This window comes from Aethalodelphis obliquidens, unplaced genomic scaffold, assembly GCF_003676395.1.
Source record: "Aethalodelphis obliquidens isolate GAN/ISIS:26980383/991018 unplaced genomic scaffold, ASM367639v1 scaffold22, whole genome shotgun sequence".
Taxonomy (NCBI): domain Eukaryota; kingdom Metazoa; phylum Chordata; class Mammalia; order Artiodactyla; family Delphinidae; genus Aethalodelphis; species Aethalodelphis obliquidens.
In genome coordinates this window covers 4,422,348-4,494,436 of record NW_020837966.1, presented here as the reverse complement: position 1 = coordinate 4,494,436, position 72,089 = coordinate 4,422,348, and positions in this window count along the sequence as shown.

Sequence of the window (72,089 nt, the reverse complement as noted above, 5' to 3'; positions counted from 1 at the left end):
AAGACATGAGTGCGCGCGCGCATGTGCACACACATGCGCGCACACACACACACACTACTTGCTATTAACAGGCTTTGGATTCTGTGGTGGGAGTTATGCAGCTAGCCCGTTACCTAGCTGCATAACTTGAGATAATGTCAAACTGTCCCAGCCTCCTTTTTCTCCTCTGAAACATGGAAGTAACACCACTATCAGGGTGGTTATAAAAAAATCAAGCAAGTATCTTGGGATATTGGAAGTGTTGTGCAAACAAGTGGTGGCGGTAGTGTTAGATGCATTTAGTTAGTGAATTTAGTTCAGCTTCTAGAGCCTAGAAGAATCTAGACCAGCTACAATCCACACAGCTGGTCCATGCAGGCCTTGGAAGCCAGTGTCTAAATTTATCCAATTGTCATTGTTGCAGGTCAGTTTGAAATCTTCTGAGGTCAATGATTGAGGTAGTTGATCCACTTGCTGTGGATCTTGAAAAAGTCTCTGTTAAATGACATAATTGGTTTTAATTATATAATTACGGCAGTTAAAGTGTGGGGGTGAAAGGTTACTATTATATTTAGAAGTGAGATCCCCAAATGAAGCAAGGGCGTGTAAGCCAGCGTTTCTTCGAATTTCTCTTTTTATTTTTTCAGAGGGAAGTCAGAGTAGGCTGGCCTTGGCCCTGGCCATTTTGGACGATTATCTTGAATGAGGTAGCGCTGGGGCTGCTCATGGCATCATAGGAACCTTTGTAAAGAGACGGGAAAGGGCTTCCGTAAAGCCCTCATTGTGATCTGAAGTTAATGAGCAGTGGGAACTCAACTGTCAGCAATTGAATCTGATTGGGCAGGGTAATTATATGATTGCCTCGGGTGTTTGCACACGCACGGGGATATTTTTATTGGACAAAACCTAATTGCTTACTTACTTAGTGGAGCGAAAACCTAAACAAATTTGTGTTGTCATAGGTTAAAAAGACATCCTTTCTTTGTCTCTAAAATAGCTGCCTGCTCGTTTCGTTCTGTCTTCAATCAGGGATTTTGTTTGCAGGCCTTGAATTATATGATAATATGAAAATGTAAAGGAAAGCTACTTCGGACTGTGCATTTTGGTAAAAACGTGCTTATTGCCGTGTCTTAAACCATCCCCTACAATGGTCTCTTTCATAATGCACAGGCAGCTAGAACCTTGGGCAACACTCAAGCTACTGGGACTTTCACAAGTTTTTGTTGTTGTTGTTTGTTTTGTTTTCCTGCGTGGGGGCCCCTGCAAGATTGGCTTCTTAAGCTCTCTGGTTTCCCTCAGCTGCATAAGGCAAGTGGGAGGTATCATGTCTGTGGTAGGCTTTTAGACATCAGAAACACCAAGGATAAGAGCAGCAAAGCGAAGAGCCCCCTCTGTGATTTTCTGGGGACTTGGAGGAAAGGGAAGGGCAAAGCGAGAGAGCCAAAGGGAAGAAGCCTTGGGGCTCCCACTTTGGGGACGCCAAGTTGCAGTTGGGCCTCGTGTCGTTTCAGCTGTCCTGAGCGAGCTTGATATCTCAGTTTACCTGTAATGCTGGTGTGCAGAAAACAGATGGCTGCAATTGGGTCTATTCTGTAGCAGTTCAAGTCCACATTATTGTTTCACTTTCTTTCCTATCTTCTTGTAGAACAAACTATTGTCTATGTTCTTTCCTTTCCTGGGATCCCACTTGGAAGAGTGTGAAACACAGCTGGATTGTGGGGACTGGAGGAGCACCTTGTGATGAAAGCTGCCGACTCCAGATCTGGTGCCTTTGTTGAGTATAGGATTATGGCCCGGACAATGGCTGAGAACAAGGGACATTCAGCCCCCTCAGACCAACCATGATTTCTCATCTCAGATTCAGACACATGCCGACATACCCCAGTCTTGTCTGGCTAACTCCACGGGTCCTCTAGGCTAAGCGTTAAATGTCACTTCCTCTGGGAATCCTTCCTTGACCACCACCTCCAGTCTGGGTTGACTGCCTTTGCTTTGTGCTCCACCGCACCCTCCAGGTTCCTTTACACACTGTCCTTTAATTGCTTGTCTCACTGTCCAGAATAGCCCATAAACTCCGTGAGGGCAGGGCTTGTGTTTATATTTGTCACTACTGTCTCCCCAGAGCCTGGCACAGTGCTTGATGAGTGTTCGGAATGACTGAATGGGGAAAGGAATGGTTGCTAGGTGTCCTAGGGAATCATGGTGTGTGCTGCCTGGGCTTCCCTACCCTTGCTGTTAATACCACTTTCTTGTTGCTTATAATTTTCATTGCCCCAGATGATCCAGCTCTGTCGGAGGCACGGAGGCACAGTCAAATCTCATGCTGTACATTGATCACCTGTCCAACCTTTGCCTAGAGTGGGAGCCCCCAGTTCCTTCAAGAGATCCAACTTTACGTGTCTGTAAAGAAGAAGAGGAGGAGGGAGACAGCGGGGAGGATCCGGTGGCAGTTTAACACCAGAGCAGGTCCCATGTTTACTTTTACCCTTTCGGAGGTGGGTAACTGCAAATGCCATGGGGAGTTGGGTTTTAGGGACTCTGAATATTGATCTTGGATTTGGGGGCTCATATGTACTTTATGTTTTGCTAGAGTGTAGGGGTTGCTATTTTTGTGGTTAAATCATAGCCAGACTGTTCCATGAATTCCCACCAGCATAGAACAAAGATCCAGGTTCATCATCCACACGAAGTAAATTGTCCATCGGCTTCCAGTTGTTTGTGTCTTGCTATGTGGATAGAGAGTACGGTTCATTCATTGGTTCCTATTTCATGACTATTTATCATTTGCTTTTCAAGGCCAATGATTTTCAGCAGACTTTCTTGTTTTGAAACTCTGGCTTTTGATGTTTTGAATTCCTCCCTCCTTGGTCAACCGCTTAGACCGTGAGTTCCCGAATAACTACTGAATAGATGAGATTTCATTTAGGACCACCCATCTGTGGTGGTCTAGTCCCAAGCAGTCCTGGGGTATGTCTAACCAGCTTTTTCCCTAAGCAGAATGTGAATTTGTGACCCTGTAGACCTTAGGCAAAAGGGCTTCCTGTTGAACCCCTCAAGCCCCCAGCCATCCCTGAGTTTGTACTGCCTGTTGTTGGTTGGGCTATGATAACAGTTTCTGGATGGATGGATGTGTACACACGGAAACTGCAGACTCACGTGTGGAGAGGCAAGGTAAACCCTCAGAGACCCTGGGTGCTTCCTGCGTAGCGGTCTGTGCCAACTATCCTAGGTCTGAAGTATATTGTCCCTCTGTTGGTTCTTTTTTTTTTTTTTTAATTTCTATTGGAATATAGTTGATTTACAGTGTTGTGTTAGTTTCAGGTGTACAGCAAAGTGAATCAGTTATACATATACACATATCCACTCTTTTTTAGATTCTTTTCCCATATAAGTCATTACAGAGTACTGAGTAGAGTTCCCTGTGCTATACAGTAGGTCTTTATTAGTTATCTATTTTATATACAGTAGTGTGTATATGTCAATCCCAATCTCCCAATTTATCCTTCCCCCTCACCTTACCCCCCTGGTAACCATAGTTTGTCTTCTACATCTGTGACTCTATATCTCTTTTGTTAATAAGTTCATTTGTACCGTTTTTTTTGTTTCCACATATAAGCGATATCGTATGATATTTGTCTTTCTCTGTGTGACTTACTTTACTCAGTATGACAGTGTCTAGGGCCATCCGTGTTGCTGAAAATGGCATTATTTTGTTCTTTTTGTGGCTGAATAATATTTCATTGTATATATGTATCATATCTGCTTTATCCATTCCTGTGTTGATGGGCATTTCGGTTGCTTGCATGTCTTGGCTATTGTAAATAGTGCTGCAGTGAACATCGGGGTGCCTCTATCTTTTCACATTATGGTTTCCTCTGGGTATATGCCCAGGAGTGGGATTGCTGGATCACATGGTATTTCCTTTTTTTTTTTTTTAAATAAATAAATAAATTTTTTTATTTATGGCTACGTTGGGTCTTCGTTGCTGCACGCAGGCTTTCTGTTGTTGTGGTGAGGGGGGACTATTCTTCGTTGCAGTGCGCGTGCTTCTCATTGCAGTGGCTTCTCTTGTTGCAGAGCACGGACTCTAGGCACACGGGCTCAGTAGTTGTGGCTTGTGGGCTCTAGAGCACAGGCTCAGTAGTTGTGGCGCACGGGCTTAGTTGCTCTGCAGCATGTGGGATCTTCCCGGACCAGGGCTCGAACCTGTGTCCCCTGCATTGGCAGGCGGATTCTTAACCACTGTGCCACCAGGGAAGTCCCTGGATCATATGGTGTTTCTATATTTAGTTTTTTATGGAACCTCCATACTGTTCTCCATAATGGTTATACCAATTTACATTCCCCCGAACAGTGTAGGAGGATTCCCTTTTGTCCTCATCCTCTCCAGCATTTATTGTTTGTAGACTTTATGATCATGGCCATTCTAACTGGTGTGAGGTGGTACCTCACTGTAGTTTTGATTTGCATTTCTCTAATAATTAGCGATGTTGAGCATCTTTTCATGTGACTATTGGCCATCTGTATGTCTTCTTTGGAGAAATGTCTGTTTAGATCTTCCACCCATTTTTTGATAGGGTTGTTTGATTTTTTGACATTGAGCTGCATGAGCTGTTTGTATATTTTGGAAATTAATCCCTTGCAGGCAGGTCTCATTGTTTGCGAATATTTGCTGCTTCTGTTGGTTCTGAGTCTCTACTACTTTGCATGCTTCAGCTGCATATCTGCTTTGGCATAATAAGCACGTAAATTAGAAACCTTGGGGGGTTCCTTCAAGAAAGAGAGTTTAAACGACCTCGTCTCATAGTATGTGTGTTCACCAGTGCTGTGTGCTTTGAACCAAACAGGGATGGGCCATGGTGAGCTGTATTTCTGCATCCAGGGAAAGTTTAGTTTAATTTTCAGTTTTGGAACAGCACCAACAGACGCCTCACCACCTCATATCCTTTCTGGATTGAGGCAGGTAATTACTGCCTACACAAATAAATCACATACTTTTGCAAAAAAAAAAAAAAATCTTTGAATGACATTTGATTTATAATTAAACTTGGCGATGCAGTCCCTGAAGTGTCTCATCTTGTCTAATCACAATGATCTATTTCCTTTCAGAGTACTTGTGCATGGAGGGGTTAGTCCTCTTGTTATCATCACATAATATGGGGATGGGAATAATTTAAGAAAAAGAAAAATTAGAATAAATGATTGCCGTTTTAGGTCAAAGTCACACCACTGATTGTTCCTATTTGTGTTTTTTAAAAAACATTTTTACGTCCCTTCATTGACTGATTTATTCTGCAAACAGATTTAAACACTGGCTTTCTAAGTGCCCTGCCTGCACCAGCAACCTCCTTCCCAGCATCACCTGGGAACTTGTTAGAAATCCAGAGTCTCAGGCCCCACCCAGACCTACTGAATTAGAAACTCTGTAGGTGGGGTCCAGGACACTGGGTTTGAATGAACTTCCTGATGATTCTGCTGCACACAAAAGTGTGAGAACTATTGGTTTAAAACTCCTGTGAATGCATGAGGTGAGGGCATTAATAGGAGTTTACCTCTAACCCTGTCATCCAGGAGCTTGAAAGCCAATCATGGGCACAAAGCATAAATTCATCAGACAGTTAGGGAGCATGATGTTTATAAAATGTAAATTACATCATACACTCACTTCCTAAGTCCCTCCAGGCAGTTCCCTTTGTACTGGAAATAAATGTAAAGGCTTGCTGAGACCTACAAGGCCTGGCATGCTCCCTCCCCTGCCTACCTGCCTGGCTCATCTGATGCTGTCCCCCCACCATCACCCCTAACCTGTGCTCTGCCACACCGCACTGGCCTTCTTTCTGGTCCTCAGACATGCCCCCTGAGTGTGGTGTCAGCAGGGATACCGAGGAAGGGGAAGGAAGAGCGAAAATTGCTAAGGTGAAAAAGTAGAATTGGTCACTAAAGCACTTTTTAATTCGGTATAATATTTCTAAACCAGTATCCCCAAGGGGAAACACATATTTTAAATATGATTTGTTGAGGAAAAAAAAAAAAACAAAACTTAAATGTGAGGCAAAGGGTTTCTTAACGATTTTAGAACAGGGGCAATGGTTTTTTTTTTTTTTTTTTTTTTTTCTGTCTTGGCTTTGTTTTCACTCTCCACAGCTCTTTCACAGTAACGGACTGTCTCATTTTATAAGTGTAGCATCTCTGGTTTGGGGCGTTATTTGCTTTTTGGGGAGACTCTCATTTGAGATCTTCAGTAGAGGAGGGAAAGGTGGGTTGGAGGAACCATCAAGGAGAGTGGGTGGTGGAGGTGTGCTCGGTCCTGGTAACCTTTCAGCTTCACCTTGCCTTGTAAAGTTTAAAAGTTCTCCCAGGAAACGGAGGCAAGTCTCCTACTGTGTGACAAAGCTCCCTGACTGGCCAGGAAGCCCTTCCTATTGGAAGATGAAGCTAGTCAGCCTCATGTGCCTGGAGATGCACAGTGAATGCCCTGCCCCTGCCCTCAGGAAGCCCACAGCCCAGAGGCCCGGAGACTTCAGCAAATATCTACGTGAAAAAAGGTGCATTTTCGCACTTTGAAAGGCGTTCTGAAGGATGAGAGAGCTAGGAGAGCAGAGAACAGAGAAGCAGGCTCCCAGTTCTCTTTGGACAGGCGATTGAAGCTGAGAATTGCAGTTGTTATTTTGGTTGTGTGTCGAGGTTGGTGGCACGGTGGGGGGTGAGGAAGAGTGTCCCTGGGGAGCTGGTACCACCTCCCATGCTAGCTGGGACTCTGCCTATAGAGGCTGCCACAGCAGAGAACCTTCTGTGCAACCACATGGGTGAAAACACCCAAAGACTCACTGCAGAGTGAACCCAGGGGAGGGTCTCTTCCCCCAGGAGACACTGAGTTTTCCCAGTGTCCACTAACAGCACCAGTACCACTGTGCCCAAGTGTGAGGCCAGCACCTTGGCATTTATTTCTCTTCCTTTTGTTGCTTCCTCTGACTCTTTCACTGCCTCTCTCTGAGATCATTCCTTTGGGGATCAGCCTCTGCTGGTCTCCTCCTTGAGAGCAAAGCTGCCTGTAGGGAACATTTACCATACCTTCGAAGATTCTTACGTGACTTTCAGGGAGGCATTTTAGGCATCTTCAGAGAATCTTACTGGATGTGGCCAGAAGCTCCTCGGAGTAAGGAACTGTCTTCACCCACTGCCTTCTTTGACCCAGAGTCATTACTACTGGTTCCATCTTTCCAAGCCAGGACACACTTGGAGGGCCGATTCTCTGTCTGGTTTTGTTTGATGCCTGGCGAGCTAATTTTGCACAGATCTGGCACTCAAATAGTTGACAAATGAAAGAAGAGATTGTGCAAATCCAAATGCCCTTGCAATGCTGAGGCTCGATTTCAGGAGGGTGGAGTAAAATTGATATCTAATTCATTTATTTCTCCATCCACCCATCCAGAAGCAGTTATTGAGGACTTCCTGTTTAATTGTGCAGCTGAAACACAGTGTCTGGCATGTGGTATGTTTATAATCGATGCTGGTTATTATAGAGGAAATGCAGAACTAACTCTGGCTTCTGAATCCCTTTGTGCTCTTATCCCACTGAGTTTTACGGAAGCCCCAGCTGTTCATCCTTCTCCTGTCATTTAGGAGTGACTGTCCAGGGTCCCAAGCTCTGAGAGCGTCTGCTTCTCTTCAGAGTGGCAGAATTTGGCCATAGGAAGGAACTCATGGCATGAGCTCTGACGTTTTAGAGTGCCGAAGGACAGCTCACTGGCTGTCTGCACAAAGCCTGAGTGAACACAAAATGACAGGGAGTGGTTAAACTTCAGGGAGGTCTGAGTGGCTTTTTAAAAAATTAATGAATTAAGAAAGATAGTCACTTGGAGCAGTGAGGTTTCATTTCAAACCACTACTGAATTCCCAGTAGCTTTTTGTCATCAGGTGTTTTTCTGAATCAAAAGATAAGAGAAATAAAATTACTTAGGTGGGGGTATGCAAACTTTTTTTGATCTTTAAAAGGAGTCCCTATGGAAATTGTGCTGCTCCTGTCTTCTGCCATGATAAACATGAAGTTTGGTTATGCCCTTCTTCAAGCAGCTCCCAATGCAAGGGAAAATGCTTAGTGCCTGATGGCTGTCACCAGTGGCTGCAGTGTTGGGACAGATCTGGCAAGCAGATGTTTATGGTGAAACTTTCCATTCCAGAATAGTTCCTTCTGAGGCAGGAGGTGGGTTAGGTCAGAGAAGAATGTGCCAGACAATATGCCCCTTTGTTAATCAGTGCTGTCATCTTGGCTGCCCCTCTAGCAGCCTCATCTTCCTGAAATCTTCAGTAAAAAGGCCATTCAACAAATACATGTAGCATTGGCCAGGATTTTTCTAGCTCAGCTCTAACAACGGGGAATGGATTTAATCAGATTCAAGGAGACCTTAAGGCCCATTCTATAACCGTTTTGCCTCTCCGGAAGAGCTCCAGAAGACAGATTACCAAACACCAGCTTCTTGAGCAAAGCTTGCAAACAACTAATGCCAAAGTAATCAAGTTGACCATGCAAGGGTCTGAAATCTTAGTGACATTTGTCAAGTTCACTGGGACACATACTATATTCAGTGCTTTGATGGATTAATCTAATTAGTCTTCATAGCAATCTATGAAGTAAGCACTAATACTATGACCATTTCATAGATAGGGAAACTGAGGCTTAGGCCTACTAGTTGACTTGTCCAAGGTCACATAGTGATTCATCCTACTTTAACCACTGGGCTAACAACATGACCAGATTGCTGATTTTAAGTCAACAAGCTATTATTTTAAGTTTTATCCCTTCCTCATTTCCTTACTTGGAAAGTGCAGTCCTTGTACAGATAGACATGCAGTTACTACAAGAAGTGATCATTTGAGTCAATTTTAATAGACTCGGCAAAGGCTGGTATCTGTATAACAGTAACAGAAACACTGAGTTTGGTGAAAAAGATATTTCCAAGTTGTCTTCTCTGTCCTCACTTGCAGCCTCCACACATGATAGTACGTGCTTCAGAGGTTGCTTGGAGGGGACCAGTGTGATGCTCACAGTGAGGAGTCAGGCACTTTCATTAACAAGATGTGGCTTGAAGCAGGTCATGTGGCTCCTCGAGGTTTCAGACTTCTGGTGCACAGGGTGATCATAGTTTATTCAACAGCCATTTATCTGGTATCTATTACATATGCAGATATGATGACAAGCTCACTCTCTCTTACTGAGACTGTCACACAAATAACCTGATGTAATGGGATCTATTCTAGGGGACAGCTCTGTACCTCTGTGAGGGGCTAGAGCACTGCAGGCTGCCAAGTCAGGCTGACATCAGCAAATGTTCATTGAGTGCCTACTATGGCCAGGTTCCATTCTAAGAGCAAGAGATTAAAAATGCATTCCATTATATTTAGGGTTGGAGGCCACGGGGAGAGACAATAAACCAGTAAATAAACAAATAAGGTGACTTCAGAAACCAGTTAAATGCATGAAGAAGATACAGTAGAGCAATATAACAGTGACTGAGCTTGGAAGGACCTACTCTGCCTAAGGTGATCAGAGAAGGCTGCTTTGAGGAGGAGACACTAAGAAAAGGCTTGGAAAATGAGAAGAACTCTCTAGGCAAAGAATTGGGTGGAATAGCCTTGATGTATACGGTTCTACAATTTCGTTATTCTTTCAACAGAGAAGTTCAGATGTCAAGCACGTGATATCACTTCTTGGGATTTGTTGAGTTTTTTTAAAGGTCAAGCCCATGTTCAATTTTTTGTAAACATTCCATGTGTACTTGAAGAGCATGTGTATTTTTCCTTCAAGTGCCTCTTCTTTGTTTTTTAGATGCAGCTTATAAATTATGTAACTGAAATCTTCTATATCTCTCTTAATGTTTTAGCTGTTTAACTTCTCAGTTGCTTAGAGATAAGCATTCACATATTCATGGTTGTGCGTTTGCTCATTTCTCAGTAATTCTATCAATTTTTGTTTTATATAGTTCCAGCCTATGATCTTAACTGTATTACATTTCATTATCTAATGTTACAGCTCCTAGTGGGTTATTCTTGTTATTAATTAATCTCTCCCTTTATCCTACTAATGCTTTTACCTATGAATTTTATTTTGTCTGATAATATTGCTATAACAACATCCTTTTGGTTAATGTGGTGTTTGCTTTTTCCATCCTTTCATTTTCAGCCTTTGTGGGTTCCTGGTCCATTTTATAAGCAACATAAAGCTGGAGTTTTTGTTTGTTTTTTGTTTTTAATTGGGTGTCTCTGTCTTTTGATGGGGGAATTTAAGCTAATTATATTTACTGTAACTAATCTATTCGGACTTAACTTTGCCTTCTTATTTTGCATGTTCCATGGGCATTTTTTTCTTCCTTTTCTCTTCTTTACTGCTTTGTTTGAATTGACTATGCTTCCTTTAATTCTTTTTATTTTCTCCTCTACTGATTTGGAAGTTACATATTCTATTTCTCTTCTCATAGTGGTTTGGATAGTATCTAAAGCATAATTTGGCAGACACTCAGAGGCCTTTAATGCATTGCCTTCAGTTGGTTTAACAGCTTTCTCTAGGATCCTGGCTCCTGAGTGGTTGGGTCTTTAATGGGGTGAGGTATAAATATAAGTGCAGATCATGGTCACTGTGATGGTTATATCTTGGAGTGCAGACTCCCAACTTGCCTTTGCGAAGACCTGTGCTGTGTTGCCTAAGAGTTCCGGTAACTGACAGATTGTAAAATGCTCTTGGGTTGTGGGTAACATAGCAGCTTCTAAGCAAGGAGTCACTTGGTTTCTTCTGTTGCCCTTCTGCTTGTCTACATTTGAGCTCTTGTAAGTGATGATAAATGTTAAATAGCTCCTGTAAAACCGTTGAATTGTCAGTTTTTAAACTGCATAAAACACTGACATTTTCATTAGATCCTGGCCCTGAGGAATGTCCGGCTTTCATCATAACGGATTTGTTTACTGCTGCAGAGAGTCTTAATGTGCTGCCTATGGGAGAGATCTTACTGTCACCTGCTCTTAAATGGGAAAGACTTTGTTCAGCCAAAGATCTTTGCAAAAGGATTTGCAAGAGGGCTTTTTCACCTCCCCCTCTCTTCCCTGCCGCCACCTCCCAAAAGGGTAAGGGATGATGATAAAGTCTTTGAAGAACCTTAGTATTGGACAGGAAAATTTTTAATGTAAAATAATCCTGCAAAGTCCATTAGGAGACAAAATGTTGGAATGATGCTATTAAACCACTATTTAGTTTCAATGTATCCTGTTAAAGATAAGCAAGTCATATCTATGTCTTTTTGACCTCAATCCTTTGGTCTACATTTAAACAGATATCTTGATTTTGGATTAATAAACTCTTTTGTGTATATTAGTAGAGAAAACATTTTAAACTGGTGGGTCCTTCTAAGCAAATAAGAAAAGAGAGGTCTTTTATCTTCTGATCATTGCAGTAGATTTTTAGCAGAAGATGCCAAACTCTTCATGAACAAATGTAGAGTCATCCCAGTTTAACAAGCTGGGAAATGTGTGTGCTGAAAGACAGGCTTGTCTTAATGTGACCAAGACTGGGAATGTTAACTTTTCTGGAATCAACATGTTTGCAATTTATGGCGAGATTTCTTGCTTATTTTTGGAAAGAACTTCCTCTTCCGTATTAGCTTGTTGAATATGTCATTGGCAGGTTTGTCTACTTTCACATTTCAAGAGAGGCAGCCTGCCATAGGGAAGCAAAATCTCTCAGGCAGATCAGCCCTTGAATTCTGATTCCAGGACATACTAACTATGTAATCATAAGTGAGTTAATGAACTTTTCTGAGTTTGGTTTTATCATCTGTAACATTGAAATAATAAACTGACTTTTTAGAGCTGATATAAACATTAAGTGAGATAATACACATGAAGTGCTCAGCACAAAACATGGTACATACTCGGAGATTGTTCAATGAAATTTGATGATTATGATGATAATGAAAAGTGGTTGTGGTAGAGAGAATGGTAATAAATGTGCTGATGGTGGTAGTGGTGGTGCTGGTGGTGAGAATACTGATGTTGGTGGTAATAACGGTGATGAAGATGATGATATTGGTGGTGGTGATAACCATATGTTAGGAGTTCTTTCAAGTCTGAGAAAGGATATCATATAATCAAAGAACTGGAGACGAGGCCGAATTTTCTACTACTACCTGACCTAGAGTCCTCCACTTTTCATTTGGGCACTTTGAGTAACTAGGAGGGCCTTTCTTAATACAATTCTATTGTAGCCACAAACCACAAAAGCCTAGTTCATTCATGCAACTGTGTTTTCAGGCCTGGATTTGTCTTAGAAAGAGCTATTAGCAGTGTTACTCTGAGTCATTTGATTCTGTCAACATCTGTCTCCTTCCTAAAACTTGCTCATTTCTTGGCTTCTGTGACTTTGGACATTTTGGAGTTCTTCTTCTGTCTCCTTGAACACTTCTCCATCATCTTCTTGCCACCGTTTCTTTCTGTGGTCATTTGGATACATGAGTGTGGACCTCAGGGATGACAATGCAGGAGAGAAAAAGAGCCGTCAGCAAGGCTGGGACAGAATCTGAGTGTAGTGTCACAGAAGCAGAGAAGGGGGACAATTCCAGGTAGAGGAGGAAGGACAGTGTTTCCTATTACAGGATACACGACGAGGATAAGGAAGCCCTGGGCAAGACCATGACTTTCGGCACTGAAGATTCGATGTTGGCATCTGACACAAAATCACTGAGATGGTGAAAAAAGAAGAGTTGAGCAATGTCTAGATGAGGAGGTGGAGGCCGCAGACATTGAAGAGAGAGAGAGAGAGGTTGTAGTGTGGAAAGATTTTTTTTTTAGATAGGAGAGAATCAGGCCTATTTGTAGACCAAGAGGAGGGAGCCAGAGGAAGCTGAGTAGGAAGATACAAAAGCAGGAAGATTTCAGATATTTGGTCCCGGAGGAAATGGGAGAGGTAGGAGGATGAGTTCATTAGCTTGTAAAAGCACCTGCCACATCCCCAGTGAGCAGACAGGGAATATCACCAGGTGAGGAAAAGTATAATCTGTGAGGCTCATGTCAAATGACCTTGACTGTCTCTTAAAAGCAGGTGAGATCTCTGATGAGCATGAGAGATGTTTGGAGGCATAAGGAGAAATGTGGACAAAAACCATTGTCTGAAATGGGAGAGGAAGTTAGCCAGTGATCAAAAGACTTGCCAGGGAGCATTGTGACGGGCAGGAGGTGTGTGTTTCTGGACCTTCCCATACTATCCTCACCCTGGTTTCTATCCCTGGGATATTCTGTGCACCCTAAGCAACCATGTGGAATCCCATGGATGGCCCTCCCACTCCCCCCACCATGGGGCCCTTCCTTTCCATCTCCCTGTGCCCAGCCCTGTTCTTAGATGGCTATTACACGGAAATGAACCAGTGGACTGATTTGCGCCAAGGTGAGGAAGGTTGCAAAGGTGTGGTGTCTCATACCACCCAAGCTTTAGTGTGACAGGTAGTCAGATAGAGGAGCACAGCATCAGGGGTCAAGGGCATGGAGTGTGGCCCCAGGTCTAGATGGTTAACCCATTATCGTGTCCTCCTGTAGCACAAGGTATCATGTCTTTCTAACTTGCCATTGCAATACCAGCATGTTATCAATTAGGGGCTTGATAGCCCCTAGCATACAGTAGGGGCTCATAGAATTTATTTGACTAGGTTAATGCAAGAATATGAAAGGTCTTCAAACACCTCATCCTTTGCAAATATGAGAGATTGTTATTCTGATGTGCATTTTAACAAGCACTGTTATCAGTCCAAAGAATGACTCTCTAATAGTAGAGTGTCAGCTACCACTGGTGGGCAGGTGAAAGGAAATACTTTCGGCAGAGCTGGGTGGGGGCTGTCCAGAATTGCTCAGATTTAACTACCTGGATGTCTACTTCTGTTGGTTTGGCTTATTGATAATTTAGCTCCTGTCTCTTCGGTGATCTGATCCAAGGTGGTTTAGTCATTTCTCATTCTCGCTATTAATGTGTATGTATATACACTTTGTCATTATAGACAGGAAGCTGGGGTCCCAAGAAGGCAGAGAGAGATGAAAATGGGTTTCAGATAAAGAAGCAGAGTCCCCTTCTCACTCGCGCTTTCTATCCTCTCCCCACACCCCCTCCTAAAATAGATCTTTCTCTACCTTTCCCTATGACTCCACCAGCATGGAGAAAAGGATTGTCAGGCAAATCCCAAAAGAATAAAAGAAAAATATCTCTTCAGAAGGAGAGGGCAGAGGGGAGAGAGAGGAGCATCAATAAAGGCTGAAAAGATTGGCCTAGAGAGTGTGGAATCCGAGAGTGTTTATTTTCAAAACAAAAGCTTACCAATCAGGTGCTTTTTAACAGATGACAAAAATGGATTGAGCAAAGCTTGTGCCTGGGCTTAGGGACATGCCCACAGTGGCCCAGGCTACTGAGTCCGCACGAGTGGCTTTTGTTCTCCTGGCTCTGATGGCAGCCTTTGAGTAAGCAGAACTCATCAGTGAGCTACCATAAGCTCCAGGAAGCCTGCGTCTGGCCTGGCCGCCCTTCCCGTTTTGCTGGGTCACTTAGAATCCCAACTTCCTGCCTTGCTCACACGTTGGAACAGCCCAAGGAAGCCTCACCAGCTATTCCCTGGCAGACAATCTGGCGTGATTGGAGAGCTGTCCCTCGCAAAGCCCGCTTTCGGCTGGCACCGTTTCGGGCACTGCTCTTTTTCACAAATGCTTCTTCCAAGAAAGCCTTGAGACAGGGAAGTCATGTTTTCTTTAGCCGTGTGTTAGGGCATTAGACAGACATAACTGGATTTAAAATCTGCCTCGGTCCTTTATACACTGTGTGACCTTATGCAACCAGGTTATTTTTCCTGAGCCTCAGTTTCCTCGTTAGTAAATGGGATACATCCAACCTGCCTCGGAGGCCATGGTAAGGATGAGGATAACGGAGATCAGGTGCTTGACAGAGGGTCTGGCAAAGAGAAGGAGGGCAGTGAACCTGGCAGGAGAGACCCCCCCCCCAGCACCCACTCAAACCTGTGCTTGTTTCTCCTCGTTGTGGATGTTTGGTTTGGGCTTCAGTCAGCTGCTTCTTCCATCAGAACCACACATGCTTATGTTTTGAGTTCTCATCCTCTTTGTAAATAGTTCCCGGCCTGCATGAGTAACAGCATGTTCCAGGCCCGGCGTCTGCATCTGGAAAACAAAGGGTGCAAACGCGACATTGATTCATGTGAACCAACTTTGAGGTTCAGGTCTGAGGACTCTCCGCTAGACTTTCTGCACCAGAGACCTCCCCTCCCTGTCACAGTGCCGGGTCCCACCGGGGTAGAACTGTGAGGTCGTACGTGGCATAATGCAGTCCTAAGTAAGAGAAGAGACGGATACGAAAATGAAAAAATACTTCTCAGTATTTCCTAACCGCTCAATAATATAGAGCATGTGCTTTTAAATTCTTGTGCGAACAAAAATTTGCTAAAGTCACGAGTGAAAATCACCCACAGTTCTTAAATAGAGATATAAAGTGGGAAGTCAGTGTTTTGCACCCCTCCTTTTGGCAGTTGGATCACACGCCCAGATGCTACCTCAGTTGACAGTTTGGTGTTTGTCCTTCCCAGTTTTTCCCTGAGTTTATAACACATATCCCTATTTGCATGTATGCATACGTATATTATGTAATTTTTATGGGATTGTGGCCTGCAATTTGCATTTTGGGGCCATTGTGGTTCACGTGATACCATATCCATTTCATTCCTTCAGATCTGTATATATAGACGTACCTCCTAAGTTTAACGCAGCATACTGTTCCAGACCATAGGAAAAAAAACATACTTACTCAGTTATACCCTTTTGACGGGCAATAGGTTGCTTCCAGTTGTTTTTTTGTTTTGGTTTGGTTTTTTTGGTGGTATCAAGAAGGCTGCAGCAGGGCTTCCCTGGTGGCGCAGTGGTTGAGAGTCCGCCTGCCGATGCAGCGGACACGGGTTTGTGCCCCGGTCCAGGAAGATCCCACATGCCGCAGAGCGGCTGGGCCCGTGAGCCATGGCCGCTGAGCCTGCGCGTCTGGAGTCTGTGCTCCACAATGGGAGAGGCCACAACAGTGAGAGGCCCGTGTACCGCAAAAAAGAAGACTGCAGCAAACACATCTTTACGTTTTGCTCTGTATTCTGGTGCTTTTATTTCTGTGGAATCAACTCCTAGAAGTATAACTTCTGAGTCAGAGGATGCTCTCTTTCAATTTTAATAAAGTCTTCCAAACTGGTTTCCATAATGTTTGAAAGCACCTTATACACCCACCAGTAGGATGAGAGGGTGCCCGTTTCCCCATAATCTTAATAGCTTTGGACAACATCAGTCAATTTTTTTTTTCCTAGTCTGGTGAGTGGAAAATTGTTTTAATTTTCACTCACTGTTTTAATTTTTATTTCTCTCATATGTAGCTTATTTTCATTTGTTCAGTAGCCATTTTTTTGTCCTAAGAATTTCCCATTTGTATCTGTGGCCCATTTTTTGAGTGAAATTATTGTCTTTAAAAAAAATTGTCCTAATTTTATCATTAGTAACAAACAAACCCCAATAAAGTGATTTTTTTTAAAGGTACGGTGAAAACGCAGGACCTCCCAAAGCTGTTGGGAGGACAAGGATTTCACGGACTGGAGATGCGTGAGCAAAAGGTAGTAATCCTTCGGCAAGTCGTGCAGTTCACGGCATTTTCTTTCGTGTGTATTATTGCCCCTATATGCTCCTCGGTGCAGTCCTGGGAGGTAGGCTGAGCTCTGGATGACCTCCTGGTTGTCAGACCTTCAACTTGCCCGTGACTGATGAGGCTTGCCTCTTGGGCTTGACCTGAGGATTCTCAATCCTCTGCTTGCCTGTCTCCTGCTGGGACTGTTGCCTGAAAACCTTGCATTGCCCTCCCCACATCACCCTTCCCAAACCCCTCAACCATGAGTTCTGTATGCTTTTTGGAGTCCTGGGAACTCATTTACAACTTCCTTCAAGGATGCAGTGACAGCTGAAAGACTCCTCATAGATCTCGTACGTGATGGTAATTTTTTTTCTTACTGGTGAAGTATTAGTTTATTAGTATTAGTTTATTGAGCACTTACCATTTGCAAGGCCAGTGCTTATGGTTGTGCAGGTTGTCCACTGCACAACTCCAGGGGCACCATTCATCGCACAGTAATTGTAGATTTGCAGGATTATTTCTGCCAGATGGCCATCAAGTGTCTTGAAGAAGGGGGTGTTTTTTCTCATTCAGACAGAACCACCACGACTGAGAGAAGCAGAGTTAACCATGTGCCAGGCACTGCTCTGTGTGCTCTAAACACTTCATTTTTTTTTTATCATTCCAGTAGCCTTCTGAGGTTGGTGATATCACTTCCCTCTCTAAAGCTGAGGAAACTGAGTCTCAGAGAGGTTAAGTTGCTTGCTCAAGTCACACAGCTAGTAAGTGAATTCAGACCCAGGTCCAGCTGACCACAAAGCCTGTGCTTAACTCTTGCCCTGCTCTGCCTCTGTATTGGGATCTGGTTATCCTCAGAATCTTCCACAGTACCCCAAGCCATGGTTATGGCACAAGCACTGGGTTCAGTCGGCCTGTCCACCACTCTGGAAGGGCTAGGTGGCCAGCGGGCCGTACTGAAACAATGAACTTGAAGCAACCCAAGGGACCCTCATGACCCAACAGAGCGTTTCTGTGAACAAAACCAAAGCGTTAGAGCACAGTTCCTGCCCACAGCGATCTCATCGGGAGATCAGCATCTCTGGATCTCACTTGGGAAGGAGGAACCACTTTTTCGAGGTACACTCTTCCCAAGTCAGGATTTCCTGGTCTCTGTCCCAGAATCAGTTTCCTTTGACCACACTCAGAGTGTGGGTAACATTAATACAGAGATGCTAAGAGTGAGAGCCAACATTTCGCATCTTCTGACTCTGGTGCTGCTGGATGGGGACCAGGTGAAAGGGTTTTTCTGGAATTGAGTCATCAGGCCGAGGGGATTTCCCTCTCGCTCTCTGCTTTCACTTCTGAGGTTCATGTGTCTTTTTAACATTTCGTCCACCTACTGGGGCCTAATTTGAAAGTTGTCTTTAAGATCCATTTGTTCTGATTCAGTCGCTGAGACTTGATGATGTTGTTCCCTTTCTTGGAAAAATGCTCCAAATGGTTTGCGTGACTGATGCGTTCCACGGCGCCCTGATTGATGGTGGGGAGGCCGTGGCTGGAGGACTGTTCCTGGAAGGAGGGGCTGGGGTCTGTGAACGCCATCACAGCTAGGCTTGGGAAGCAGAGATGCTTGCCCTTGATGCCACCCAGCTCGGAGCCTTCTGTGGTCCCTTGGGGAAAACTGTTAAGGAAGCAACCTTGACATTTGCACCAGCCTCCAATTGGGAGTAAGGAGTCAGGAGACTGGGTTCAGCCTAGAGATGCATAGCAATTTTTTAGTCACTTGGCTAACTTTATTGTCTCTGTGGTTTAAAATCATGGGTCTGGTCAATGAAAAGGGATGTTTTTGCAGTTTTGAAGGCAGTGGTACTTAACTTTTTAAGAGCTCTGGAGCCAGACACAGCTGGTTGCTACGACCAACACACTACTCACTGTTAGCTTGACCATGTGTAAGTGGCTTGTCCAGGCCTCTGATTCCTGTCTGTGAAATGGGATTGATAAAACCTGTTTTACAAGGTCGTTGTTAGGATTACATGGGATAATACGTTTGAAAAGCATAGCACAAGGCCCAGCACGTAGAAACCACTGAATAATATTATTGCCAGCCTAGCAGACAAGGAAGATAATACTTTACAGCAAAAGTGGATTGCCCTGACTCTGCTGGTACGGATTTTATAACCACTTTGGAGTGCAACTCAGCAACATCTAGTCAAGTTTAAGTTAAACAGTCACTAACAATTCGACATAGCAATTCGACCTCTAGGTATATACCCTAGGGAAATGCTTGACTCTGTGTACATGAGGACAGGTGTAATTAGCATCACTGAAGCTTTGTAATAGCAAAAAATTGGATGCAATACAAATATTTATCAATAGAAGTTCTGGTATATTTATGCAAAAGGATACATCACAGCATTAAAATGCACTTGAGCCAACTACATTAAAATGGATAAATTGCAAAAACATCATATTAAATGAAAGAAGCAAGTTTAATAGTGATAAATGCAGTATGAAAATATTTGTTTAAAAATTTTTAACTTGCAGGTTTATACTACATTTGTTAATGAATACACAGAGCACAACAGTATTAAAAGCATAACAAACGTGCCTAGAAATAATACTCACCAACTTCAGTTTAGTGTTTACTTTGGAATTAGGGAAGGGAGGGGAAGAAAATCAAGAATGGGGGATTTAAATTATATCTGTATTTTTTTGTTCCTAGAAAAAAGATTTGAAGGGAGTATGGCAAAATGTTAAGGTTTATTTATTCCACCGGATATAAATAAAAGTGGGTATATAAGTGCTTAAAACATGATTTTCAATTTTATTCTGCATGTTTGAACTATTTCACAATAGAACTTTTTTTTTTTTTTTTTTTTTTTTTTTTGCGGTATGCGGGCCTCTCACTGTCGTGGCCTCTCCCGTTGCGGAGCACAGGCTCCGGATGCGCAGGCTCAGTGGCCATGGCTCACGGGCGCAGCCGCTCCGCGGCATGTGGGATCTTCCCGGACCGGGGCACGAACCCGCGTCCCCTGCATCGGCAGGCGGACTCTCAACCACTGCGCCACCAGGGAAGCCCCACAATAGAATTTTTAATAAATAAAATTAAGTTTCCCGCAGAAAAAGGAATAAAAGGATAAAAATACTCCTTTCAAAGAGTTTGTATCTCTTTTTCCTATAGTGCAAGCTGGGGGGGTTAAGGAATTGCGTGTTATGTCACAAAATGTGGAAAAGTTTAGAGCAGTAAGAGATTTAAAAAGAGTTTGAAAATTTGGCTAAAAAATATGCACTCTTTTTTTAAGGACAATTAGAGACTACAGTTGTTTTAAATGCAGTTTTCTTTCAATTAATTATGGCTAAATGGGTCACCAGCTAGGTCACCAACTCAGACTGTGTTTCTGTGTTTGTAAATGCAGAGTGGGGAAATCTCCCAGTAAGATGTTTTTAGTAATAGTTGTGTTTTTTGCTGCGATGGTCAAATGCAGTAATATAAAGTTACACTTTCATCATAAAATCTTTTCCCCAAGTAGCATGGGATCTATGAATAGCATATCTCTAAGCATCATGACCAGAATCCACCTTTGTGCTGGGCAAGGAGGGTTTGGAATTAACCTTGGAAATGCAAAACAAGACCCACAGCCCAAGGGCCGCTCCACATGTCTTCCCAGGGCTTCTTTGGGCAGTTAAGTGCCAGGGTCCTCCTCTTGCATCTGAAGAGGGCTTGTGGACATCTGCTTTACCCTCCTACAAGCAGGTTATTCTCTTTCGGAATATGGTCCCATCCACCCAACCCACTCTCTTTTGGGAAATATCAACCTCGCACTTGGTTTCATCCTGGTCCTTCCCCTACCCCCCCATAATTACTGTTCCTCCTCCGGCCTGGGGTCCATTTGGGTGTGCCAGTGCTCTGGACAACAGGCCTGCAGCCAGGGCCTCTATGTGACCCAGGACACAGCTCAGGGCTCCCAGACTCCCTTCCTGGAAGCCCTGCTCTCAAACACTGCCCTTTGCAAAGCTCCCTCTAGCCTCCCTCCCACATCTACAGGCTGACAGGAAAAAGGTTTTCTTTTCTTGTTTTCAGGCTGGTTTTTGATTTTCGTTCTGCGGTTCTGCTCTGCCTCGCATAGCTTATCGGCATCAAAGCTGAAACCAGCTGTGTTTGTTTGTGGGTCTTTCATTTCCATGAAACCTGCAGACTTTTCTAGGTCACTTTGTGTTCTTAATAATCAAGAAGGTGATTCACATGGCCACAAAGGAAGGACTGGGGTCAACAAACCTCAAACCCACAGACATCCCTCAGTAGCCATACCGTTGGCCTATATGACTGGGAGTAACAATTAAACATCCTTACACAGTGTGGAGTTTTATTCTCTTCCAGGGAGAAGTCCCCTAGAGAGCTCTCTCTGACAAGCAAATTCAAGTAGAACTCTTGCTTATCATTTTTCAGCGGCACCCTGTGACAAAGATCACATTTTTAAAAACCTAGAACTGTAGCAGTTGCAGAAAGAGGAAGGGGGTAGGTAGGGAATTTTCTTCATATCTTAGTAACTCTGAGTTGCATTATTGTGGGCTCGGCAGCTACCTGAGGTCACGACTGTCGAGCTGGTTATTGGAGGAACATCCGGCTGAATGGAGCCCCAGGTCAGTGGGGGTCAGCCTAGCCATTTAGCGGGCCATTGATGCCCAAGGACAGTTAACAGTGTAAAAACCCTGAGCCCTGACACAGGAGAAATGAGAAACCGGAAGGAGGCACCTTTTAGAAATTTAGTCCTAAGGCTGTTAACCCACCCTGCTGAGAGCTGCCCAGTTGACAGCACAGTCAGCTATGGAGACCATTCTGGGTGCTATTTATCTCAGAACAAGCTGGGGAATCTGGACTTAATAGATGGTACCACTTGAGTTTTACGGTAAACAGAGGAACTCAAAGAACCGAATCTCAGGGACCACAGTGGCGGCAGAAGCCAGCTCGAAAGAACCCGGCTTCTGCCTGAGCTCCTCCCCGCCAAATGGACAGACATACATCAGCCTCCTGAAACAGCAAAGACAAGACCGTATTTGGATTTGTAACTCCCCGGGCATTTGCAGGCAAGTCTGGTTCTTGTTGTCCATTGACTCCGTGATAAAATCAGGGCCTCTGCTCAGCTTGAGACAAGCCATTCGTTTGGACACCTCCCTCTTTGGACAGGAATGCCCGAGTGCTCCATGTGTGATTCCAATTTGCTGGTGGGGTTCCCCTGTCAATCTTCCCAACTCAGTGAGGAATTGCTGCTGTCTGTCTTATGTTATCCTTCCCACACACATCCTTCTATCCCCACCCCATCTGGGGGGGTCTTGTGTAAAAAGATGGCCTTAGCAGGAAGATGTGGACCACGGCTGCTTCCACTCACCAGAGCAGGATGGCGCAGCAGTAAAGAGGAAAGTTGTAAATAGCCCATTCACAGGACATATCAAGTGAGAGAGTTTTTAGCCTCTACAAAGTCCACCCCGTGCCTCAGGGTCTCCGCATTATAATAGAGTGAGTGGGAAGGTAAGAAAGCTTGTGGTTTTAAAACCTCATCTGACTGAGGGGAATGGCCTTTCCTCTGAGTCTCAGCAAGACAGGGGCAGAGTCAGGAATTGAGCCCAGAACACCTGGCATGAATAGTGAACAGTAACAGCAGCCATCTTTAGTGCACATTGATGTAAAGCAGGCATGACTCTGAGGGCTTCATGCCTGTTGATTCATTGAGTCCTCATCAAAGTTCCAGGAAGTGGGTGCTATTCTTTTTTTTTTTTTTTTTTGCGGTACGCGGGCCTCTCACTGTTGTGGCCTCTCCCGTTGCGGAGCACAGGCTCCGGACGCGCAGGCCCAGCGGCCATGGCTCACGGGCCCAGCCGCTCCGTGGCATGTGGTATCTTCCCAGACCGGGGCACGAACCCGTGTCCCCTGCATCGGCAGGCGGACTCTCAACCACTGAGCCACCAGGGAAGCCCTTGGGTGCTATTCTTGATCCCATTTTGCAGATGGGGAAGCTGAGTCTGCAAGAGATGAAGCACCTTACCCCAGGTGGTGTACAACTAGGAAGTGGCAGGCCCCGTCTCGAAACCCAAGTCATCTGGCTCCAGAGTGAGCTCTTAACCAGTAGGCTACACTGTAGGGTCTCTGAGAGTACACTGTTATTACTGCTAATAATAATAATAATAGCTGTCTACTGAGCGCTTTCCCTGTGCCAAGCACATTTAAAGAAGCACTTTGCCTGCCTTATCGCCTTTGTTCCTTGCAGTCAGACTCGGATGTTGCTTATTACTCTTTTATACATAAGAAAACTAAGACTTGGGAGGTTGAGTGACTTACTCAGAGTAATGTAACTAATATGTGGAGGGGTCAAGACTCCAGCCCAGGAAATCTTGAGAATTTGGACTGTTAGGATGGGGAGCAAGACGGTCGGGGTGTAGTTGGACTTGCTGGCAAGGACTCCTCCTAGGCCCCTGCTGCCCTTTGAAGGCCACAATGGCAGGAGCGACTCAGTGAACCCTTGGATTACTTAGAAGAGCTGGGACTTTTCCATCATATACTTGGCTGGTTCCATCACCTGTGCTGAGCTCCCACTAGCCCATACTGTCTGGTACCACTGTTGCTCTGAGCATAGTTGCTGACATAGAATTGTACTCAGTAAATTATTAGGGAAGCTAATAATCGCCCAGTGCACCCTTGCTTTCTTTCCTGAATGAACGGGTGAATGGAATGAGTGCTTTTGCATTGGAAAGTAGCCAATAGCTAACAGATGCCTGACTTCACATGTGATTTTTCTAGATTCTTACTCGCTAATGCAAAGAGACTACAGGCCATCTTTTGGGGGGGAAGAATCTGACAGTTTGCTTTGGACCCTGGGTAGTGTTGAGGAAACAACCCAAGTCCTCTCTCCTTGACGTAGCTGTAGGAATAGCTGTCTTATTATTCTGGTCTACATAGCATATGAATAACTATGAAGATAATATAATTTCAGTACTAGCACAATAATTAGTACTTACCAAGTTCAGTCTCTGTGCTAAGCAGTCGATATTTTTGCAGTAAACCTCTTTTAGCCTCATTTCGTCAGATGAGAAAACTGAAGCCCACATAGTTTAAGTAACCCTCATGTTGCCACACAGTTGGCAAATGTTGAGTCATCATTCAAACTCAGAGCTTTGCCTTTGAAGTCCCATACTCTTAACCACCATGCGTTGATCACGTGCAGGGAAACTGAGGCTCAGAGACACTAGATGGCTCACCAAGGTCCCTCAGCTGGTTTATAATAAAGTCTAAATTTGAACTCAGGCTACCTATGTCATCCTGTCTGTTTTGACAAAGGCTCTCAAGGTCAGGCTCAACATTTACTCCTTCATGCAAGGGAAGGCTCAGCAGGAAGCCCTGAAGAAGTCTGTGAAGTGTGAAGTGGTACAGAGGCAGAAGGTAGTTTGGGCTTGCTTAAAAACTCACTCAAAGTGGGAGTCAGTCCACTGTGCAAAATTCAGTCCTTGAGGTAGAGCAAAAAATTTTTAAAAAGAAGATTCTCCCACAAAAGTTCGATAGCCAGCTTCTGGGCGTAACTACTCAATCCATGAGAATCAGAAGTTGTAGGTTGCAATAGCCCATTTCATGGCTCCTGGCCACCGGTTGGGGAGTAGAGCAGGTTGTTGTCCCAAACAACTTACCTCTCTGCTAAGAGTAATTGATCAGTACACCCATCTGTCCATCCATCTGGAAGTACCTATTGGGTACCTACTAGATCCGGGGCCCTGTGGCAAGGGAGAGAGCCCCAGTTCCTGCCCTCCCAGGGCTTACATCCTAGCGGGGAAAGCTTCTGTGAAGCCAGAACTCACAATAAACTCTGATGGGATGAGATAGGAAACACGCAGGATGCTATAGGTGTTCATAGCCTAGTCTACCCACCAGGAATCGCCTCCTATAGGAGTTGTCGTTTTACTGAGACCTGAATGACTTGTGAGCGTTAGCTGTGTGAAAAACAGGGAAGAGTGTTCTAAACAGAGGGAACAGCATGTGTGGAGTCCAGGCAGTAAATGAGAGCCTGTGTACAGTTGGAGGACTTGACAGTGCTCAGACCAATTAGATTATGGGAAGTCAATGGTTCTTTGTTTTGGAGGAGGTCATGAAAATTTCTGAGAGGCTCTGGACCCTTTTCCCGGGAAAAAGCACACAGCGCCTATGAGATGTTGTATATCATTTTAGGAGGTTCACAGGTACCTTCTGAAGCCCACCCATGAAGTGGGGCTGAAAGGACCACTGGTCAGGAACCCTGTTGTGTTCACTCTCACCTTGACTCCCACTTAGAAACAGTGCTGGCCACGCTTTCCTGCCCATGTGGACTTCTCCTTACACATCTAAAGTCCCTACCTCTGGGTAAGTTCCCTGGGTTTATCAGCCATCAGTGTCATTACTGTCTTAAAGAAGTTACAGTCTATAAACTCACCTTGATGGGTGACCCTGGACATTTCACCTTTTCTCCCCATGGCTGGACTAAATAATATTACTGCATGCCTAGTTTTAGACATGCTGTTTTCTTTCTCACTTACTTTCCTCTTTAAAGGAAGTGGCAGTAGGAGCACCAGGGCTTAAGTATTTGAAAAGGAAAAGATTGACAGTACCTCTGTTTCCCTTCTGAATTGACTCCTTTGAGGGCTGATGGAAATCACTGAGCACTGCCTTAGAGGAACACATCCTTAAAATCGGTGTCACACGGGTCCCAGTACAGTGTGTCCCCTTTATCCCACTCCCATCACTCTCCTCCACCACTGGCCTCCTGGAGGCTCCTCAAACAAGCTAGGCACTTACTGCCACAGGGTCTTTGCACTGCCTGTTCTCTCTGCCTATAATTCACTTCCCCCAGATAACCACAGGACTTACCACATTCAAACTCTTGTTGAAATGTCACCTACTCAGTGAGGGCTCATCTAACCACCATATTTAAAAATAAACCCCACCCCCATCCGTGGTGTATCTGGCACTTATCATTATCTAAATACTATTTATTTTTAGTATTTAGTATTCCATTATTGATTTTGTTTATAAGCGTCATGCAGGCAAGCATGTAAGCTCACTGTTCTTAGAACAGTCCACGGCTCATACTAGGGGTATTCAATGTATATTTAATGAATAAATGGACAAATAACATGCCTGTGTGGGTTTGAGGAAGACAGGCATCTCAGGGGTCAGAATGTATGTGTAGTCAATCTACAGGTTTACATTCCAAACCTCCAGCATCATTCAGGCCCAGAGAAATGAGAACATCGCACTTGCCATGCTCTGGGGTTCCACTCTAGCCAGCACCCTTAAGAAAGCAATTAGCGCCTTTGATTTGGAGAAATGATTTCAAGGCTCTCGTGGGAGTAGGTAACAATCTGAGGACGCCTGATCCAGACAGTGATTTCCAAAGGAAGTGAATTCGGCCTCTCTCGGTTTCCATCCTCAGATTCCCCTGACGTTGAAAAGCCGTGGCTCTTTTGATGGCTGAAATAGGTTTCTTGCCCTCAGGTTTTCAGCCAAGGGATAGCCTTTAGCCTCTACCCCCTCCCAAAATGGAACCCTGTAAAGTTCATGCTTCCCAAGAGAAAAGATGTCCTTGATGTTGCTATCAAGCGGCATTTACATTCACTTTTGACAACTGTGGCCAAAACTGTGCTTGCTTTTTGGTCTTTTTTGCCTCATCTCAAATGTGCAGTCATCCCCAAACTATTATTTCATTTTTTGAGTTCTCCTCCTGTGTCCCTGAGGCTGCGAGCTCTATTGTCTGAAACTCTTACCACTGCTGTGGAGATATTAAATTAAGCATTGCAGCTTAGCATGGAATGTGTAGATACTTGAAGCAGGATTCAAAAGACATTCTGATTTCCTAGAAATGTAACAGTACATTGCCTTGGAGCAGAGAGCGATGCAGGAAGCAGCTGCCTTTTCCAGCCCCGAGTCTGCTGCTCTTCAGCGCAAAGGAGGTTAAATCACCAGCCGAACGCAGAGCATGTGAAAGGCTGAGGATGTGTTCTGTTTAGGAGGCCCTGTAAACGGACTTGTTTTGCTGGGTGGAGGAATGAATCATTTCAGCCGTGCACGCCAGCTGCAGCCCGTGGAAGTAAACCGAGGGCTTTCCCACAGCATGCGCTGTATATTTCATTGTTAGAGCTTTGCATTTTGACAGGTAGTTCTTATCCTTCTGGAAAGAGGGGTCTGAAGCCAGCAGCTGGAGGAAGACCTGGCAGGGCCTGCTGTCTAAATTGAGAGCAAGCATGTGCAGCAAAACCTCGTTATAACATGACCTGTTATTACGTGGATTTTGATATCTCAGGGGGCAAATACGTCTCCCAGCACAGAACAGCTCCATACGGTAGATGCCTGTTGTAACTTGTCTAACCCAGATCACAACCTTGTCCCAGAATCCAGTGTTACAAAGGGGTTTGCACCACTTTTAAAAAATTGACACACACACCAAACACAGATCGTGAATTATGTATACTATGTGAATGGTTAAAGCTGTGTATGGTGCGTGGCAAGTGCTCACTGAGGTCCTTCCTCTCGTGGAAGTTACATGGAGAATGTGCTAGATTGACTGCAAAAATGTCCCCAGTTTTTCAGGATCCATTTATCCACATGCTCTGCGACGTAGTGCTGCAGATTCTCCCATAAAAAGGTAGAATTCTGTCTCACCTCCTCTTGAATCTGGTCTAGTCTTGAGACTTCCTTTGGCTAGCAAAATGTGGCGGAAATGACAGCGTGCCAGTTTGAAGCCTAAACCTTCAGATGCCTTGTGAACTCCTGCTCTCTTTTTCTTGTTGTCTCTCTCTGTCTCTGTCTCTGTCTCTCTCTCTCTCTCTCACATACACACACACAGAAACACACACAGACACACACACACACACACACACACAGAACTCTGCTAATCATACTAAAACAAGCCCACACTAGCCTTCTGGTAGATAAGAGGCCATGTACAGGAGACCCTAGTTGCTCCAACAAGGACCATCCCAGACCAGATCACAGCCAGTCAACTCCCAAACACGTGAGAGTACCTAGCTGAGATCAGCAGAGCCACCTGACTAATCCCTGTAGACACGTGAGTGAGCCCAGCCGAGACCAGATGAATCATCCAGTTGACCTATAGACTCGTGGACCACAATCAGTCATTGCTATTTTAAGCCGCTGAGTTTCAGGGTGGTTTGTTATACAGCAATAGCTAACTAATACGGGAAGACTGACTATATGTAAGTAAACAAATACATAAGGGAGAGTAAGCAGATCAGATAGGGACAACTGCCATGAAGGAAATAAGACAGGGTCACACGATGGAGAGGGATCTGCACAGTCTACTTTATATGAGAAGCTAAGTGAAGGCCTTTCTGAGGAGGGGACAGGTGGGCCAAGACCTGAATGATTAGAGGATGCTGACTGTGGGTAGGGTTGAGGCAAGAGTTTTCCTGGAGCAAAGAAAAGCACGTGTGAATGTCCCAAGACGGGGTTGGGGGAATGACAAAGTAGAAAGGGAATAGTGGGAACAGAGGTCTGCGAGAGAGACAGGAGCCAGACTGTGGTACAAGTGCTGGGAGAAGCCGTGGAGGACATCGACACGGGGGAGTGACACTGTATATTTTTCACCGTCTGGCTCTTGTGTGGTGGCCTCAAGAAAGCAGTTGACAGACCGCGGCAGAGGTCAGATGAGTGTCGCTGGTGACTCAGACGAGGATGGCCCTGAGAGAGCAGGCCCGCTCTGCGCCTGCCATAGCACGCGCCCCATTCTTCCTTGTTCAGAGCCTGCTGTTCACCCAGCAGTGCTGCCACCAGGGGCTGGTGGGCTCCCTGAGCGGGGCGCCTGTCTCCTTTGTCTCCCCACCTCCGGGGCCACGCACACAGTAGGGCCTTAGTAAAGGCTTGTCTTAGGAAAGTTCTTCTCTGAATTTATGATCTCTGACTGGTGCGGTGAAGTCCTATCCAATCTCTTCCCTTTCCTTTCACTCCAGGGGCCTGGGAGGGGTGCTCTTCCTCTTCCACAGGACTGTGGAGGCCCCATGAACCGCTCCAGGACGTGGTCTTTGTTATTACAAAGCATCTCTTAATGGTCTGTGGCCACCGCCCAGTGGGTTCCTCTCCAAAGTCTGGAGTGCGTGCCTGGGCTCTGTTTGGGGTTCAGCCTGACTCATCAGGTGACCGTGGGGAAGTCTTTAGGCTTTTTGGCGCCTCTTTCTCCTGCTATAAAATTCCTCTGGTTCACGCTTCCCACCAACCCACGTTGAAGGCCCTAGACCGCTAGGATCCAGCGTTTATGGAGCACCCGGAGTGATGGAGGCGGCCACTGGGAGCAGATGCTGAATCTGGGACCCTGCCCTGATGAGCTAACGTTCCCCAAGTGCCTTGGGAATCACAAATAAACGAACTTTATGAGGATATCGCGTTATTATTTTTACCCTGTCTCTCGCTGCCCTTTTATTAGTAGAATTATTTGGGGCTGGCCTTCTCCTTTCGACTGGCATAAATTTTTTTTGACTCAGTTTGGTTTTTTTTTTTTTTTTTTTTTTTTCCTTTTTTCCCTAGGAAGGGTGGGTGGAATTTAGAATTAAAAAGTAGCAATGCAGCAGGAATGCAGGCTTGTCTTAAATTTCACAGCAGTTCATGAACTTCAGGAAATCTGAACACGCAGCATGCAATTAAGAGGAGGAGGAGGGTTCTTTTAAAATCAGTTGTGAAAGAGAAGGTGGTCGGGTGGAGAGGGACTGCTCGCAGGCCTCCGAGGCCTGGAGAGTGGCTCTGGGGACAGGGCAGACAATAGCCTGTCGGTAAGCCAGCAGCCTCGGCTTGTCTCTTGATCTTTTATCACCTGACCTGTCTAGGAACCAAGTGTGGCAGGTCTCGCCCCTGAAGAGAGAGACCAGAGCCCAGTTCAGGAAAGGCCATGGGGCCCTGAGGGTGTGACATCATCTCGCACAAGAAGAGTCTCCCCTGAGTCTCTGGTGATGCTGCGTGACTAACGTTTGCCACCACTTTGGAGCCTCAGTTTTCCCATACGGTGCGGTGGGTCAGGAGCTGAGGGCCGAGAACTAAGAGGACGCTGTCAGCCAAGGCTATAAAGAGACCCAGAGGGCTCTTAGCCAGTGGAAGGGCCCGCAGGGCAGTAGACTTACTTGGAGGCTGGTTCTCTACTTCTTGTTTTGGCTCAGAGCTGGAGAGGGCATGCCCGGCACCTGCTTCCGCTCTGGAGCCTGGGAGGAGCCCCAGGGTAATGACACGGAAAATGCCTAAGGGCTGGTGCCTGGAGCCTAGCAGACCTGGATTCCAGAGCTGCTCCCCTGCTGCCCTTGGGCATGTCCCTTCACCTTCTGAGCCTCAGTTTACTCATCTATAAAATTATATATATATATATATTCTTTGAAGGGTATGACATATACTAATTTTTGAGGAATAAGCGAGTGAATTCCCTCAAATCTAAAATGCCCCTTCCTCTTATTAACAGCTCTTTGGTGATGAGGAGAGAAACACTACATCAGATGCACTCATTTGGGACATTGAATACGCTAACACACCAGCAGGAGCTCCTGGTGCGTGATAGGAACTTCACAGATGTTTTTATTTTGGAGCAGGATGTATAGAAATGGGCCTGTAGATTCCCACAGACCTGGGTTGGAATTCCAGCTTGATTGTTAAGTCGCTGTGTGACCTGAAGCAGATCACTTCGCAGGCTTTCTGAATCTCCGCTTGTTCTTCTGTCCAACGGGCATAGTGAAAGTACCTATGTGATCGTTTATGGAAAGGGTTTGGTGCAGTCAGGTATCTCATGCACAGCCCAGGGCTTGGCACACAGTTCCAGCAGCGTCTGGCCGCTCTTGCTATTCTGGGTTTCCTCCAAAGGCACGCTCTTTTCAGTCAGAAGGCCTTAGGCTGTTGGAATTTAGTCTGGTGACGTCCTGATGGCGCCCATGCTCCTTCTCCTTGCCTTGCACTGAGCCCCTAGTGGGACTGCAGAAGCTCTTGAGCTGAAGCAGCCTGGGAGGCTCATGGCTGGCTGGTGGGGGAGGGCGCTGGGGCCAGGAATCAGGCCTGGCATCCTGTTGGGCGAGTTCAGAATAATGATAGTTGACTTCTGTGCCCATCCTCCCCAAAGAATTCATAGAACAGCCCTGCAGGGTGGTTTTTGTTTTCATTATCCCCCTTTTGCAGATAACTGAGAGGTGACATAATTTTCAAGAGGTCACGTGGGCTAGTCAGAATGAGACAGCGCAGATTTGCACCCAGGCAGCCTGACTACAGAACCACAACGTATCCACTGTACTCTGTCGGTCAGAAGAACCCTGGGTTGGCCAGACCAGGAGAGGGATAGGGAAATAGACCTTCTGTGAGCCAGTAGCTCAGAAGAGGGACCCCAAAGCCACCCCTCCTTTGGTGTGTGGTTCTCTGTCATGGACAAGTGGGTGCTCATGTAGCAGTGGTGACCAGCTAACGCCTTAGTACTTACTGGCCACAGGGACAGAGAGGACCCGTTCTGACCTGCGGGGACGGGTGATAGCTGAGCTAGGCTCTCATTCTCTGGAGAGAAGTTATGGATATCCAAACCCTTTGGCTATACAGCTGTGCAGTTTTGGGTGAGTCACTTCACCTCTATGAACCACAGTTTCCTCATTGATCAAACAAGATTAACAGAACCCACTCTTCAGAGCTCTGTTTATAAGGGATTAAAAATATTACATGGAAAGTCTTGGGCATTTTTTAAGAACTCAACACAAAGTGGCTGCTAATAATAACAATAACACCAAGAACAACAATAATAATAACAGTTGTTGTTGTTGTTGTTATTACTACTACTACCAACCCTAGCAGGATAGTATTTAATTTCTGCACAAAATGCAGGGATAAGTGAGTGTATTCCCTCACCTCTAAAATGCCCCTCTCAGTTATTTACAGTTCTTGGGTGATAAGAAACATCACGTCAAGTGCACTCATCAAACGTGAACTCTATTCTAATTTCTAAAAAGCTTAAAGGTAGGAAAATAATGCATTTTAGGACTATGGAAATTCATGGTTCCTCCTCACTCCAAAGAAGTTTGTAGACAGAATCGTTTCTACATAGGCTTCTTGCCTGTGGCAGGCTTCATGGATGCCTGAACTGTGTGCGTGCAGGGTGGAGATGAGGCAGGGACGCCTGGGCTCAGGAAGGTCCAGGCAGTTGACTCGGGCAAGCAGAGGACTGAGGGACGGACAGACCTTGGCTGTGCAAATAGAGGAAGAAGTAATGACAACTGTGAGGGACTACCTGAGAGTAGCCCAATGGGTCGTCCAGCTAACCCAGTCTTGCCTTTTATAGCCTGTCTCCAACTAGCTGTGACATTGCCTCTTGGTGCTGAATTTCTGCTCACTACCAGATGGCCGCTGTGGTCCCCGCCATCCTGACTGCCCTCACATCTGTTGCTCTTCACATCATCATTCCAGATGTAGGAGGCATGCAGAGAATAGAGTAAATCATAAAGTTCAACGATCATATTAATGGCTGACATTTATTGAGTTCTTGCTGTCGGCCAGCTTCATGCAAAATGCATCATCTCAGGCAGTTCTCACGTAACTCTGTGGAACAATGACTACTGTCAGTGCCCATTTTACAGATGAGGGAATTGAGGCACAGAGAAAGCTAAATATTTCCTAGGAAGTAGTAGAGATAAGGTTCAGCAACATTAAGGCCTATCCCTTTCCCATTCCTCTATGTGTCATGTCCTGTAATTCCATAAGATTCCAGAAATATGTGCCTTGACAAAGGAATACTGGTGAGGAAAGAAGTGGTACAGGTGGAGAACACTTGGAAAGAACTTGGGGTTTGGGGGTCAAACCTGCTTGGGGACTATTTTGTTTCCTTTCCTGTATCTCAGAGAAGTTAAGCAACTTGTTCGAGGTCACAGCCTATGAAGGGGCTTCAGACACCCTGCAGTTTTCTCAGCAACAAAGGAAAATCTGTGATGCTTGGAATGTCATTTGTTGAGTCAAAATAATAGAGCACAAAAAGCCCCTGAGTGGCAGCATCTGGGGCGACTGCTTCAAAGTAAAGAGGGAAACTGAGGCCCTGAGAGGCCACCCAGATAAGGCTTTTGAATGCTTAGAATTTGGCTGTTTGAAAGCTACCTATTGAGAGTTTAAACCTGCCACCCCCCCGACTTTGTGACCTTGGGCAAGTCCCTTTACCCAATCTCCACGTTTCTATCTGAAAATGGAGCTGGCGATACCCCTTGGCAGGGTTATTGTAAGGCTTGGCTATCACACAAACAAAGTGCTCAGAATGGTGCTGGCATGGAGGAACTGCTCAATAAATATTACCTATCATGTTGTAGAAGATTCCAAATATCCCCAAGGGGTCAAAAAAAATGTCACTGGTGTTATTTAAGTATGGAATTCCTTCAGTCCTTTCTTTCTGATGCCCACGCAGGTGTGTATGGGAAATGATTGGGGATGGGCATGAGGAAAGCTAATTTCCAGGAATGGTGTCCCCCTCAGCAATTGCATTCTCACTTTCAGATCCCTGCACCTCTTGCAGTGATGAGTGTTTCTCTAGCTGGAGAACCGGTGGCCTAGGAGCACATAAGTGGGTAACAAAGCCTGCCTGGCCCCCCACCTACATGCTGGGCTGTTCCTGAAGTGCTGCCAGGACAGAACCGTAAAAGGCGAGGTTCCCTGGCTGTTGTCTTTGTTCTCCTTGCTAGCTGGAATGTCTCACAATGACAGGCGGCCAGGAAAAGCCCTTTCAGTGTCCCAACGCCATCTCCCCTCAGCAACACCATCAGCCTTGCCTTCTTGGGCCACGCAAATCCTGCCAGGGGAGGAAAAACAGTACTCCCTGGGTGGAGAGGGACCACCTGAATTTTGGCCAAGGTGGGTGGCCTGGTGTTGACATTATCTTGTAAGGAAGGAAGAAGCCCAAAGAAACAATAGGCAGGGAATCTGGGGGGACTTTTAAGTTTGGAGGAAGGGCTGGAAGAGCTATCCACTTAGTTACTGAGCACCTACGCTATGCCAGGCACCATGCCACTGTTTCAAAATGTAGGTTTTGTTATTATTCAGGGATGGTGAGGCCAACAGATAAGGAGACGATTGCCATTGAAAAGTTAGTTTGTTAACCCACAGTTCCCAAGGGTAGGAGGCATGCCATGCAGGACCACGTGGGGAAGCACCAGAGTCAGTCGGGAGGCAGGAGGTGCAAGGGGAAAAAGTGGGCAAGAGCCTTTATTGTGGTTTCCACAGGAAAGGCAGGGCAAACAGGCTCAGGATTGGTTGCTTTGAGTAATTTCACTGGTCTCTGTCACGTACAGGCTGTCCTGAGTTGTCTGGTACCTGGCCCTGGGGTGATTAGGGCAGGGCAGTATTAGCCTAGAGCAAGTATATGAACCCTGTAAGTGCCCAGGAAAGGAGGTGGTTGGGGGAATCGGCTTCTGCTGGGCGCTTTGCTTATGAAGGGTACACTGAGAGGCGAGTCGTTTCCTGTCTCTAGCAATCAGCTGATCCTGGGATGAGCAGTCTTTCTAGGGTCAGTAAGGCCCTAGATGTCCAAATATCAGAATAAAAACAAAAACTGTTTAATGCACCTAGGCTCTGGGGCGTACGTGGTACACAAAACAGACCTGAGCCCTGTCCCCATGGAGTTTTCCACCCAGCAGGGATGAAGACATCAGATCACCGGTCATTCTAAAATGTACTGACAGATGAAATAGAGAAAGAACAGACTTCTGTGGGATTTTTCCTAAGTAAATATCCCTGATGACCTGAAAGAACCCTCTGCACAGAGAATGGGTATGGAGAAAGGAACATCACTTCTCTTTACTGATGTTGGTCAAAATTGGCCAGCCTGATTAAGAACTGGCACGCGTCAAAAACGAGAAGAAAACAAAGAGACTTGTGCAGGGGAAAGGCAGGAAGTGAGGGAAGGGCAGAGAAGAAAAGGGAAGCTCCAAGGTTTAGAGGTTCCTTGAACTTCCTTATCACGTACCAGTCTTTATGGCCTATCTGAAGATAGACCATCTGTTCTATCACTATCGGCAGTGTGTTAGAGAATATTGTCAGAACTCTTTGAACTCCTGGGAAAGATGTCCTGCAGAATAGCCACGTCTTCCAATCCGTGTGTCATCTGCTTGCTGCAACTCCTGCTGGCCTTCCATCTACACTCACCTTCCAATCCCAGACCATTTGGAACCAACCTGGAAATCATTATCTCATCAAGTTACATTGTCACATCAGCAAGTGGGAAACTATGACCCTAGAGATAAGACCTGAGATTTGCTTCTCCTCTGGCTGAGGTTCATATGCAAACCACACGGTTATTATGCTCCTTTCCAATGTCCAGTACAGCATTCTTCTCCTTTCTGTGATGGAGATGGGACCAGTAGCACCAGGACAGGAACCATTTTGGAGCATGAAATTGAAAGGGGGGGGGGGTTGATTCAAGGCACCATTAATTCTTGGGAGGAGAGGAGAGTCAATGAATATAAGAAATGAAGCCATCTTGAAAGGCATCATCTAAAAGTAGAAATTTAGTGGCTGTGTTTCCTTCTATCCTCGGACTTTGGGCACCGCAAAATGAGAATCAAGCCCAATTAATTACTTGCCATGTCATTAAAAAAGATGAATAGTGAAATGTTTTTAAATTCTTGACTTAATTGAAATCAGTGTTTATATGACTTGCCAAAGTTTTAAAAATGTGTGTGACGGGCTGAAAATGTTAGCATAATAAGAGTTTCAGGCACATCAGATGCAAAAACATTGAAAACCATTCGTCTAATTTAATTGTCAAGTTGTGCCAAAAACGCTAACATGATATCTTTGAAGAGTAATTGGTACAAAGAATATCCTCAAAGAGAAATATTTCTACACGTCTGGCTCTTATCTTGCCCTCGTTAAAATTTTTTCCTCCCCATTGGCAGAGTGAGTGCATGCTCCTTCCTTGCCCTTTCCACACTGGGACCCAACTTGTTCTGCAGATTTTTCAGCCACTGAACTTTACTGCGTTATTGGAATGAGTGCAGATTCTTTCTTCAGATTCAGCCCAAGATAATCATGGAGGGATTTTTGATCCTTTGTTGCCGCCAAATGTGGTCTTTTCATCTATTTGTTTAATCAGATAGGTTGGAAAGTTGCTGCCTCCTCAGCTCCTTGGAGACAAGGGTACCTGCTCACTGAAGTGTGATGAATTCTGGGGTTTCAGTGGCATTTCCTTGAAGTGGGTCCAGAGGCAACTTTTAGCCCCTCTCCCTCAATCATATTACCCAGAAGTTCCTGGAATGATCCCAATGAGAGATGAATGAAAGGTGAGGAAAATGGAGAACCCATTCCATTTTCATCACTCTGAAATGAAGAGGATAAAAAGAAGCAGTGGTCCCTGGCTGATGGGGTGATGAGAGCCACCCACAGCATCCCTGCGACACTAGCTTTCTATTTGGCTTACCTGGGCCACAGGTGACACGACAGCTTACCGTAATCTTCTGCATCACCTTCCTGCACAGTGATTGTATTCGCCATGGCCTGGAACAACAGATCCACCTCCAGCCACATTCCAAAGCTCCCTTCCTCTGCTCCATGTCTATTTTCACCATATCGCTTGGCATCTTCCAACATGATAGCATTTTATCTGTTTCAATGTCTGTCACCCCTGGTAAGAATTTAATCTCCCGGAGGGCAAGGAGCTTCATCTCGTTCACTCTGTACCTGACACGTAGTAGATACTCAGTAAAAATTTGTTGAAATGATGAATGGAGGTTTAAGGACTCACAAAATGATTCACATAGTAACACCTCTATTAAAAGAAATAGCGAGGGAAATGGGTATGATTCTGCCAGGCTAATAGTCTGGTTAGACATCACAGATTCCCTGCGTTTACAAGGATAATCTAAATAGATTTTCTGGGTTTTTCTTGAAGGCACAGGATGCCAAAGGGCTGGATCTTCCCTTGATCACTTTAAGATCTTGGTGTCAGGGATATGGAAATCAGCGCCAGCGCTATGTTCTGGCTAGTGGGCAGGATGCCGTGTGCCCGTGCTACTGGACAAAGCTTTATAACTTGTGAGTTTTACCAGCCTTGCCCTTCAGCCAGCCGGCTGAAAAGGTTCTGGCTTTTCCAGCTGAGAAAAGGTTACCCCCACCAACCTCACCCCTGCGGGGGCCGTCCCTGCAGAACCAGGTCCTTGGCTTCTTTGATGCAGAATCTGCGGAATGATATGTGTGTATGTCCAGGGGAAGAGTTAGAGCTGGAGAGGGGCATGCCTTGAAGAAAGAAGGAGAATTGTGTTGGAGGAGCTTTGGGGGATGAGGGGACAGAGGGTGGGAGGAACTGGAGAGGCTGCAGGGAATGCTGCGGGGACACAGATGAAGAGAATTTTACTGCGTTCTGCTAGACTGGGGTAGTTATTTGGGCCCTTGACCAACATCACTCTGGGTACAAGGGGGGATTTCACCTCCCTTCCTCCTGAAGTCAGACTTGAGCTGGTGTCTCGCTCTGACTAATGAACTGTCAACAGAGGCAACGTGTGGCACTTCTGTGCAGAAGCTTTTAGAGCCATGTGTAGTTCACCTTGCTCTCTCCTCCTTACCTCTCTGACTGTGGAGCTTGTGCTGGGGTGGATTCCAAGTAACTATGACAAGCAGAACCCCCGATAACCCATTGTAGACACAGAGCGTGAACAAGGAATAAACTGTGCTGTGTAAAAACCACTGAGATTTCAGTTTGTTACTGCAGCACAACTTGGCACATCCTGACTTATATGTGAGCAAAGCCCTTCCTAGTGGTCAGGTCAATGTAATTTAAAAAAAAAACTTGAATTTTTAAAGACTGTCTTTTTATTCACTCGTTCATTCATTTAACAAATGTTTATTGAGCACCTACTCTGTGCCAGGTGCTAGATGAAGCACTGGAGATACAGCAAAGAACAAAACAGAAATCCCTGCCCTCAGTTCAGGGAGATAGGCGATTTGAGAAAGATAAATAGGTGAAATACTTGCTGATGGTTCTGCTTCCTCTTGTCAAGAAGGAGAACAGATTCAGAAAAGAAGAGGTGATGAGAGGTGTGGGACAGCTGCAGTTTTTAAATCGGGATGCCTGGGAAGGCCTTGGTGAGAATGTCGTATGTCATATTTGAGACCTGAAGGAGGTGAGAGAGTGAGCCTTGCTTATATCTGGGGGAAGAACATTCCTGGTGGTGGAAAGGGTACCTGCAAAGCCCCTGAGATGGGAATGTGTCTCATGTGTTCGTGACATTCAACATGAGTATGGCGAGCATTGGGAGAGCAGCAGGGGATAAGTTGAGAGGAAACAAGGCCAGACCATGTAGGGCCTCAGAAGCCACAGAAGGACTTTGACTTTTACTGTTCGTGAAAAGGAAAGTTATTGGAAGGTTTTGGGCAGGTCATGATCTGACTTCATTTTCATGGGAATTCTCTGGCTGACTTGAGAATAGACAGAATGTGGACAAGGGCAGGAAGGCTGTTAAAACAACCCAGGAAAGAGATGTTGAGGGATTTGAACCAAGGTGGTAACAGTGGAGGGGAAGGGAGGTGAAGGTAACAGTGGCTTTTTGGTGGGTTTTGAAGGGAGAAATGACAGCATTTGCTGAAAGATTGGATGTGGAGTGTGAAAGACAGAAGTCAAAGATGTCTCCAAATTTTGGGCCTGAGCAGCTGGAGGAGCAGAGTTGCCACCACCTGGAATAGAGAAGGTGACAGAACAGAATGAGTTGGTAATGATCAGGAGCTCGGTTCGGGACATGTTAGTTTTGAGATACCTGCTAACCACGGGTTGCTGGGTGATTCTCCTCTTGTTACTTTGCCACTCTGAGCTTAGACCTCATGGGTCCCAGCTTTATAAGCATTGCCAAGTTGAACCAGGACAATGCTTGAACTAGTGCTGACCCAAACTGTGGGCCTCTTGTGCCCACATGTGATTCATCACAGTTCAGGGAGCAGCCTATGGGAGATACGAAGAGAACATGAGATTTCTCTCTCAATAAGAGCTCACTGTTATGAAGTGTACTTGGCTAGTGGGGCCCATACACTTGTAATGAGCTGAATATAGATTCGACTGAGCTATAAAATAAAATTATAATTATTTTAATATATAGCATCTCCCTGCCAAGGCAGCTAAAGAGAAGGCTATGAGCAATGAAAGAAAGAAATGAAAATCCACTGAAAACAGCCACCTTCTAAAAGGAAACAGGTTAGAAAGGTCCAGAGAGGGAAACCATCACCAGGAGTGAAACTCACCGGATAGTGCTAGAACAGCTGTGAGGGAAAAGGCCGGAAGGAAATTCTCCCAGCTGCTGTATGTTGTTCCACTAATCACCAGAGTGACCTCATCCATTCCCCTGGCTTCATCTTCCATCCATGGGTGATGACTCTAAAGCCTGAAGCAGGGCTCCAGACCCCTGTTTCTATCCCCACTGGGAAATCATCTTCTCAGTGTCTTCTCACTGGCTTTCCAGATCTGGTCCTCCTCCCGAAAAGCCTTGAAATCATTGTCTCCTCTTCCTTCTCTCTCACCTCCTCCACCCAATATGTTCACCCCACCACTGTCCATTTCTTATCATCTTACCATTTACCACCCAGTCCATCTCCCAGCTGGACCACAGCAGCCTCCTAACTGGTCATCCTGCTTTCACCCTAGTGTCTATACATTCATAAGGATCAGGTTTTAAACTGAAAATCAGATTAAGCTCTTCCTGAAAACCTTCCAGTGAGATCTCATTTCATTTGGATAAAATCCAAAAGATTTACCAGGGCTTCTAAATTCCATATGATGAGGGACTTACTTGCCCACCTCTCCAACTGTACTTTATGCCACTCTTCCCTTTGCTTCATTGACCTTCTGTCTGTTCCTCTAACATCAAGGCCTTCCTGGCCTCAGGGTCTTTGCACAGGCCCATCCCACTGCCTGGAGTGCTCTGTCCCAGATCTGCCCATGGTACTTCAAGCAATCTTCCCCTGACCACCCTGACCCATATTATCACTTTGTCATATAACTCCAGCTAGTTGTTTTCATGGCATTTATAACCATAGGAAAGGATCTTGGTTTTATATTTATATATTGCCTGCCTTCTCCACTCATATGCAAGTGATATGGGAAGAAGGACTTCTGGTGTTTCCCTCTGGATTTCTCACACCTAGAATGTGGTCTAATATATATGTGTGTGTGTGTATATATACACACACACAATATATATGATCAGCATAGTAAGAGCAAGCTTTAATTGAGTAATTATTTTGCACCAGGCATAATACATGCATGGTATTTGTCTACTTTATTCCCTGCACAGTGAATAGTACCTGGTGCATAGTAGGTGCTCAAAAAAATTTTTTTCACGATGTATGAATGAATTAATTCTTCAGGTAACCAATTTTGCAGTTGAGAGGTTACATATTTGCCCGAAGTCCCACATTTGGTAAGTGGTGAAGCCAGGAGTTGAACCCACATAGTCAGAATAGAGCAGATGCTCTTGACGCACAGTAGGAAGTTCAGTGAAGGAATAACATGAGTAGAATGAACGTCAAGTATACTTAAATCCAGAGCCAGAAAACTCAATAGCCAGGACATTTCCCCCAAGGTTTAGGGACCTCCGCCTCCACCCAGATGCAACTATTCCATTTGAGGCATAAGGAAGAAGAAATGTGGAATTTGAGAGAAGTGTATTTTTGGATTTGAAACTTGACAGCAAAAGTCTTTTGACTAGCCCTGATTTCAGTTGCTATTGAATGTGCCTGTGAAGACAGAGTATTTACATTCAGCTCAGTGAAGCCCACACTTTAGAGCCTGAAATCAAATGATTACTCTGAAAATATTTTATTTTAAAAGTCTTTGAGTGACAAATGATTTAGCAAGTTTTCAACACTGTGCTTCACGTGGTTTCGGTTGCCAGAGGATGACTTACGGCCAAGCCTGGGTGCTCTAACCCAAGTGAGCTTACGTGGGCCTAGGCAGTCACTTCTTTTTTATGACGTTTAATAAAGTTTAGCACTTTTTCTTTTCTGAGTGGTTTATTGTTGTCCTGATGGCAGCATCTCAGCAGGCTGGGAAGGAATACCAGCCCGATAAAATAGAGGAGAGCAGATTCCCTGACCCCGTGCAGAGCAAGAGGTGCATGCAACGGCAGAAGGGTTAATCTGTACACTCTGTCTGTGGCCCAGACTCTTTCCCTCTCTTCCAGGAAGACTTGAGGCCTGTTGGTCACTAGGTCCTCAACTTGGAGGGAGGTTAAAGGTTTTTTTAAATATAGCTATCTGCTTAGTATTATGAAATACCCACTTTATTCAATATTCACTTTAATGTTTTTTTTGGATGTTTTACATGTATCATTACTTAAACAATTATTTTAGTTAGAATTAGGTTTGGCTTATAATGGCAGAAATTCTAAAGCAATCGTGAAATTTATTATTTTTTTTCTCATATAAAATAAGTCTTGTGGGAGGCAGTTCATGTGCAGGTAAGGGGTGTCATGATGTCATCAGGGACCCTGGTCCCTTTAACTTGCTGCTCTTCCATCTTAGCAAACTGAGGCCTGCAGCCCACTACCTGTTGCTGTAAATATAGTTTTATTGGAACACAGCCATGCTCATTCATTTACATATTGTCTAGGCCTGCTTTTGCACTACAACAGAGTTGAGTAGCTGCCACAGAGAACGTATTGCCCACAAAGCCAAAAGTACTTACTATCTGACCCTGAAAGGAATACATTTGCTGATCCCTGTTCTGGGATAGGACGTGGTTTCTGCCTTCTGATTCAAAATGGCTGCTCAAGCTCCAGCCATCAGGGCTGTATTCTAAGCAACAGGAATACAGCCTCCTTCTCCCTCTATGGACACGTCCTAGAAATTGCATAGGACCAGTCTGCTTGCATTTCACCGGTCAGAATTTAAACAAATGGTCACACACAGCTGCAGGAGAGGCTGGAAAATATGGTCATTATTCTAGTAGCCATGTGTCTATCTAAAAGTCAGAGATCCTGTAACTAAGAAGAACGGTGAACAAAAAGTAGGGTGGGCAACTAGCAGTGTTCCTGTCCCAAGAATCCTACAACATGAATATTGTTATCCCACACTGCAGTTGGGGAAGCTGAATCTCAAGCACTCAAGCGACTTAGAAGCTACACTGCAGTTTCACAAATGATTAAAATGTGAAAAAGAACAAGGCCACTTAGAATTAGGGGATTAGAAGACATCGAGGGAGCATCTCTCTTTAATAATTTTCCAGTCTTTCTTTAATGATTTGCCACTGTACTAAAACACTACAACTGAACTTCCGAGTCCCCTATACATTCCCCCAAGCTCTCCTTCTTCCCCTATACTTTGCTCACCTTCTTCCAGAGCAGAATGGTGCTTTCCTGGTTCCAAATAGTCACAAATCTCCCTGCCTTCGAAACGCCAAGAAGAAAGCCACCTCTTGGCTTGAGAGAGAGATCCTTTAGGATGAGACCTGTGTCATCTTCATCTTAGGATCACCCAGCACCTCGCACAGGCCTTGGAACAGAACAGATGCTTAGCCAGCCATTACCAAACTGAGCACGATTCGATTGTGAGTTTCTTTGAAGTAAGCACCGTGTCATCCTTCTTCTTTGTCCAACTTCTTTTATGGTCTTGATCATGCTGCAAGTACTGTGGGTAACTGTATCAGTCAAAATTAGTTCAGTTCCAGATGGCAGAAACCCAGCTCAAACTAGCTGAAGCTGAAGAGAATATTTATTGGCTAGCGTTACTGAGAAGTCCAGGCAGGGGTGGTTCTGTTTGCAGGCACAGCTGGACCTCAGATCGTTCTACCTCTGTCTCTTTCTCTCTCTCTGTCTCTATCTCCGTCTCTATCTCTCCCACCCTTGTTGCATCTATCTTACTTCTCTCAGCATGTTGACCTCATTCCCTTTTTCTACAAAAGGCTAAGGAAAAGGTAGCAATTTCTCCACAGCCCGTGGTCTTTTCTGCTGAGGATCCTCGAAGAAAAGGATTGGTCTCCCTCCCTGCCCCCTCTTCAGTATTCACTTATCAGATTATATGGAAGGCTCAGATGGAACACTCACCACCCTTGAACCAGTCACAATGACTAGGGTTTGAATAATCTGATTATTAATAATCAGACAATCTGACTGGTCAGGTCCCAGTCAGGAGCCCTTTTGGGACTGAAGGAGTGAGTCAGCGCCTCCAGTTCATGTTGAGGTGGAGAGGGTCTGCATGCCAGATATGCAAGGGCAATCTATTGGACTCTTTTTGCTCCTTTTACAGACATGGTCCTTGAAGTAAAAAATGTAGACTCTAAGAATGCATACTCATCGGTCCATTAGCAAAATTCTCTCCGAGGAGCAGAATTCAGACAGCCATTCAGCAAGCAGGAGTCCACCCCACTTATTGCTAAGAAGTGGTTATTATTTCTTTTTAAACACTGATGAAGGTTTAGAAGCTCAGCCTTCCAAACAGACCTCACCACCATCTTCTTCACATGTGTGTGTTCTCTCTGGTATCCGGGGCTGACATTCAGGCCTTTTCCTTGTACATCAGTTACTGTTTATTTGGGATTCATATGTTTCTTTGACCTTCCGTCCAAGGTTGATGGATGGGTTTTTAAGCATCTTTAAATGAATTACAGTATATGCCAAACTTATATTTTTGTAACATTTCTGCCAAACTGGACTACAGTGGATGGCTTATTTCCACATTCCTTTGGAATGTGTATGTTCATAAAATTTTACGCCTGTCAGTTGGTAATTTGCCAACATTCATTTGCTATCACATCACGATCATTTTTTTAAACACAACAAAGAAATTTAAATGCAGGTAGTAGCATGGACAGAAATGTCTTCCAATAGCATGTCATTTTGGATGTCTTGGCTGGAGAAAGATGAGCTCTATAAAAGAAGGTACAGCTGGAAAGAAATGGGGAAAAAAAGGATGTGAGGGCAACTGGGCTGGGTGAGCTTGGTGTTCTTTGGTGTTGCACAAACTCTCAGGCCACCGACCTTGGCAGTTGCTTTCTCTGCAGGCAAGGTATGCAAAACACTTGGACTTTTCTCATATGACATCCCCAGATTCAATTAAGCTGTAAGTACTTACTCTGTTAGTTGAGATGCTTGGTTTCAAGTGACAAATACCCAACTCAAAATGGCTTAATTGAAAAAGAAGGGGGAGAGCAGGATTTTTCAGCTTAAGTAACTAGAAGGTCCAAGGCTCTATTGACTTCACATGTAGCTGCGTCCAGAACCTCATATGATGCCATCAAGATAGTGTCTCTCTCCATCTCTTGGCTCTTCTCTCCTCTGGGTTGGATTCATTCTTAGGCTGGCTTTCACATTGAGGAGGCAAGATGGCTGCTATCAGCTCCAGGCTGGCCTCCTACAGCCCCATGAAGAGATGGTCACTTTTCTAACAGTTCTAGTAAAAGTTCAGGGCAGACGCTCATTGGACGGGTTTGGGACCCGTGCCTCTCCATTGCTGAAAAATACGTCATGGCCAAGAGGATGCTGCATTGTGACTGACCATGTATGGTCATATCCTACTTAGACTGAGAGGACGGGAGGGGTGGTTTCCCAAAGGAAATTTGGGCAGAAGCGAGTGGATACTGTGCAGGAAAAAAAAAAAGAGTGGCCCACATGCTACCTTTCTGAAAACTACAGTGGGTGAAATACGTGCACGACTGCCATACCCACTCCCCCTCAAAATTAAGAACGGAGAATTTAGGGATGAGGATTCTAGAAGGACCCTTACAAATCACAAAGACTGGTGATATTCAGATGTTTTTAGCTTTCATTTTCGAATTAAATATTTCACTGAATGCTAGTAAATTCCTTTGATTGAAATGAAGCTGGAGGACCCAGAGTACAGTTTGCTGAGTTTTCCCTCTTGCCTGCTTCTAACCCACATAAACGTACACAGTCTCTGAGGATCTTCCATGAACTCCCAAGAACTATATATGAAAACCTGTGAGCTTGTACAAACCCATAGTGGACATATGGAAAAATTAAAAACCAGGAATGTCAAGAAATTTTCCCAAGGTCACAAAGCTTGTCACTATCCAAGGTGACAGAGCTTGTTCTACATCCCAGAATGTATGATTTCTAGCCTAAGTTTTTCTCTTCTCTCTTTTTTTTTTTTAAGTGAAGAAGCAATAGCTTGGTGGGAACATTCCAACATCATCTAAACCTTCTGTCTGAACTGATGAAATCATATTTGCCTTTAGCCATTGATCCATTGATAAGCCAGTCTTTCAAGTTTGCATCCCAAGCCATGGTGGGGGGAAAGTCTGGAGTGCCCTCCCTCACTTGGTGCCCTGAGTCTTGCTGGGAGACAAGGTTCAGTGTACTCAGAAAAGGGATGTGAGGGGCTTAATAGGCCAACAGCCTGCCAAGACAATGACCTAAATACTCTGCCCCAACAGTGGCTTTCTGACCATTTGGTTCCTCCTTGATCATATTTCTAACCTGAGTTTCTAAGACTTTTGACCAAATGATAAATTTTCCTCGTTCTTCTCTGAAATTATTCTAACAGTTATCTCTCATTGCATAACAAATTACCCCAAAACTTAGTGTCTTAAACAACCATTTTCTTAAATCTCACAATTTTGGGGGTCAGGAATTCTATTAGGGCTTCACTGGGCAGTTCAGCTCCATGTGGTGTGGACTGAGGTCCCTCAGTGATATTCAGTTGGTGGCTGGACTGGGCTGGAGAGTCCCAGAAGGCTTCAGTCACATGCCTGGTGCCCTGTGGGCATGGCTGCAGGCTGGGCTCAGCTGGGGCCCTCTTTTCCATGTACTCTTAGAGCCTTCCCTGTGGACTCTTCATCTGGGTAGCCTGATTCCTTACATGGCAGTTTAGGTCTCCAGGAGACCAATGCAGAAGCTGCTAGTTCTGTTCTTTTTTTTTTTTTTTTTTTAAACTTTTATTGAAGTGTAATTGACTTACAATGTTGTGTTCATTTCTTCTGTATAGCAAAGTGACTCAGTTATATATAGAGATATAACTTTTCCATACTCTTCTCCACTGTGGTTTGTCACGGAATATTAGATATAGTTCCCTGTGCTGTACAGTATGACCTTGTTGTTTATCCATCCTATATATAATAGTTTGCCTCTGCTAATCCCAAACTCCCATACCTTCCCTCCCCTACCACCCCTCCCCCTTGGCAACCACAAGTCTCTATATCTTTGAGTCTGTTTTTGTTTCTTAGATATGTTGATTTATATCACATTTTAGATTCCACGTATACGTGATATCGTATGGTATTTGGCTTTCTCTTTCTGACTTACTTCGCTTAGTATGATAATCTAGGTCCATCCATGTTGTTGCAAATGGCATTATTTCCTTCTTTTTGATGGCTGAGTAGTATTCCATTGTACATATACCACGTCTTCATCCACTCCTCTGTTGTTGGATAGTTAGGGTGTTGCCATGTCTTGGGTATTGTGAGTAGTGCTGCTATGAACATAGGGGTGCATGTATCTTTTCGAATTATAGTTTTGTCTGGGTATATGCCCAGGAGTGGGATGGCTGGATCATACGGCAGCTCTATTTTTAGTTTTTTGAGGAACCCCCATACTGTTTTCCATAGTGGCTGCACCACTTTACATTCCCACCAACCATGTAGGCGGGTTCCCTCTTCTCCACACCCTCTCCAGCATTTATTATGTGTAGACTTTTAATGATGGCCATTCTGACAAATGTGAGGTGGTACCTCATTGTAGTTTTGATTTGCATTTCTCTAATAATTAGTGATGTCTCAGAAGCTACTAGTTCTTATAGAATCTGGGACATAGCATCACTTCCACCATACTCCATGGGGCAAAGCAGTCACAGGCCAGAGCAGATTCAGTGGGTGGAAAAATGGACTCGGCTTTTTATGGCCATCTTTAATCCACACAGTAATATATTATATCTAATCCCCTTAGAACAAATGCAGTTACAGTCTACAGAAATTTCTGCATAGCCAAAGGATCTCCCAACTGCAGCTTCGGATTGACTTAGTCAAAGCAGTGTCCTGTTTCCAGTGCAGGAGCTCCCAGGAGGGTACAATAATGTGCATTCCTGCATCAGAGGACCCCTAGAGCACAGCCACTCAGACTTCCCTGGCATATGCTTCTCTTGGGCTATCTCATGAAAATGCAGATAAGGACTGACATTCTGCACATCTGATGATCTCCCAGGTAAGGCTAGATGCTGATGTGCTGGTTCAAGGGCCACACTTGGAGAGCAAAGCCCTAGAGCGATGGTGTTTAGCTCTATTTAGCAGCTGAGCCTACTTTACCAAAGGAATCTCAAGTTGAGGCTCAATGCGTACAAAAGATAAAAGCAGAGGAGCTCTGGGTAAAGGGCATGGCACAAGGGGACCTGGGATCTGGCTAATTGCCACTCTTCGAAGAGTCCCAAAGGAACCTCTGAGAAGGGCTCAGGGATCCCAGAACCCAAAATGAAAAATGCAAACTTAGAATGAAGCTAGAGAGGGAGCCAGTCCAGAAGTAGCAGCCACGCTAGAGAAAGAGATCGTCAGCCCAGTAACAGTAATGAATCCAATATGTCTACAGAGCTTGGTTTTGCCAAGCCTTTAACCTACATTATCTTTCTGGTCTTCCAGCAGCCTTTCAAGGGCAAGATGATCATTCTCACTTCACTGACATATGAAGCTGTAGGAGGATGGGGCACTGGCTCAGGGTCAAACAGCTAAGTGTGGACCTGGAGGAGTCTAGCTCTTGTATCTACCCTGCCCGGCACAGGCAGAGAGTGGGCAAGTCTCCCTTCTGAGCAGGCAGGCGGGACGTCAGATACAACCAACTGGCCCCAGTCCCAGTCAGTGTTAGAAAAAGTCTGGGTGAAGAAGGCAGATACTAGTTAACATCGGGATGACTGGGAGGCCGAGGGCGTGGTCTTCTGGTCCCCGAGCAGATGGGCTAGGGGTTTGAAGCCCAGCCTCTGCCCTTGTTGGCTGTGTCATCTGGGGTTCCTCTAGCTTTACTCTAACGTGGGATCAAGCAGTACCCACTTCATAGGGTTGCTGTGATGATACCTACAAAGCCCACAGCACAGAGCCCGGCTTGTTGGACGTACTCAGTAAGTAGGAGCTGTGGCACCCTTTGCATCGTCTGATTCCAGGTAGACTGTTCTAAGTGAGAGTATCCAGTATCCCTCTGCCTGCAGGTATGCCAGCCGAGCCTGGGTTACCCTGGGCGGGGACAACAGTTGAAAGAACTCAAGCATCAGGGTCTCTAAGTTCCCTCCAACCTAGCAGTTCTCCACTTCTGGCGATTTTGCTCCCCAGGGGATATTTGGCAGTATCTGCAGACATTTTTGATTGTCATGACTTAGGGGGAATTGCTACCAGCATCTTAGGCAGAGGCCAGGGATGCTGTTAAAACAGTGCACAGAACAGCCCTCACCACAGTGACCGGGCCCCAAATGTCAATAGTGCCGAGGCTGAGAAACCTGCTTCAGTCTGACGATGTTTTGAGCAGGAACTCTCTCTCTGGCAGGCCTTATACTAAGACGGGGTTAACAAACTATGTCCCGTGAGCCAAACACTGCTTTTGTAAGTAAGGTTTTATTGGAACACAGCCACGCCCACTCATTTACATATGAGTTTGTTACCACCATGCTGCCTGGGCCGGGAAGAAGAGCTGTGCTGTTGAGAAGCTAAGGAGGGCTGGCCTGGGCATCACTCCTGGTGCCGCAGGATTCAAGAGAGGCACCTCGCCTCTGGGCTAAAGCTCCCTCCCAGCACAGGCAAGATGAAGCTCTTGGTCCCCACCTTGCTCTGGAGGGCGAGGATGAATGACATCACGTCTGAGCAGCCCCCGTGGGCCCTTGTGAGATAGGACAGCCATCCGTACCCCACGGGGTGGTACATTGTTCCCCTAGAAACCGATGATTTGGCGTGAAATATGGCCTTGCCCGGGACAGAGCTGATACAGGCCAAGCCAAGTGGTCAGGCCCTTGCTTGAAGGGAAGGATTAGAAAGAAATTAATCTCTCTTGTTCTCTCTTTGTTCTCCATCTCCAATGGAGAGAGGCCAAAGACAAGGAGGACATTGATGGATACACGGGAGGCGTTGTCCTCTGAGGCCCCTCTGTGTGGAGTTTTGCAGGGATCTAGGTTCACCCCTGAAAACCTAGCCCACCTCAGTGCTCGGGCCCCATCCACTAGGGCCTCCTTTCCAGCCTCATTTCACCAGCCGGGTCTCTCAGGGACACACGTGTTGTCTGATGCAGCTAATCTGACTTCTAGCATTGATTTCTAACAATTTAGTTGCTAAACAGGTAGATATGGGACCTAAAACAAGGTAACGAAATAGGAACCCCAGAGAGGTGGGAGTTCAGGTTGGTAAGGTTTGAGAGGCTATGGCTTCAGTCGCAGGGAAGGTGTGTGTGGGTTTGGGGTATATGCATGCACTTATTGTCTCTCTAGCACTTTCTTCTGTGTAAGAAGCCATTGTGAGGGGAGAGTTGTGCTTCAGAACTGTACTCCACGGATGCTGCATGAATCAGAACCTCAGAGTTCGAGAATCATGTCTTTGGAAGGAAGGAGGAAAGATGCAGAAAAATTTTCAGAAGGCTGAATAATGCAGGAAGGAAAACATCATCTCTGTGGTTCAGACCTACAGAGAGATGCATGAAGTGAGCCTGGCTGGGCTGGCTCAGGCACTTGGGACAAGGGAAAGCAGAATAAGAAGCCCTGCTCCGGGGAAACCAGTGCCCAGACGGAGCTGCACGTCAGAGTCCGTCCAAAGGTGCAGCTCTAGCATCGGGCTCTCTTGCCTGCATTTCTGTCAGTGCTCACTTGGCATCTGCTTCTCCAGACCTTGCTGTAAGGACTAAATCGATGAGTTTTGCAGGGGGAAACGTTTATGCCCCCACTGCAAACCATGCTCACTTTTGGTCATTCCCATCTGAGCCACGCTTTCTGGAGGACCACAGAACAGGATGGATCAAAAGTTTGGCATGGAAACCACTATTTACCCATGGATCTATAACATATTCCATACTTTGGAGATCCAGTGTGGATCTCAGAGGAGAGTTTGACCCATTATATGGTATGAGGCACATAGAGAAATGTACCCTAAACATGTAAACTCTCAGATGCATTACAGAGCAAAGCATAATATTATTTAAAATCTGGGCCAAAGGCCACAAACACAGAAATCTCTCAGCAACTGTTAGGGATGCTAGAGGAGGAATTATAGTCATTTGATGCACATTGGACAGACTTCTGCTGAATTCAGAGTGTTGCATCTGGTTGGCTGGCTACATTTACTCCGAGCCTTGTATCTATTTTTTAGGAGGAAATGAATGGCTAAAGGGGAATTTGGTGGCTGGAGCATCTTCCGGAACCTGTTTTCTTCATCTTTTTAAACAACAGATGTTTGCAACTTCAAGATCTTGCTCTTGAGTTACTTGGAGGGACATGTTGAGATCAGGGATTCTACAAATGATAAGAATATTTGGGATCTCTCTTTTATTCCACCTGGATTCTTTCATTCATAACTGCATTCCTGAGGTATTTAGTAAGCACCTACTATACGCCAAGCAATGCACCAAGTGGTAGGGATGTGACAGTGAGCAAAAGCAGACATTACCCCTGCGTCATGGGGCTGTCACTCAGTTGGCAAAGACAGATGTCAATCAAAGGATCACATGAAAACATTAAGTTACATCTGTGAAGAGGCAAAGAGTGGCGCTCTGGAGTCACGTGATGACGGCTCCTGTCTACCACGTGTCTTTATGTGCTAACGCTATTGCTGTTACGGAGCTTCTCCATTATTATGCCTGTATTACAGATGAGGAAACAGAAACACAGAAAGGTCACACACCTAGTAAGCATTAGAGCTGGCATTCAGACCCAGGCATTCGGACACAAGAATCCTGGCCCTTAACTCATACACCAGGAGGAGTTGAGTTCTGGAGGTCCAGGAGGGCTTTTGTGATGAAGTGGCAATTGAGTCGTGATCTGCAGGGTAAGTTGGAGTTGATTAGGTAAAGAGATGGAGTTCCAGGCAGAGAGAACAGCATGTGCAAAGGCCCTGTGGCTGGAGGTAGCATCAGAATGCAGAAAGCCAAGAGACGAGTGGAGTGAGAAGAGGTTAGCATGGCCAACCCATGCAGGGCCTTGACTAGTGTGCCCCTACCCGGTCTCCTTCCAAGTGGATTTCCTGCCCACATTGCATGGCTTTATGTTAGAAGCAGCCTTTGGAGCGTGCCAAGTGAACTGTTTAACTTTCAGAGAGAGCAGAGCTCACGTGGCAACTACTCTACACATAAAGGATTCCCTCCAGAGGTGGCCAGGTTAGCAAAAGCTAGAGTCCTTTGCAGGCTGAGATCTGTTGTAGGAACCTTTGCCTTCAGCAGCCCAAGGTGGCGGAATTTCAGCCAGAATGGTTGCATGATGGAGACAAAGACACTAGAGGTGGGCTGAGAGGGAGGGCGAGCCCTGGCCACGTCCCCACAGAATTCTCGTCTGCTTCCCGTTTTCCCTGGTACTGGCCTGTCAGTGGGGACAGTGGTATCTGCCGCTCCAGAACGTGTGTCCCTCACCTTTGCTCACACTGTCCCCTCCACCAGGGGTGCTATCTGCCACTTCCCGTTCCCAATTCTGCTCATGAAATTCTACCTCTCTTCAAAGTGGCGCTGAAATGCCGGCTCCGTGAATACTGCTCCTGGCCCTTAGCCAGAGGAAGGCTCTCATTCCTCGTGTGTCAGCAGAATTTCTTACCCCTTTCTTGCAGCCTTTGTCACATTTTTCCTTATATTTCTGTCGCTTAAGCTCATATCTCATCTCTCCTAAAAGACTGTGAACTCCAGGCCTGTGTGTGTGTTTGGGTCCTGGTGTTCCACAGTGTACCTCGCACCGTGCCAGGCGCATAACAGGCTTTCGGTAAATATTTGTTAGGTGTTGTTAATAGACTTTGCCTCTTGTCCGTCACATATCTAGCTCTTCTCTTTTTCAACTCTTTCAGTTGTGAATGAAAGAAAAACCAGTTCAAAATCGCATAATCAAATAAGAGAATGTATTGGCCTGTGACATTAGAAGATTGAGATCCCACCCTCGGGCATGGTGGGAACCAGGGGCTCAAATGATGTGGTCGGGATCATTTCCCTTCACCCTGTGCCTGTGCTTTCCTGTGCATCGGTTACCCCCTCAAGCTCCACCTGGTAGCAAGATGGCCACCAGGTTCGGGTCTGTTGGCAAAGAGAAGTCACCTTTCTTCCAAGAGTCGAGTAAAACTCTCAGTTCACCCCATTAGGTCTGATTGAGTCATTGTAGGCCAGGGAGTGTACCATACTATGGTTGGTCAAGCTGTGTCCCAGGCTGTACGGCTAGAGCTGGGGGTGGAACATGTGGACAGAACTGCAGGAGGTGAGAATTTGGGCTACCTTCCTGGAGGTAAGGTAACTGGATGTCAAAAGGCAAAACCCTATGCCCCCTCTACTCCTCCTAGAGGGCAGTAATGCGACCCTATTGGGTAGGTGGGAGGGTGGACCTCCCTGCTTTTGAAAGGCCAATGCTGACATTGTTAGAGTGGGAATATGCAGAGAGTGAGAGAAAGGATGCTTCAGCCCCTGATTTTAGGTCCTAAGCCTTCTCCCCAAAGACTTGCAAAGGAAATCCCCCAATTTTTAAGGCTGGATGAAGGGTGAGGAAATGCAGCTAAGCGAGCCCTTGAGGCTTCTTCTTTGCTCTTTCTCAGGCAAAATGAAATGTTTGTCTCCAAGGGAGGACTTGCATCCTCTGATTTAGAAGGCAGAGATGCCCCCTGTCCTAGGAATTTCCACAGCCGGGGTGGACATCAGCGTGCTGATGAATTCTGGGTGCTGTGAGTTCTGGAAAGGCATTCAAGGTTCCACAGGCCCTGGGGCACAGTCACGTTGGCCTTGTTGAAAGGGCTGCTCCCCACCTGCTGACACCTTTCTGACCTGCTTCCTCAGTGAGTGGGGGCAATTTCAGCAACTCTAGGGGTCTTTACTGATGAGGGTTCAGAAGGGCTGCCAGGAGATACCCCAGAGCTGGGGACGAGTATCTGACTAATGCCGCTTCTCCGCATGGCCCATCGGCTTCCTGAGGGCAGGGACCATGCCAGCTTTGCTCGCTGCCAATGGCTAGGGCTTGATCTCAATTAACATAATGATCTTTGAAGAACCTGAGACCCACAAAGTTTAACAATTTTGTCTTGGATCACCCAGGGGATAACAAGTTGACCCCAGTTATCTGATTTTAGAACTTGTGCTTGTAACCATTTTGCTGGGCAGCCTGATCCATTTCTGAGGTGTCTGTCATCCTCCCCCCAAACGTTAGCACCTCTGCTACCCATTTCTCTTTCTGGAAAGCACTCTGGCTTTTGCTCTGGCCTAACTCCTCACGTAGGTCTTGCCCAGGACTCAGCTTTGCTCGCAGGCAGGTTGCCCTTCTTAATTTAAAGCTCAGATGTGCTCAAGCTGGGGCTGACAGGGTTTCTCCACCAGTCGAGACAATGAAAACGCATTTCTGGCATGGTTTGAATTAAACGAGAATTTCCCGTTTTTCATAAACATTTACAGTAGTTGTGGATGCAGAGTTGAAAGGTTTAGGGTTTTGGTGTTTAATTAGAAACAAATGCCCTTTATGGTCCTGTTAGCAAGGATGGCAGGTCTCAGATTATTAGGATTATTACTATTATTTGTGCCTGCATTTTAATTTTTTTCCACGGCATCCAGGGCTGATTTCTTCAAGGCAGCTAGGTGTGGTGATGGGAAATGGTATCCGCAGAATCACTGGTGAAGTCTCTGTCTGAGCCAGGGCTCTGGGCCGGCTTCAGGCCCCACCTCACAGGCAGTCCAAGGCTCCCTTCCTTACTTTCCAGGGGTGGGTGAACTGAAGACTTAGCGGGCAGAGCAGCTACAGCCTCTCTTGGAGCTTGGGCGGAAAGAGATTTGCCGGCCTTGAGAACCCAGGCGCTCCAAGGTGAGGTTGGCTGTGCCCCTGGGCTCAGCCCTCACTCTCGATCTAAAACAGGGGCAACCTGCCGCATGGGGCACAGGCATGGAAACCCAGCTTCCTGGGAAGCAACAGTGAAAATTCACAACCGTGCAATTTGCAAGTGGCTTTGTTTTGTCACTAATGGAGAGTCCAAGGCTGTCCCTGCAGAAGCAGGAGAGGAAAGAGCCAATCACAGCATCCTGAGACCCTTCAGACCCCAGGAGAGGATGTCATCCATTTAATATGTCCTGAAAACAGGCCCGTGTCTCCTGCCACAGTCCCTAAGAGGCCAACTACAGCCTGGCTATTAATCCCTCGGGGCCCTCTCTGCACCTCTGTCTTGAAAACATTAACAAAAGGACAGAAAATGCCTAAAAGTTCCTTCTGCCTGTTAAGGATATCATGAGCTCCCATAAAGCATTGTCTTTGAATATTTGGTGACACAGAGCCATCTAAGTTTTTCGGTCGTAGAAGTTTACAGCCAGAAGGGCCTTGAAAGTATTTCAACCTATCAGTCCCATTTGTACACATGAAACAACTGAGGCCCAGGGAAGGGGAGGAGCTCACCCATTTAATCACAGTGAGGAGTTGGGCAGCCAGCACAGTCTGGGTCCTCTGTGTCCTGAAACTGCATTTTCTCGCAGTATACAAAGAATCAGGCATATTTTGTATTATTTCCTCTCAGGTGCATTGAGACACCTTATAGAAGACATTCAGTCTTCCCTTTACAAGCCTAGGCAGGATTACATTGTTTCCCCGACAAAACCTTTATAAAAGCACTACTCCATGATTCATTTTAGAAACTCTAAAAATTTTAATAAAGTTTAAAGAAGAAACTGAAAGTCACCCAGTATTCCAACCTCTTTCAGCCAATTCCATTATCATTAGTATGTCTTGATCTCCAACCCTCTTTTTGTAACTTGGAAAATTAGACTTTAAATGATGCAGAGGTGTGGCTGTAAGTTTTGAGTCTCAGTGCTGTCATTTCCTAGCTGTGACCTGGGGCCTGTTACTTAACCCCACAAAGCCTCCGTGTCCTCATGGGGCTGTTGTAAGGATAAAACAAAATTACCAATGTAGGGCGTTCAGCACAGTGCCCAGTGCATTTTAATAACTCGTTGTTGTTATCATCATAAGAAAAATAGAAAAATCTGGAAGCCCCACAATCATAACAACACAAAATTATTAAGTTACAAAAATGATGCTAAAGTAGAAGAATGATTACAAATTATTCAACCACTCAAGAAAAGAATTTATTCAGTTGGTGGGTTTTTAACCCTACTTCCTAAATCTATTTGGACAAGTAAAAAAATTTTTTTAAGGAAGAGATGATTAGAAGGCAACATAAAATGAGTCCCTGTATTTCATGCTTAGAGAAATAGTCCATTCATGTGTTTTTAAACCAACAGAAATGATATGAATGTTGATGTGGAATTTCGGGACATAGATACCAGTGGGGCATTTCCAGGGGTCCCTTTGTTTTCTCTCTCTCTCTCTCTCTCTCTCTCTTTTTTTTTTTCCCCAAATTCGCGGGGTAGGGTTAGTCACACCAGGCAATTTAATAGAACAAAGCCATATAATGAACTTTTTCACATAAAGTACATTTTTTCCATGATTCACTCACTGTACCTTGTTTACAAAGCTTGTAGATACAGTAGATTGAATGGGTCCCTTTCTCTAGTGTGCAGAAGTCCAGACCTCTCAAAGCCAGAGGAAGAGAGGGAGGGGGAGGAAGGAGACAGCAATAAACGACGGGGAGCGGGTGGGCGCAACCTGAAAATGAAAATAATACACGGCTGTGGAAAAAGGGAGAGTGAGTTTCCGGAGTAGAAGGTGCAAGCATTGCTACCTGCCCCCATCCCCACCCCATCCCTGCCAAGCTCAATTTACGTGCAGACTTGCTGGAACGTAGAGGAAACTTCTCACTGAGACCCTGGAAATTGTCCCACAAATCAGACCTCACCTTCCAGGTAGTGGAGATTGGGCCCTGAGCCCTGGGAAGCCTCCTCTCTGCATTTTGAGAGACCAGGTTGCTCCAAGTTGAGGACGGGACCCCGCTCTTGGAGGTGCAGGGGACCGTGGGCAGGCATTGTCATTGGGTGCAGGCTTGAGTTACAAAGTAGGTTGGGGTATAACGATAGAGGGCCAGCGACATGTTGCAAAACACTCACCAACAGAAAAAAAAAAAAAGGAAGGAAGAAAAGAAAAGAAAGAAGGAAGGAAGGAAGGAAAGAAAGAAGGAAAGAAAAAGAAAAGAAAGAAAGAAAGAAGGAAAGAAAGAAGAAAAAAAGAAAGGACAAAAGGCTAGCTGAAGCAAATATAGCAACTTCTTGATCAATGCTGAATCTGAATGATGGGTGAATGGAGGTTGTGATGCTTAATTTTACATGTCAACTTGTCTGGGCCACAGTGCCCAGGTATTTTCAAACATTATTCTGGATGTTTCTATGAAGATTTTTTTTTTTTTTGGATAAGATTAACATTTAAATCAGTGGACTTTGAGTAAGGCTGGTTACCCTACATAATGTGGGTGGGTTTCATCCAGTCAGTTGAAGACCTTAATAAAACACAGACTGACTTCCACTAATCAAGAAGGAATTCTGCCAACAGATGGCCTTTGGACCCATCTTCAATTTTCCCCTGAATTTCCAGCCTGCCGGCCTCACCTAAAAGATTTTAAATCCACCAAGCCTCCACAATTGCATGAGCTAATTCCTTAGAGTCAGTCTCCTTCTCTCTCTCTTTCTGTCATGTACACACACTGCACACATCCTGTTGGTTCTGTTTCTCTAGAGCACCCTGACTAATACAGAGGTTTACTCTACTATTTTGTTAAATAGTCTATGTTTGAAAATTTGGAAATCAGGAAGACCTCTGGCTGAATCCCACCTGCATCTCTTACTATCTGTATGACTTTGGGCAAGTCACTGACCTTCCTAGACTCTGTCTCCCCACCTCCAACAAGGAATATTTCATAGAATCTACTTCATAGAATTTGGAGAGAATTAAATGAGATAGTGAGTGTAGCCTAATTCACATATTTATTTATGCACTGATTCAACAAATATTTACTGTACACCATCCTTGGCGTTGGAGTTACGATGCTGAATACAAAGAGATGAGACCACTGCCCTCCAGCAGCTTAGATTTCAGTGGAGGAGATGGAACTAAATGAGATCATCGCACTCCTGAACGTATACTCACAAATTGGGATAAAGCCTTTGAAGTAAAGGACCAGGATTCTATGAGAGATCTGCGTGAAGGAATATGACCAAGAATAGGGGCTTCAGGGAGGGCATGCTGGAGGCAGTGATGCTTGAGCTGAGGGGGGAACAGGTGTTGCAAAGGCCCTGAAGAGAGAGGGAAGAAGGTAAGTATTACTGCAGGAAGGCCAGGGGGAGAGGGGAGGAGCATAAGGCAAGGGAAGATTGCAGAGGCCAAAGGTGCATGGACATCAGGCTGGGCCAGGCTAGAAGCTGTGCTGCAAAGAATGTGAAGAGTATGGTTCAGACCGTGATGGGCAGTAAGAAGCCATGGAAAAGTTTTCTAGTAACAGTGTGTGTGTGTGTGTGTGTGTGTGTGTGTGTTTGTGTGAGTGTGAGTGTGAGTGTGAGAGAGGGAGAGGGAGAGGGAGAGCGCGAGAGAGAAATGTCTTGCCTTTAGGAAAGATGACCCTGGACTAAGGTTTAGTGGGTTGGTGAAGCTGCAGAGGGCGCCCAGTGGGTGTCTTCAGTTCTCCAGGCTACAGGCTGCAAGAGTGATAGTGGCGGAAGCAGCTGTTCCTTTTAGCATTGTCACTCCTGCCACTGAAAATGAAATTTACCAAGATGCTTCAGCTGCCTTAGTGCTCGCCGAGGGCAGGACCGTACATGTTAAGCCTGTATTTAGAAAAGTATGTCTTTTGCAAGCAGCCAGCCACCCAGACAGGATCGCCAGCCAGAAGCTGTCTAGGCCACAGGGTCTCCATCTTGTTTCACTTACTTCCTCTGGGACCTTGGCCCAGTCATTCTTATCTCTGAGCCTCAGTTTCCCCATCTGGAAAGTAATAATACCTGATCTAACAGCCTTGCAGAGCAGCTGTGAGTTTAGTGATATCAGAGCTCATGAATGTGGAACGACTTAGAAACATTACAAAAGCACTGAAAAAAAAAAAAGGTAAGGCGGTGTTTGCTCCGCATCTGGTTTCCATATTGTCTCAGGCATTTTGCTTAGGGAGAGCAGCCTCGCCTCGCAGATGACTGCTTAGTTCCAAGTTTAGGCCTCAGGGTCCCCAGTGGTGAGAAGAATTTTTAATGAGAATAGCCAGGGCATGGCACCCTACCCTTTATAAAGTCCTTCCGCACAAGAGACCCTATTTAATCCTCACGCCGCCACCGCGCTGCAGGAACAAAGGGCAGGCAATCTTGTTCCGTTTCATAGACAAGGAGCTCAGACACTGGAGGTGATGGGTGCTTCGGGTCAGCGGTGAATTCAGGACTCCAGCTCCTCTCTTGTACAACCAAATTCAGCTCTGTTTTACACACCCTGTGCTTTTTGGTAATAAATGAGTGTGGATTCTAGAGTTTTAAACCCAGGGTTACTTTAGAGATCAACAATTGGATTTTTTTTTTTTTTTTAACCTGTGTGCACGGTATTTGAAACATCTGATTTTATTGCCAAGATTTAGAAGTTGGTTGTTCCCAGAAAAATCTAGATTTTTAGTTCCTTTTGAAAAATGGGTAGTCTGGCCGCTAAGAATCTCCACGTGTGGAAAACAACATGGGCTGGAGCGGAGAGCTGGCCGCCCCTTCCGTCAGGGCAGGAACGGCTCCCAGTTTGCCACAGTCCCTCCCACTCCCACGACAGGACTGTTGCCCGCCTACTGCCCAAGCAAACACTGTATAGTCGTGACCCCTAATCTGAACCGACCTCCTCTTTCAGAAGTGGGAAGAGTGTTCCAGAGAGGCCAAATGACCTATCAAAGGACACACAGCTTTGGGGTGCTATGATAGGAGCAGAGAGAGAACCCGGCTGCCTCCACTCCCAGGTCACCCCCACCCCACATCAACATCTTTGCTGACATAACATCTGTCAGGTCCACAGGAGAGGCTCCAGCGTGGCCATTTCTTTTCTGCTCTTATTTTTCCTGCCCAGAAGAGAGGGCTCCAGTGAGAGCAAGTGTGGCAGCTAGAGTAATGGGCAAATTAGAAGTAAATGTGGAGACACATTTAGGGAAAAAAGTCCATGTCACTTTTGCAAAGAACCCAAATCAATCGGCTATACTGAACCCTTTTATCTCCTGCAACAATTGACAAAACAATCAATTGGTAGAGTAGTTCCAAAATGATTTATTACCACAAAGGTAATCTGAAAGGAGAAAACTAGCTGTATCTCCAGGAGAAGAGCATTGCTATGCTGTGTCGGTCCTTTCCCACGCGGCATGTTTGGGGAGAACCAGATCTCGCCCATGGGTGTTTATATCAGCTGGTAACCACCAGTGCCTGGGCCCCAGTGCATTCAAGCACATGCATCTGAAATCCTTGTGTTTTATATTCAGAGGAGGCCTCCTGCTGTCTGTGAAACTCTATTCCAGCTACTTCCGGCCCCTATTGCAGACCTGTCAGATCTTCATCAGATATCCCCGACCCTAGCTTAGGCCTGACAGCCTGAAGGAGGTCCCCTGGCCCTGGCTCATGGAGTCCTCCCCAGGAGAACTGGCCTCTATTCCCAGCTCTGCTCCAACTAACCGAACTGTGCTGTGTGATCTTAGGTCTTTCACTTGCCTGGACTGCAAGTGTTTATTGAGGGGCTTAGAGACTACCCCTTCCCAGAGCAAAAATTCTTCGGTCTGACAATTCCTTGAGAGGGGACGAGGAACCCAGCTCCATTGCCTTTGTCTGCAACGTTCAGGATCCCCAGGCTTCACCTCTCCTCCCCCCTAGTAGAGGCTGCACTGGATTGTTTTTTCTCCTCCAGTCTTTGAAACTTCCTGGGGACAGAGCATCTCCCGCGGCTGAGGGTTTGCTGCCCCAAGCGGGGAGCGCTCATCTTCATTATTTCCCAAGAGGAGCTGCAGGAGCAACCCTGAGACATTTTATGAGAAAGAAGACCTTAAACTGGTTTTCATTAAATGTGGCTTGATGGAGGCAAACCGGAAACATCCATTGGAGCAATGGCAGCCTTTCAAAGCCCCCCTGCAGAAACGATAAGCTATAAAAACAAATGGCCCAGCAACAGAACAAAAAACAAGGCTCTAGGAACATTTGCCGGGCTGCAAACATGGCCCACTGGGCCCTACCCCGCCTCTCGGAGGCTGAACCATTAGGACCTGCCTGCTTCAGAGGATAACAGGAGCGGGGTGCTTCCCTGCCCCAGGAGATTCAGTGATGAGGAGCTGGACAGAAAGAAGCAGGGCGAGGGTGGGTAGGGAGAGGGTCCCAGGCCTCGGCAGACCGACCGTGACGTGCACTTTGTGCGGGGCACCGTGAGAGCCCTTTATGTGCATCTTGGCTTCTTGATGACTCCCCTGTAGAGATGCGCTGTTGTCATTCCCATTTTGCAGCAGAGGAGCAGAGGCTCAGAGATGCTGAGAAGGGTACCAAGGTCCCAGGGCTGAGGAGGGAAAACGGGACTCAGACTCTCATTCCTTAAACCACTTGTGACTCCCCCTCACAAGTCAGGAGAGGGAGCCTCAGAAGTCACCAAGCCCAAACTCTTCTTTTGGGTGTGGGGAGGAGACTGCTCTCGAGTATCAGAGAGACCTAGGCGCACACACATGTTCCTTCCTCACCACTTACTAGCTGTTTTCACTTAGGCAGTTCCCTGCCTTCACTGAGCCTCAGTTTTCTCATCTGTGAAACGGGAAGAGATACAACACCTGGTTTTATCAGTGTCATTGTGATGGTTAAGTAAGATTCATTCAGCAAATGTCTCAGCAAATTCTATGTGCCAGGCACTGTGTTTGGCCCTAGAGATAGAGCAATGAGCAAAATAAAATCCCAGCCCTCATGGGGCCTGGATTCTGGTGGAAGAGACGAGACAGACAGTAAATATGATAAATAAGGAAATGATGTCGTGTGTCAGAGGATGATGTAAACGCCTTGGAGAGAAATGCAGCCCAGAGAAGGGGTGGGAGGGGGAGGGGGAGGAACAGGATTAATGGGGTGATCAAGGAGGGTCTCATTGGAATGTGATTTAAAGACTTGACGGAGGTGAGGGAACAGTGCTCCTGGCAGAGGGCACAGGGAAGGCAAAGGCCCTGAGGTGGGAGCCAGCTTGGTTTATGAAGGAACAGCCGGAAGGCCAGGGTGTCTGGAATGAGATGGCAGTGAAGTGCCTTGCACAACACCTGGCTCCTGGGTAGCTGCTGCCTTTGTTATTCTTGCTTTCATTATATAAACTGATAATCGTCAGGCGTCTGGATCCCCACACCCATCTGAAGCTTTTCTTAGGCTGCCCCTTACCTACATAGTGGCTGATGGTGCCTGGCTCCGGGCCACCGGGTCCTCACTTCCCGCTCTACCCTCCTTCCACCTATTCACTGCAGAAACAGTTACTGAGGGCCCCTGTGTGTGCTGAGCCAGTGAATGCTCAGAGCCCCTAAGGAGGGCACTGAAAACAGGGTGAGGGGACTCAGGGCCCCCTAATGGACCTGACTCCCCTGCCCTTGGATTCCTCCAGGAACGGGGGGGGGGCGGGGACACCTAGCTGTGCCCCCGTGCTCTGAACCACACCCCGGAACTCTGGGCTGTGCTTCTGACAACACTGGCGGGAGGACCTCGACCCAGTGGGCCATAGCTTGGCGCAGTAGGTGTGAGCACAGCTTGCTAGCCTCTGTTTGCTTCTACCTTTGACTACTTTCTCTTCGTCCCATCTTTGTACTGTTTTTGCTCCATATGACACGTACGGAAGCTCTTTCCTGGAGGGCAGAGATTTGCTGATACCGAGTGCTCCTTGGGGAAGAAAGTTGCCAATGGGAGCAGATTGTCCTTGGCAGTCCCACCGAGAGGAGGATGAACTGCTTCTCAGGTGCTCAGGCCGGCTGCACTCTGTTCCCATCCACCTGGTCCCAGGCATAGTGGTCCCTGTCCTTCTGCAGCTCTGTGGAAATTCAGTGTCAGTGTTCACTGCACATCCTCAGGGCTCTCTGCTTCTCATCACTCCATCCTTCCATCCCTCCCTCTGGAGTCATATCATCAGATCTCCCCCTTGCAAGGAGCCCTCTGATTGCCATTTGGAATTTGCAGTGTGGCTGGGGAGGGTGCCGTGGCTGGAGGCAGGGAGCCCTGTTAGAATCCATGAGGGAGTCTAGGAGAGAGATGTGGCAGCTGTGGCGGTGAGGATGGGAAATAGGACCACATCCCAGAGACATTCTGAAGATAAAAGCAGCAGGACTTAGTGACTGATTAGACGGGAGAGGAGTAGTCCTTTGGAGAAAGCACTCTTACAGCCATCAGAATGATAACAGTACAAATGAAGGTGCAGTACTACAGTGGAGAAAAGCAGGAGCTATTTTATACTACGTAACAGTCACATGGTAATGACAACCACAAAAGTTGGCCAGATCTGCATTAAGAAAAATGTGAACAGCCCTCCCTAGTGATGTCGGGGGAGGGGATATGTGTGTGTTTCTACTTTTTATTAAATGTACAATAAAATAGTAAACGATGCTATACTAAAAAAAAAAATCGGGGGCTTCCCTGGTGGCGCAGTGGTTGAGAGTCCGCCTGCCGATGCAGGGGACACGGGTTCGTGCCCCGGACCGGGAAGATCCCACATGCCGCGGAGTGGCTGGGCCCGTGAGCCATGGCCGCTGAGCCTGCGCATCCGGAGCCTGTGCTCTGCAATGGGAGAGGCCACAGCAGTGAGAGGCCCGCATACCGCCCCCCCCCAAAAAAAGAAAAATCTTGACCTACAAAAGTGATATACCTTTAGTAAAGACTAATATGGATGTCAAATCTCACGTCTGGCACTGATCACAAGACCTTGGACAAAGTAGTTGAACTTTCTGAGAGCTATTTCTTCATCTGTTTAATGGAGATAGTAATGAGTCCTTTCTCATGCGGCTGGCACACTGTGATGACCTGTATATTGTGGTGGTGAATAATGGTGAGTGTTGTCTCCCCCATCCCCCACCCTGTTCCTCAGCCCTGGTAAGGGTCTCGGAAGTGGTTCCTTGACTTGAAGCTGAATTCTTAATGAATCCAGGGAGAGTCAAACAAGGAGCCACTATCTGGCAAACATTCTGGAATTCAGATTTATCCTAAGTGACTCCGATAAGTGAGAGGAAAACAACCCCCAGCAGACCATTCACAGAGGGTGCCCGTCACTACCCCCTCCACTGACACGGGGAGGTGGGGGACATCATAGGTGGGGAAGGTCTGGCCTCTTCACAGCCAGGAGCAAAGGGTAGGTGTGGCAGAACTGGGGGGAGGGGGAGGGGGAACAAATGGCACATCCGTCACTGATAAAAGGCTGCTGTTGAGACCCAATAAACCCAATAGCCAGTCGCTGGGCCATATGTGTGAGTGGGAAGGTCGCCTTTTTTCCATCTGCTGAGCAGTCGCCCAACCCAAGCAGGAGGGCCTTGGAGCTCAGGAGGGGGTCTAGCTCTAACGGGGAGACTGAAACCTGGAGCATGGAGGACTGAGTTATGTGCTTGAAATAGGGGAGAGGTAGTCCCAGACAGGTCTGGTGGTTTCTAAGGCCCACATCGCTTTCTAAATCCCCCGCTCACCCCCCATTCCCCATCCACGGCTCCTATCCCCTAGGCAACCATGTGTAGACCCCACTGCCCAGCCCCACCTCAGCCATCACTAACTGGATGAGGGCTGGGCACCTGGTTGCTGACCTGTGAGCTGGCCTTCCAGGAACCAGTGATATGGGCCCGTCAGCTTCTTGTTCTTGGGACTCTGAATAGAGGGGAGGTAGAGTTGATTAGCCATGAGGGTAAGGCTGCAAGGCTGGCGAGGCAAGAGAGGCCGGGCCAGCCACTGCATGCAGGCTGAGGCTCTGTGGATGCAGAAAGCATGAGGAACCAGGAAAAAAGTGTCCACAGAGAGGATCCAACGGCAGACGGGGACAACCCACGCAGGAGAGAGGGGTTTCGTGCTGTCCTAGTTCCTGGCAGTTGTCAGATCCTCTTTCAGTCCCAAATATGACATATGACATTCTCCCCAAGACCAGCAGAATGCTTGCCCAAACTCCCATTTTCTTGACTTAGCTTAAGTGCCTCCTGATTCTTACAACCGAGGTTGGCCACACACTGCATGATCTATCTGCGTGCCCCACCTCCGTGGTCTTCTCCAAGGGAAAGGAAACTGGAGGGAGGCCAGGCTCCAACTCGCCCGAGGCAGCACGGCCTTGTTTATAACCCGCTGGAGCTGAGCACAGCAGTGACCTGGCCACTCACTCATCTTTATGAGAACATCCCCCACGTGGGAGCCTTCCCTTTTCATCAGGATGTTTTTCTTGATGTCCAGCCGAAACATTCCCTTTTTTATTTCTTCCTATTAGTCTAAGCTCCGGCCCTCGATGTTGCTGGCGGATATAAACCCTGTCTCCCTAAAGCTCTCCCTCCAAGTTCCGATATCTGACTGCTTACGCGTGGACAGCCCTCTGCGGCTGCTCTCCTCCCAAACAACTCCCCAGCAGCCCCTGTTGTTTTTTCAGCCTTGCTCCTGCATTTCCCCCAGAGATGAGGTCTGATGGAGTTCAGGGACAGATGAGAGGACAGATTAAACACAAAGGGCACAGGAGGTCGAGAAGGCAGGCCAGGAGAAGGGATCATCTTGGGCTTGCAGAGGAATACCATCAATTCAGAAGCTTTGAGCAGATAGGGGAACTAGGAAACTGTCCCAACAGACAGAGCCCTGGAGGGACCTCTAGAAAGGGTGCCCTACCCTAAGGGACAGAAGACAAGAGTGACTGTATATGATTGGGTCGGAAGACCAAACGCCTTTCTGCGTGGAAATAGGATGCAGAAGGAAGGCAAGTATGGGCCACAGTGGAATCCCTTAGAAGACTCGGAGAAGTCTTTGAACGTTCCTTTTGGTGTCAGGCAAGAGAGAACTGGTCTGCTGGTAGGCAAGCTGTGAGTCACCTTGACATAGACAGAAACCTGAATGAAAAAGGTGACCCAGAGCAGCTGTCAGTGAGAAGGGGCAAAGGGGGAAATGATTTGGAGGGCACTCAGGGCTCTTCAGTTTTCTATGAAAGAAGATCTGTGCCATCTTTTTTTTTTTTTTTTCCCCCCCCTGTTCTTGACTATTTTACTGCTAGAGTAATTCCCTGGGGGAAGTAAAGTTTGGTGGAATATGTCATGGAGTCACTGATTGTTGCTTTTTCAAGGCATGAGAGAAAGAACAAGATTGAGAGAAGGAGATGAATTTTGATCCTGATAGTATCCTGTAGCTCAGAGTCAGAAAATAAGTGATACAGATAACAATACTCTCCTCTCCCATGGCTGGTATCACCCACACTGGCCAGCTTTCTTTCACTGAGCCACGGTGAATACAGATCTCCAGGCAGTCATTAGCTCTCTAATGAGCCACATTGACCATCTTGGGCAGTTTTCTCTTTTTGATACAATCTCCCATGGCCTTAGCATTTTGGCATTAAAATGGCAAAGGGAATGGTGAGCGCTGCTCTAGCTGTAGTAAAAGGAACCAGAACTGGCTTCTCCTACAGAATATAGGGGAAAGAACCCAGCTCTGCAGACTTGGATTCAAATCTTGGCTTCATAGAACAAGTCTTGTGCTCTTGGATAAATGTTTAGGCTTTTTGAGTCTCAATTTCCCCAACTATAAAATGAGTTTTAAAATACAGACTATGCCGGATTGCTGTGAGGAATTAAAGATGGTACATGTTACTGCTTTTCATAGTGCCTAGAAAATAATAGGTGCTCAATAAAAGGTAGCTTGGTATTGGGAAAATTTAAAACTCAATATGTTTGGGGCTGAATGGATTCAAACAAAACTGACTTGGCGTGTAGCACATTGACTTGTCTATTTCCAAGGTCTATGAAACTAACCAGGGCAAAAACATTCCTGCTTGTATTATTATCTGGAATCAAATGACCATCCTTGTCTGGCTTTCTAAACAACCCATTTTGTGTAGAAATGTACAATTTTCCTGTACAATTTTTGAATTCTGTGAATGGTATGTGCTGAAAACGGACCAGTTTTTACGTTGGAGAAGGCAATATAAAGATTATGAAAGTTGCTCTTGATGAATCATTAAACTGTCCCGGGAACTTTCCTTACCAGAGATGATCAGTTGCACAAGCTAGTTAAGAACAAAAACGGGAATGATCATTCCTAGCTTTTGTTTAAAATGAAAAGTCAATGACTTTTCCTCTATGAGCCCCACCACCAGGGGTCTTGTCAGCCTGGATGCAGGGTCCAAATCCCGGCAAGCACCACTGGCTCAACTTGACAGTCTCAGACCTCTCATCAAAGCTGTGGTTTTGCTGGGGGAACCGGACTGTTTTCTGCTGGCCCAAAGTGTTTGTAAAATAAGCTGTTTGTCATCTTAATTTGTAAAAGCATGGAATTTGAAGTTCTTGCCAAAAAAAATTAGCAACCTTATTCGTTGCGTGTAGCTTGCATAACAGATGGCGGTCTGGGAGGTTGATATTCTTCAAAACTTGGTGACTTCACGGCTTGATGTCCTGAACGAAGTTGTTTTCTCTCAGATAGCATTTCAGGAATGGAGACTTTTGATCAGGAGGAAGACCTGAGCTGAACTTGGACTTGGGACCTAACTTTTCTGAGTTCTGAAATTTTCTTCCAAAGAAAACTTTATATATATATGTATTTGTTGGCTTCTGCACATCTGCACCTCTTGCTTTTCTTCACAGGGAGTGAGAGCCAGACTATAACAAGAGAAGCTGTTATCTGAAAGTCTCTGCAGAGTAAGGAACAGCCAGCCCTTACAGGATTGCCCTAGTGCCTCCCAGAAAAGGCATAAGCTTTGCATAAGCATTTGGTCTGTGGGGTGCTGGTCTGAACTGACCTTGCTCTTTAAAGAAACAAAGACGATTCTTTCTCAGAGAAGACGGTTTTGACTTTAAAAGCAGCTATTCATGGTATAGTCATTGTGTGAATGTGGCTTTGAGTGTCCCTCCCAGGAGAGTAGGATAAAGAATGTTAAAGCTGGGAAGGGCCTTCAAGATACTGGGGTCCACCTCCCTCATTTTACAGATGGAGAATCTAAGACCTCAGATTAAAAGTCATGTCCTAAGCAAAAAACGAGTCAGTGGCAAAGCTTTCATTAAATCTTATCTTTTCTTCTCCCAAGTGAGGATGGGCTACCTCTTACCCCTACTCCTGCCCCCAGCCACCTCAACATGCATATTTTGTAGCAAAGATCAGCCTGAAATAGCACCAGCCTAGTCTCCTGGCTCTCAGTCTGGAACATTCCTACCACTCCAAGCTATCATTAGCCAGAGTAGAAGAGCACAGTATGAAATGACTCCCACGTGAGAAGGAGGTACCTCTTCTGGTGAGCTGGCGCCCCAGTCTCCCAAGTGCACATCACCCCAATTCCCCCAAGTACCTTCTGTCTTCTCACTTCAAGAGCGCATTCTTTTGAGGATGTCACAGAAAGGCACATTGACTTATCCCAGTCATGGCCTCGAATCCAGTCTGTCTCCGTGGTATATTCTCATCTCTCAGGTAGGGCATCAGTGAGCTCTGATCCAGAGGGCATTGGCCTGGGAATATTGTGATCCACCATTCTCTTCCTCCAAGAACCCCTTTAGATGCTCTTTCTGGGACTCAGTGTCTTTGTTTATAAGGCATAGAATTCATCCAGCGTTTTCTAAAGTGTATTTGGAGAAATTCAGGTTGCACAGGAGCATAAAAAGTGTACTTAAAAAAATAAAAGTCTCCCCAGGATGTATTAAATCAGTGTTATTTATTTAAAATAAGTACTTTAAAATATCTTTGCTTTTGTTTCAATAAACATTACTTAAGTAAGTATTCTTTTTATAAAATCACATAAATTTGGCCAATTTTGGACTACAAATTAAATATGTTATTTCATTGCAGGACTTAGCAGAGCCTTCAATATGAAAAAAAGTGCCTTAGAAAATTGGCAAGCAGGGGTGAAATATACTCTATTTCGCAAATGTGTTGTCTTGTTTAATCAAGCACCCTGCCTCAACTTGACAAATATAGGACAGACGATCTCTCAAACCACGTGGAGTTCGAGCACTGTTTTTCTGCTCTGGAGTCTTCCTTGATATATCTAGTAGCTTTATTTTCTAAAATAATAGATGGACCCACTTCCAGGTTTTTCTCTCTCATTATCAGTGTGATTCTGTTTGCGTTTTCTCAGCTTATGTTTTTTCAGATGCCAAAAATTACGTAATTAGCTGTGAGGTCTCAGGCCATAATTTGGGAAACATTTCCCACTTAAATTAAAGGCTCTGCACGCCCACCCAATCCGTAAATGTGTGGATCTTTCAAAACTCTCCGTTGGCTTCATTTAATTGTCAAACATTAATTTAGTGGGGGCAAATCTTCAAAGAAGGGATAGAGGGATAGAGGAAGCGTGGCTAGTAGGACAAAATATTAATAGGTTGGTTAAAAGCAAAACAGTAATTCTTCCCGTCTAAGCTTGCAGCCTTTGGTCGGGTGGAAAGGAAACCATCGGTTATTCCGGGATTATATAGGTTTCATTGATTTAAAATGACCTAATTTAAAAAGCAGCCAGAGGGAGATTTACTTTGTCTTTATTTTTTGCCCGAGGAGACAGAAGGAAAAACAGGGTTTTGTTTTTTAAAATCTGAAAATGCCCTTTTCCATGACCATTTCCAAATGTGTTCGTTAAAGAAGGCAATGCTATTCGACAAAGACCAGAATTAAAACGGGAAAATCCCATTTTGCCAGCAGTGTTGCTCGTATAGACATTTAGCTCGGCGAACTCCAGCCCCGTCCCCAGCGCAGGGCAGGACTTGACACCTTCGTGGGCATCTGAGTTGAGGCTGGAGATGTGTGGAGTTGCCATGGCGATGGTTGTCAACAAAGGTTACCCCTGGTGGAACCTCTTTGGCCCCATGACCCACACACAGAGTTGGAATAATAGACTCCGTAAGTGGCTTCTGCTCTGCAAATAGAGACAGGGCTGGAAATCAATTATTAATGAGCTGGGTGACATTGACATTCATCCACATTTAATAAGCACAGCGCAGCAACCGGAGGAGAACTGGGTTTTGCCCAGCAAAGTCCCACGGGTTGGTGGGGAATTCAGAGATAAAGAAAAAGCTAGGGACAGAAATGCAAAGAGAAAGAGATGATGTCTTTAGCCACTAAACAGATTTTAATTATTTAGATTTCTTTGCTTGACATTCCTTTTGATACCAGTTTTTATCCTATATGAACTCAAAGGATCTGACAGGCCGATCCTACAGAGCGTCTCCTCTGTGCTGCGTCCCGCATGCCAACCAGAGAGACAAATCGAAGATGGTAGGCTTGTCCACAGTCGGGGCGCGGTGGGGGGGGGGGGGGGGGACGCGGTCTGCAGTGTTCTGATAGACTAATAGGCAGCACCTTCATTCGCGATTCTAAAGCCCTTTGGTTCATTTTTGGACTTCCTTGCAGGAAAGTACAATGCTAATGTAACATTTAAAAAAACAAAGTTGAAATATGTGTCCTCATTGCCTGTGCTCTCCACGCAGAATAAGCAGGACTTTGGTTTCTAAGGCTTTCTGGAGGAATTATTCTGGTTTGTCTTTTTAATTTCCTTCCAAGGCAGCCTGCGATTTCTTTATATCTGAAATAGTGCAAAGGAAAGCTGCATTTGCACTGAACTGGAGGCTGACGGAAACTACACGTGCAATCTTTCTGAGAAGAGAAGGTCTTGTTTTATTTAAAAATATGCCTGTGCTCTAAAGTGGGAGTGAAGGGCAGAGACACAGATAATTTTCTAGAACCACTTCACAGATTGGTAAACTAGGACGCAGAGGAATGAGCCGACTTGTGAAATTTGCTCAACTGACCTTTGAATTAAAAATGCCAGCCAGTGAGCCTCCCTCTGGCCCAGAGTTTGTCAAGGGCCAGGCCTGGCATCTCACCCTTTGATATTCTCGTGGTTTTTCTGGAGTCTGTCACTTCCAGGGGTAGGAGGGAGGACGGGACCGTCCTCTACCTCTATGCTCCAGACCCATCCCAGCTTCTAAGACTGTTCTTGCCACAGACCTGTCACTTCTAGATGTTGATTGCTCATGGCCCCCGGCATGGCAGTGAGGGGACGTTTCTCCGGGAGATGTGTCTGCTGGCCGGGCCTGTCTGCAGCGAGTTACCGGTGTCAGTGGAGCCCAGCCCACCTCCCAGCATTCTGACAAAGAAGGCCAAGGTGCTCAGCAGAGACTGGAGTCAATTAAAGGCTATGACTTGGGAAAAGCCCTCCTTGCCTCTCCCTTTTTAATCTGGACCCTTTACCTTTTGATATTCTAGATGCTTTTCTTTTGCCCTCTGTCAGCGCAGAATTTTTGAAGGTGACTGATGTCTCAGGCCAGTAATTACATGTGGCAAAAGTTCTTAAGCTACAGGTTTAGATGCCTCTAATTTCAAGGCAAGAGCTTGAGGTTTCACAGTCCCTTCCTGTCGGGCAGGGTTGAGGCATTGGGCAGAGGGGGCTGGGAGGCCATCAGCATGCTACTGAGAGCAACCCAGGGCCTGCCTCTTGATACCTGAGTCAGATGGTAGGGGGCTTCCCTCCTTCCACCATAAACCCCTGTGTTTAGTTCCGTGGGAGGCAGGAAGTTTGGATTCATTGCTACCAAAACCTTTAAGTTTCAATTTTTATATTTCACAGTCTGTCAATTTATGACTTCAGCTCCTTAGACAGAGGCTGATACGTTTGGGTTCTATAAGACCTTACCCCAGGCCCTATATCAAGTCAGCTCAGTGGATCCACAAATACTTCGTGGGCATATACTATGCTTTGGGCACAGTGTTAGGGCACAGCGATGGACAGGAGACAGGGTCCCTATCCCCATGGACATGCGGTGTAACTGGGAAGACTAGCCATATACGTGTGAGAAGCGCCAGGAGGGGTGGGTGGGTCGGGGGGCCTTGTGAGCAAGGGCGAGGGTCATCTGACTTAGACCAGGGGCTCAGGGAAGACTTCATAGAGGAGGAAACGCTGTCTAACCTGAGATGGAAGGGTGAATTTGAGTTTGTCAGGTGACAAGGAAAGGAGAGAGCTAGGTCAGAGAGAGGCAGCTAGACTATGAAAGAAGCTGGAAGAGGTGAACTGGTCTTTCTCCTGAAAGTAAGGGGAGCTGGGCTTCGCTGGTGGCGCAGTGGTTGAGAGTCCGCCTGTCAATGCAGGGGATGCAGGTTTGTGGCCCGGTCCAGGAGGATCCCACATGCCGCGGAGCGGCTGGGCCCATGAGCCATGGCCGCTGGGCCTGCGCATCCGGAGCCTGTGCTCTGCAGCTGGAGAGGCCGCAGCGGTGAGAGGCCCGCGTACCGCAAAAAAAAAAAAAAAAAAAAAAAAAAAAATTAAGGGGAGCTTCAGAAGGGTCTTACACAAGCGAGGGGCTTAATCTCTTTCTGTTTTAGTAAATTCACTCTGGCTGCACTGGGGACAATGATTTGGAATTTGGCACTTAAAACTATTGTTTTGTTTAATTGTAAGAAATGGAATCGGGTCCCTGTGGGCTGGGGGAGAGGATCTCATCCCCTTCCCCAGATCACGGGGCAGGGAGAGGGCCTCGACGGCCCCATTCATGTGCCTGAGCTTCACATCTATTTGAGCCCCTCCCTCCCACTGTCATGTGCTGCCGGTGGCTCACCCAGTCACCAGACTCTCAGTTTCCCAAAATGCTTGTGTCCCAGGTGTTAATCTTTTGCTCCAGAGTCACCCCTCAACTGTGGCTTAGGATAGACTCTCACTTTCTCCTCCCCCTGCTCCCAGCCTTTCTTTCTAAAAATAATATCCCTGGGCCTGCACACGCTCACACACGCTTTAGGCCGTCATTGAATTTGGAAGGCGGTTGTGTAGTAGAATTCCGGAAGGCTGGCTTAAGGTACCCATTTATTTTTGAAAGGTAGTTTCCTGCTTTCCAATATTCCAGGGGATGTTTCCCCTGTCATTTAGAAGGGGGGCCTGGTGAAATAACAAGTCAGGCACGAAGGGGGAACGTGTGTCAGCTCCACTCGGAAGCTTGGGTAGGAAATGAAGCTCTGAGCCACTGAAATAACCTGGGGAGGTCACACACGGTGAAATACCACATTCTGGATGCACCAGGGCTGAGTTATGGCCACACGTGCCCCAGCCTGTTTCAGATGCAAGACTCCAGTCACTGGATGCTCTAGGGACCCCTCAGCTCTCCACCTTTATGTCTTCCACTGACTGTGACGCTTAACTGCTCTCTCTTCAAAGCCATGGGAACTCCAGTGTTCTGTTGGGTCCTGAAATGACTGGAGAACCTTGTGTCACTGCTTGGTGCTAAATTCAGATTCTACCCTGACTTCAAGAATACGAGTCAGAATTCGAATGAGACTGAAAATAATACTTCCT